This window comes from Rhinolophus ferrumequinum, chromosome 7 (assembly GCF_004115265.2).
Source record: "Rhinolophus ferrumequinum isolate MPI-CBG mRhiFer1 chromosome 7, mRhiFer1_v1.p, whole genome shotgun sequence".
Taxonomy (NCBI): Eukaryota; Metazoa; Chordata; class Mammalia; order Chiroptera; family Rhinolophidae; genus Rhinolophus; species Rhinolophus ferrumequinum.
Window position 1 is genome coordinate 75,001,763 of NC_046290.1, and position 72,089 is coordinate 75,073,851.

The 72,089-nt window shown below is 36.3% G+C and overlaps 2 protein-coding genes across 2 annotated transcripts in view; both read left to right on the plus strand.

The window, feature by feature from the left end:
• Window positions 1–3,715, plus strand: part of TSLP (thymic stromal lymphopoietin) — a 4,622-nt gene extending 907 nt beyond the window's left edge. Inside the window, exons 2-5 of the mRNA XM_033110024.1 lie at window positions 187–231; window positions 423–700; window positions 797–1,016; window positions 3,041–3,715. Coding sequence (XP_032965915.1) covers window positions 187–231; window positions 423–700; window positions 797–1,016; window positions 3,041–3,178 — 681 coding nt within the window. The 3' untranslated portion in view covers window positions 3,179–3,715. The remainder of the gene's footprint in view (window positions 1–186; window positions 232–422; window positions 701–796; window positions 1,017–3,040) is intronic.
• A 14,436-nt stretch (window positions 3,716–18,151) lies between these two features.
• WDR36 (WD repeat domain 36) lies at window positions 18,152–56,360 on the plus strand. Its single transcript, XM_033110993.1, has 23 exons — window positions 18,152–18,545; window positions 20,367–20,394; window positions 21,530–21,630; window positions 23,003–23,120; window positions 25,300–25,432; window positions 26,905–26,959; window positions 28,319–28,451; window positions 28,731–28,906; window positions 29,242–29,362; window positions 29,869–29,934; window positions 31,302–31,388; window positions 32,606–32,751; window positions 37,028–37,142; window positions 37,642–37,807; window positions 38,047–38,155; window positions 40,389–40,468; window positions 45,644–45,751; window positions 47,199–47,296; window positions 47,910–48,055; window positions 50,482–50,601; window positions 50,799–50,880; window positions 52,254–52,441; window positions 53,604–56,360. The coding sequence occupies exons 1-23, from the start codon at window positions 18,384–18,386 to the stop codon at window positions 53,751–53,753; spliced, it is 2,688 nt and encodes an 895-aa protein (XP_032966884.1). The 5' UTR covers window positions 18,152–18,383; the 3' UTR covers window positions 53,754–56,360.
• Window positions 56,361–72,089: the final 15,729 nt, after the last annotated feature.

Sequence of the window (72,089 nt, forward strand, 5' to 3'; positions counted from 1 at the left end):
CTATCTTGTCAATGACAAGAACAGATGCATAGGAAACAAGTGCCTAAGTGGAAACGTCTTTCAGAGCATCTTTAAAACGTGGGAACAACGGAGTGTCGGGTGGGAGTGGAGAGAGCAGTAGGGTGATTTCTCCTGTGAACTTAAGTCTTTACCCTTCTCGTCGTAAACTTTTTTTCTTTCTTCCAGGCCCAAAGTACCAAGGGCAACGACTGGCTTTTCTGTGACGACCAGGTGAGTAGTAAGTGGTCAGTGCGGCTGGCTTTCTCCAGAGAGACGCCAGGCATTCCGGGGAGGGGGTACCCCGCTGTGTGTAGAACCCCAGGCGGTGGCTGGGTTCCCAGGCGACGCCGACCGAGTAGAGACCACTTGGCTGCCGGAACCTCTGGGCGGTTGCCCAGCTTGGGACGCCACTTCTGTTCCAGTTTAGAGCGATAGAGTCTCTCTCGCGACTGAGCGGGATTCCGGAAGAGGCTACTTTGTATCCCACCCCCTCGGAGGGAAGGCAAATCCGGAACTGGGATCACGGCATGACGTCAGTGGCACACACCCCACACTCGGGGGGTGCGGTGCCTAAGCGCGCGGCGCCTCCTCTTAGCAGTCGCCCGGGTCCCGAGTCTTGGGCGGAGAGAGCAGCGGTGCGGGTCCTCTCTCCTGCCGCGTCCTCTGCTCCTCTTGCGACGCCCCTCCTTCCCGTCCCTCCGTGGGGTGTTTCAAGCAGACTCCTTCTGCTTACTCCCATTAGTTGGCCCCCATTTCTCCCCCAACCCCACCCCCTCTGCCCCTTACCATGATTTCTTATCAACTCTCTCTTCTCTTTCTGTTCCCCACCCCCACCCCCGCCGTTTTTTCCTTTTCTGGTAAAATTCGCCGCCTGTGAGCAGCCGGATTGCCTCACTAAAATCGAGCACCTTACCTTCCATCCCACCCACGGCTGCCAGTCACTCGCCGAGGAAATCTTTGCAATGAATACTAACGCGACCCTCACTCACCGGTGCCCAGGCTACTCCGGAATTCAGGTAAGCTGAAGCAACGCACTCTCGCTTTTAGTATCTTGGAGCTAACCTTGAATCCAAGTGGGGTTTTCATGCAGTGCAGACCTCCTTGTGATTTTTATTCAGGTTCCATCTTTTGAGCAAATAAGATGGGTAAACGCTGTAGATTGTCAATTGGTCCCACGTTGACACCTCGACCCAAACCCACCTATTTCTAGGGTTCCGATTCTTTTCGCAGACTTATTGTTCTAAACCTTAGTCCAGTGTTTCATGGTATGATCAGTAAGCCTCCTACATCAGAATGGCCTGGCTGCCTGAGCATGCGAGGGTGATTAGCCAAAATACCGATTCCCAGGGAGGGAACCTAGACCTTCAAAATCACAATCCCTGTTGATGGGCTCCGTATGATATTCTTATCCATTCCAAAATCTGAACAGCTTTGGTTCAGCTTATCACTTAATAATTGTGTGTTCTTTCTAAAATGTTATATTATACATTAAATCTTTACCCCATGTTTGCTTAATTGCTTGTATTTGTCTCTTTATATAATGGATTTTTGCATATGCAGTTATATGCATTAGAACGAATGTGTAACTTTATATATGGAAACAATGGTGCAGATTTAGGAGCAGGAAGTCTGGTGACAGTTTTGCCTGACTTTAAATCTTAGCCCTATAATTTCTAACTGTGAAAACTTGGATAAATAACTTAGCCTCCGTGAGCTCAGTTTCATCTGCAAAATGAGGATCATATTAGCAAATCCCACACAGAGTGTTTATAAGGATTAAATGAGTCAATATTTGTAAAAGCACTTGGAATGGTGCCTGGCATGTAACTAGAACTCAGTAAGCATTTATTTCAGCATGCAAGTAAAGCAGGAAATTTATCTTCCTGATGACAAATTTTAAAAAGACAAAGAGACACAAGTGCAGATATGTATGATTGCTATCTATTAACCAATGGACTTTGTCGATCTGCACACTTGAGTGTCTGGGTGGCCAAGGCTGTCGGTTTTTTAGGGACTAAAGATTGAAGCCCTAGGTTGGATCCGAGTTGAGCTTGAGTTGGGTACTCAGTACCAGGCAGCCAAGTGAAAAACCTGTTTGATTCTATGCCTTCCATCAAGGAGACTCAGCAAATCTACAGATGGCCACAGTGAATTCATCCACATAAGAAGAGCATAGAGGACAGACTAAATCAAGTTCGAGACAGTAAGAAAGGGAGAGTCTGGAGTAATTTATTTCACCCCTCTCGAAAGCCCAAAGGGAGAGCCTCAGACCAATAATATTGAATTATGATTTAGCAAATTTTAGATTGTAAGATTTTTGCTTACTAACCTGGTGAACCTTATTGATCTGAATAACATGTGTCTAGGAGGCCCAGTCTGTCACTATTTAAAAGTAATTTAGGAAGAGGAATACACCAAAAGATTATTGCAGTCTTTTTTTTTTAACTTGAGGCTCCTTTTCAGAAAAGCTTTCAGGGATCTGTAGCACCTTTAGGTGGTGAAAAGGACAGAAGGTGGGGGCACTTTGGGTCTAAATAATAGATTTACTGTGTTATATCAATCAAGAGGCATCGATATGTCTTGTTCTTGAGGAAGTTATGGTCTTGTCAGGGAGATCATGAAATCATCAACATATTCATTTATTTAATCATTCAATAAATATTCAGTGTTTCCTATGTATAAAACATTGTGCTCATTACTATGGGGAATCCCCATGATGCAATAATAAAAACAGTCTATAAGTGAGAGCCAAGTTAAATGAAACACACTATGAAACACTAGAAGGGTTTCCAAAAGAAAAGTCTGAGCAATTAGCAGAGGCCTTGTGAAGGAGGTGGACTTGGCTTTGGAGCAAGAGTATGTGGGTGGAAAGATGAGAGGCTATTTCTCTGGAGAAAGCACATAGGAGCAGACAGTAAGCAGGCGTTTTGGGGACACAGTGAGAGATGAATTTGCATAGAGAAGACACTATAACCTGCCACTCAATAGTTGTTAACAATAGTGACAATTAATTTTGATTATTAATTCTCCTATTCCACAGATAAATAATAATACCTCAGCAATGGAGAAAGGAAAGGAAAGAGAAGACATAAAAAATGAATGCCAGAAAATCGTCTCAAAATTAATAGGGCTGTGGCGTCGTTTCACTCGCTTTAATAGAAACAAAAACCTTCATTGAAGTCCTATTTCACAGCAGCAAAATCAATCATCTTTATTAGGTAGACGGAATGCTAACTCTAACTGTGACATACAAAAAAATCACCGATAGTTATTTTTTAATTACAGACAGGTTTCATAACTTATTTTTGTAAGCTTTTATTGTTTAATGTTGTTTTATCAGAGAGGTACTGTCCCTCATATGTTGGGGGAGACTTGTGTAGCATTGATGTCTGGGCCACTGGATTTGTGACAGTAATTCTCAGCTGGAATTATATAAGCCTTATTCAAGGGAAGAATCTAAAAATGTAGTAGGAAAATTTTATCCCTTGAAAAAGGAAAAATAATTGAACTCCATAGCATATAAACCTCTGTTTAAAAGGCAGGCATTTCTTTCACCTGTACTGACACTTCCGGTGTTCTCATATTAAAAATTTACAAGAGAAGGAGATAAAAGCACAAAGGTGTGCACAAAAATGAAGCAATCTGAAAGAATTTCCATGCAAAATATTGTGAAAGTATTTTTTTAAATTATGTAACAGACAAGTGGTGTATGCAAGCAGATCTTGAAGAAGTGCCTTTGTTAAAGCTAAAATAATATATTTTTTAAATTTATGGAATATATTTTTAATTTATTTTGTAAGCACTTTTAAAAATGTACATATTGCTTTGTAATTGACACTATACATTTCTTAATAAAATTATTCTCAAATTCAAATACTTTTTAATGTCATTAGTAGATGATTTTCACCTACACACTTTTCTGAGGGACTTCACTTTTCTTCAGTTTTTTACCTCCTCTGATCCCTGAGGCCCCCTGAATATGCCCCTCCTGCATAGAGAGATTATTTGGAGATAGGTGGCTTCAGAATGCTTTCCGATCATCCTTTTCTTAAATCACGTTTCTAGTCATTCCTTCTTTCCCCTGTTGGACTTCCTCACACCTGGAAGAGACAAAGGAGGCAAAGGTAAACAGTAGATGTTAAATCTGTTCTCCTGTTCTTGAATGCCTGCTGCAAGCTAGAGCCATAGGCACCCTGTCACTCATCCTCCACTTGGAATTCTCTGAACAACAGTGGGAGGGGCCACCCTAGCCTTAGCGTTCTGGCCAATACAGAGCAGATAGAAAAACGCCGGATTTGTCCCAAGTGGAAACGTAACCCTGACCATTGCCCTGAGGGTGGGGCTGAGCAGTAATAGAATAGGGGAGGATCAATGTCCCTAAATCCATCTTATCTGCCAACAGGTAAGAGGAAGCTTATATTATGTACCCAATAAGCATTTACAGAGCACCTACTACTTTGTGTCAAGCCTTCAGCCGAGTACTGGGGCTACGAAAGCAAATAACACAAAATTCTTATCCAGAGAAGCTCCTTCTGAGTGCAGCTGAAAAGGCAGTTTCCTTTGCCCTGATGGAATCAGGACATACCCGCTTTCCAAAAACCTTTCTTTAAAGACGTAGCCCAGGGCCTTAAATGACATTATAAGACTTTGGCCAGTATTCATTAATTTTCTGTGAGAAAGGTGGGGAAGGGAAAGACACTTTAAGCCTACTACTTCATCTTAGTAAGGATACACCGACTAGATTTCACTAAACTGTAGAAAGAAATACCCTCACAATTTTTCTCAAGGCGTTTGGCCTGATTTTCCTAAAAGCAGGGAGGATTAAGGACTGAGGAGAGAAGAGACAACTCAAAGTCATCCCACTAAATGCAGTTTCTTTGAGTTTTCAGCTTTATCTTTAAAAAATCGTGTAATTTATTTTAGTTTTCTATGTGTCCCATAGGTGTTTAATATAAAAATAATAATTTGAATTACTTACTATCAAGTAAAAGTAATGTGCAAGAAGATGCACCATATTAAGCTTTTAATAGTAAGAACTTTTCCTGATGTTAAAAAATGGATTATGCATTTCTACTTTTTGAAATGTATTAAGCTTTTCTAGGTAGACTAATATATTGTCAGTTTTTCATGTGTCCCATGGTCAATGGAAAGAAAGTTGCAAATTCTGATGTAAGCATAAAAAGTTGTATATACACCCATTAAGGCCACCTTGTTAATATGCTTGTTACGTAATCTATATCCTTACTTTTGTCTCCTTCAGTCAAAGGCTGAGAAACCTGAGTTTAAGTCTACTGCTGTTATAGTTCTTTATTTCCCTATATCTCTAATAAAGTTTTGCTTTCTAATTGTTGATACTATTTTTATTTAATGTGTAAAAATTCATGAAAGCTGTTTATTGAGAATTGTACTCTTTATCATTATATGTCCAAATGAAAATTTTTCCTGCCAAGTAATATACGCTATTTCATTCTCAATGTTTTCTGAGTCCCTTTGTTTTATATGCATCTCTTGTATGTAGATACATCATTTTATTATGTGTGTGGTTGAAGAAGTTTGTTGTAAGGGGAAAGGTGTGTTTAGTTTTAGCACTGTCATTGCATTGTGACATTTTTATGTTTTATACTACTAAATTATTTGTATAACTTTAACCTTAAAAAATGGGTTTACCTTTTATTCCCGTCAAGCATTTCTTGTTGATGTTTTATCTCAACATTCAGGCATATGAGATCTTAAAGTTTTGAGTTTTGATTCTGGTGTTTATGATTCTCCCTCATAGGCTCCCTATGACTTAATTTAAGTTACCGAACATATATCAATCAAACAGAAGCCAGAATTATTTACCTTCAAAATATGCATCTTTATAAGCTGATGAAGTCATTTGCCCATGTTCTTTGTTAAAAAAGAAAAAAAAAGGTTCCTTTAACTTTGTAGACCTGAATCTCCATTTCCTCATAATGGCAATCAAAATACAGTAAATGTCAAGGGAAAGGTGTCAAATGCTTTACTGAAGTCAAAACATATTAAGACTAAAGAAACAAATTTAAAAAAATGAAACAAAAAAATTTTTTAAATGCTAAACCTATATCATCCCTCAAATCTACAAATTAAGTACACTTACCCCCAAAAAAATCAATGGAGTATTTTTAATATCTCAATTGTATCCCTATCTAAATCTTACAAACCAACGAGAATTATGCCAGAGATTAATGTCGGGCTGATCTGAGTTTTTTTCTGTTTCTTCCTTTCCATTATTCAAAAGTATTAACTTTTCACAAATGTTTTTTTGTTCTAGCTGTAGCTTTGATAATATCTTCTAATTGGCATAGTACTTTTTAAGTACAGCTATGTTTTTGACATCCAGTGTTTATAGAATGCCAGCTAATAAAGTTTCACTGATTACTATTATGTAAAAGTTATTTGTGCCTAGACATAAGAATAATAGTTTACACGTGAGGATAATAGCTCATTAACTTTCTTGAGTCTCAGGTTCTACACTTCTGAAATAAGGATTATGCTGTCTACACTGAAGGATTATTATGAGAATTAAAGTACAGAATAAATACAAAGCACCCAGCAAACAGAAGAAAAATGCTTTAAATTTAGCTATTCAAATGCCTATTTCATTACAAAGATGAGAAATAAGGGCTGTTACAGAGTCTGGTAAATCTCCATTCAATTATTCATTCATGTATTTATTTATTTGGAATGAAGACTGAAGTATTTATTCACCATCTTGGACTGGTAACATTCTAATTACTAAATCAAGTCTCTCTCTTTTTTTTTTACTTTAAGCGCCTGTCAATTATGGAAGAATGAAACAAAAAGTCAGGGAGTATGCTCATGTGGTAAATCTCCTTTCAGTTTTTAGCTTTCTGTCTAGGACTGCTTTGTAGCAATGGAAAGAAGGCTGAAAAGTTAATCACACAATTTTGACAGCTTGGCAATTTTGTACTTGAAATTTGTGATTGAGAGTTTTTGTTTCTGGCCAAGATGGAGTAACAAGTTCTGGATTTACCTTCCTACTTGGAATGACCTTCCCCCACCCTAACACACACATGCGCGCGCGCACACACACACACACACACACACACACAAACACACCCAAGGAGGAAAATAACCCACAAAATATATAGAACAGTGGTTTTCATAATATTGGACACCAGGTAATGAAGGACAGTAATCCTAAAAGAAGGGAAACAAATGAGGTGAACCCAGTTTACTGGCTTGAAAGTGTTTCCTAACCACAGCGCAGGGAGGGGACTCCGGCAGAGCCAGCAAACTATCTGAGTTGAGGAGATAGGGCTGAGAGTCCAGTGAGACCAAAGCAGTAGAGTTTACAGGACAGTACCTAGGTAAAGGGAATTACACAGAGAAAGAAACCCTGAGATCTGTAGAGGACACCCCTAGAGTATTTGGCAGAGTTCTGACCAACCCATGCCTGTGAGAAAACTACCCAAGACTGAGGCAAGAAGCATCTGAAAGATTAGAGACAAGAGTGCCTAGTGCTCACTCAGGGCCAGGAAGTTTGCCTGTTCCCACCAGCCAGACATGGAAATTTTCCATTCATTAGGCATTGGGAAGGGTACTGAGAAGAGTCTTATCTCAATAATGGAAAATAACTGGTCCAAGCTTACGTGCTGCCGTGATCTCACCTAACAAATCTTCAAAGAGAGACTTGAAAGAATCAAATTGTTTATAAGTAACTTACTGCATTTCATAACAAACCTCAGGAATATGTATAGAAATAAAAAATATCCAACAAGATAACACTCATAATGTGTTGGCATACAATTAAAGATTGTCATACATGAAGAAATGGTGAAAACAACCCATGATGAGGAGAAAAAAGTGAAACTCATCAATAAATAACAGAAGTTAAAATGAGCAGGCAAGGACGTTAAAGAAATTTTTATAAAAGCTTCAATAGGTCCATAAAGTTAAACTGAGACATGAAAGATATAAAGGAGACTCAAATCCAACTTCTAGAGGTGAAAACTACAATGTGTGACATGAAAAATACAGTGGATAGCATTAATGGGAGATTGGACATTGCAGAAGGAAAGATCAGCAAAGTCTCATGTCAATGTATTATTACCTTGGATATTATAGTTAAGATGCTACTTTTCTAGAATGTGCTCATGGATGCACTTTTATGGCCCTGCTCCCTCCCCTTCCATTCTCCCTTCTGCTGACTATGATTCTTACGGGGAGAGGAATGGCAAGGGATTTCAAATTATATTGCAAATGAATTTAGATTGTGTTTGGAACAGGTATCTTGGATATGAAATTTTGCAGAATAACTTGGGGGTAAATACTGTTCTGGGTGCTGATTATGTACGAATGAACAAAACAAGAAAAAAACCTCCACCATCATGATGCTTATCCACTAAAATATTAAAATAAAATAAAATAAATGTAATAAATAAGCAAATAGTGTAGTAAGAAGCTCTTCTTCTCTCTGTTTGAATTTGAATAAATATTTACAGATAATCAGCATCTTGGTCACTGTCAAGGCATGTCCCAAACATCTTAAGAATGTGCATTGCTATTGAGAAATCCAGGGTAAAAGTGAAACTTCAAGTAAGTACAACATGTCAAGAAGCAAATAACAAGCGATCATTCTGTTAGCATTTGCTCTTTAATTGTCCTGTTATTCCAGTGTTCAAGGCTCTTTTGTGCCAAGTAGTATGAAATAAATCAAGATGTTCTTGTTCAGGAATATGTGGGTCAAATGTTCAAATTAGTTGAGAAGTTATTCTCATCTTCATAATAAAATACAACATTTTAGAACTGGAAGAAAACCAAGAGATTATCTATGCAGGTCTCTGCTCATTAGATATAATTAGTAAGACCTTTCATCACTGTCAAGTATAAAGAGGGTCGTGTACATTTTTACTTGTTATATCAGTCACTTGGTCCAAATTTTATTAGGGTGCTACATTTTTTTTTTCGTAAATGAAAAGCACGTGGAAATAAAACAATAAGGTTAAGAGATTATTCTGTATGTTGAACTTTGATCCTGGGTTCTAAGGTCACCACTATTTTAGGTCATTTTCACATGCTCAGAGATTGTTCCCCAAACCTACATCTTGCTAGGGCACCTGACTCCTGAGAGGTGGAGCCTCTCTCTACTACCCAATGTAGTAGACTCAGCCGCCTCCAGCATTCTAAGGCACTTCTTAGATCTAATTATCTGCCCAGACTCCCCTTCCCTTTATGATAATTCCTCTGTAGAGCCCCTACTGTCTGCTTTTGACCGCAGACCTCAGAGTACTATTTCAATCCAAGGCTCCTGATAACATTTAACCTTGTTCCTTTTTTCCCCTTCAGGAGGCATCTGAACCACTCAAGTTGTGTAGATAAAAGGCAGCACCTAATTCAGTGTTCTTTCTATTGTGCTACACTGCCTTTCTCTTTTGACTCAGATGTCCATCTTCTTACAACCACATCTGTGTTTTGAAGCCCTTCCACATAGTTTGGGACAAGGCAAAGTCAATCCATAGAGTGCTCCCTGACTGCCTCATGAAGAATCACCACCATATCAATACCACTGGCACACACTTGGGCCACACGGGTATGCTGGTTCAGCACACACCACTCAGTCAGTGTCAGCTGTGTTGCCGCTATCAATTTATTTACCTTGTTCAGTGCCTGGCAGGTTGTCTGCCTCTACCTAATTCTAATGATCTAGAGCAAGGGTGTCCAAACTGTTTTCAACGTTTTTCACCAAGGGCCATGTGCGGTAAAATACACAAACAGCCGGGCCACTCACTCGAGGAGAAGTACATATTGCCTCATCTGGTTTATTTAAGTAAACTAAATATATTTTGGGAATTTGCTGCGGGCCAATAAAAAATGGATTGCGGGCCCAAGTTGGCCCGCGGGCCGCAGTTTGGACACCCCTGATCTAGAGGTAGATCATTCCTCTACCTAATTCTCTTCCCTCTGGGAAGCCTTGGTCCCCATATGAGGATCTTTACTCAATATAGGACACTACCTGCATATACCCTACATTCATTAGATGTTCTGTAAGAATCACAACATGACCTATGTGCCTGCATTTCTATTAATGGGAGTGTCTGCAAATGCAAGTAGATTATTTGTACCTCTCACATACTCTCTTTCCTACTAAATAAAACTAGCGCACCTGGGACCGCATTTAGTTTGCTTCTAATTATTTTCTATTTACACATATTAAATCACCTCAGAGAACTGCAATCATCAATTATATATTCTAGATCAAAGTAGAAAGATATTTAAATTACCATAATACTACATCACTTATTTTCATAATCCAGGGAAAAAATATTAACAAAATGCAAAAATGTCTACGTAGTAAAGTAAAACAGGAAACCTATGGTAATTTTGCACCTTTGATGCGTACATTTTATAGAGCAAAAATTATAAGTTTTTACATAGAAACACTTTTCTGTTAGTGGAAGGAAAGAAACAGAAATTGATAGAATTAAGTGGACATTGAATTTTTAAATATATCTAATATTTAACAATATTAAAAAGTCCTAAAAAGTGTCTGAGAAATATATTAACCTATCTTCCAGACAAGTGTTTTGAAGGGACCAAGTATTTCACAATGCAAAGTTATATTGTTGGGACATTGTTTTTAGTGATTTTTCTCCTGTTTTCCCTGAGGCACTCTGTTTAAGAACCGGGAAATTGATTTCCAGACAGGCTCAAACACATAGATTTAACACCATATTCAAGTTTATTTCCTGTAAAGATAACCAACTTAGATAAAATACGTCATAAGAGTCAAAGCTGTCTCTCAAAATTCAGTTTCAATTGATGTTTTCTTTCTTTGGTTTTGGTAAAGAAAGAAGCCTGTGTACTTGTTTACTTTCGATCCTGTTTCCATTTTATTCTCCCTGACATCTTGTCTTTTGTCTTTCTCTACCTTAACTCTACTTTTACTTTTTGCTATCATGTTACATTGTATGTGTCTTTTAAAATCTCCTTTAAAATATCCTTGAATAAGTCAGAGAAGCAATGTAAGTATGCTACATGATAAATAAAATGGTATCACGTTTATTCTTTTCTTTCTATAATTAAGAATACTTCTGGGCAAAATTGCCAACAAAATTTTCTGACCAACCCCACTACCCTCCACCAGTATTTATAGAGTACTGTATGAAGCCATCCATGCTCCCTGACTATACAGTTGGATGGCCTATTTGGAGGATTAACAACACAGATGGTGGAGCTGAAATCAGAGGCCAAACGAGTCTGGGGCTCGTGCAGCCTGCACTTCTCAGCCAATGGACCAACACAGGAATTGAGTCATACAATAAGTGTTTATTATCAGAGCACCGGTGGTCTGAGAAGGCATCGGGTTAACACCTCCAAAAAGTGCCTTAACATTCTCAGACCAGCCTGGGATATTTAAAGGAAAATGGGTCTTCCTCCAGAGGATACGTGACGGTACCGGTACCGTGGGGTCTGCATGGAGTCTTCCCTCTGGTGATGTGGCTCTTCAATGTGCTCATCAACCTAGGAGCAGCGATGACAGTAACCTGGAAAGAATCCTGGGCCATAAAGATTGTGTGTGATCAGCAAGCATGGGGATATGAGTTATAAGTTTCAGGGTAATTTTCTAAAACAGGGAACTGGGGCAGGGGACATTTTGAGCTCAAGCTGCAGGGGAATGATCTATTACTAAGCTTTAGGTCAAGGAAAGGCAAGGCCGAGGATATGGTGAGACCTCTACTACAGGAGGCCCAACTGGGCCCTGCTTCCGAGTGATCAAGTCCTTTTCAATGTTTAAGAGATCTAGCCATATATCTAATTAAATGTGGAAAGAAGAAAAATAATAGCAACAAGTATGGGACTCAATGCTTATCAGAGGAGAAGATATGGGGAAATGTAAATTTGAAAAATCCCTCCTCCAAAAGATCTTACTCTCATTATGTAGGGTTGTTTTTGTTTTTTGCTGCCACAATTTCCTGAAACTTTATAAAATATATCTGGATTTTTTAAATTACCTTCTACTTAATCAATTTTTATAACTGTTCAAAGGCATTTAACACATACATATTCTCTAACGTGATAGCTCTTTTTTCCTCCTTCTGCTTCCCCAGCCTCCCACTCCAGTTCAAGCTATTGTTTTTTCAGTCTAGTTGTGTAGGACCCAGCTCCCTGGCCCATGCTGGCCTTATGAGCCTTGCACTCCCCCCCCAGGCAGTTGGTCACCGGTCATTGGTCGGCCCCTCACAGCAGCTCACAGCATGTCTCTCGCTGGCTGCTCGCCGCTTACGATGGCTACTGGCCACTCACACTGGCCACCGGCTGCTCATGGCAGCACATGGTAGCACACAGCAGCCCACCGCAGCTCACGCGGGCCTCCAGTTGCTCATGGCAGTCCAGCTCCAGGGAGAGCAGTTGTTCACACTCTTAGCTGTAGAGGGCGCAGCTCATTGACCCATGTGGGAATCGAACCGGTGACCTCGGCATTAGGAGCTCAGGGCTCCAACCACCTGAGCCACCTGGCCAGACCATGATAGCTATCTTAAGTCAATATTTTTATTCAAATGCTCCAAATTCTTGCTTATCTTCTTTACAATTCAGAATCAAATGTTAAAGCTTTTTATGATGCTTGTGTTCCTTAGGTTGCCCATAAACACCTATCAGCTTTTTATTTATTTTTGTGCTATCACTGAACGCATAAAGGTTTATGGAGATTAAATCTTCATCCTAAACTGTGACTTTGATTAATATAAAATTGCTTTTTATTTGTTTTGCTATTCTCTACCTTAAATTCTAAGTTAGAGAGACATACTTATGATATTTGTATATAGTCTGTGTACAGTAAATTATAAATAGTTGAGGTTTGGCTTGACCCGAACTAAGTATTTTAACTGCTTGAAGACATTTACAATAACTTCATAAAAGCATGTTTGGTCTGCTAATATTTTCTTGTATGTTTATTTATCCATGTTTCATTTTTTTCCTACTCCTATCTTCCAAAGAAGAAAACTAGAAGAACAATGTATCTCATTTATTTATCTTTTGCTGAGAAATTCTCCTATCTTTGGACTGAGAACCGAGGCATTTATTGAAACTACTTAAGTCAAAGTTCATCTTTCAGTGAGAATTTCCCTGGAAATATTTAAAATAGCAGTTCTCATACTTTCTACTCCTCACTATGCCTTTTCCCCCCTCACCCTTATCAACGTCTTTCAGAGCTATTGTTTACTTCTTTTTTTTTTTATTTTCTGTCTCTCTTTTATAGAACACAGATTTCATGAGGGCAAGTTTTTATATGTCTGTCCTAATTATTTGTATGTCTTGTATATTTATTTTTATTTTGACAATACACTCTAGAAGTGTCTGGTATTCATTAATGTTAAATAAATACTTCTTGAATGAAATGTTAGGTCACTCAGGTGACAAAAGACATTTTCAGTGCAAGGTCACCAATGGCAGCAGCTATAGGTCTTTTCTCTGGGACGGTTCAGTTTTCCTTAGTGTTCCTGCAATCTTCTATTTGAAAGTGTTTATGTGCTTGAAGGTTGGTATATGTGCTGGGAGCGTGACGTGAAAGGAATTAGGAGACCCACTAGTCAGTGTGTGATGTTCACTTCATCTTCCAGTCTCAGCTGCAACAACCCTCTGTGCATGCTTTCCGAATCTGGATTACTTAGGGTTCATTTCTCTAGAAAATAAACCCTAGTCTCCACAAAAGAACAAGAATAGCATCATTGCTCTTATTTTAAATGGCTGTAAATAATTCTTAAGTGAGATTCAGTTATTTCTCTCCCTGGAACTTGCCTGAAGACTTCAGAGTGAATGTAATGAGTTCAGGATCATATGTGACTGAGGTTTTCCATCATGCAAGATTGTTATTTCAGTGGTGCCGTTTCTCAACTGGTGCCAGAGAATTTGAAATCCTGATAACAGGTACCGGCGGCACACATTCCATGAGCTCATCCATTTCCAGTATTGACAGCATCACTATGCCAGCCATTTCCTTAACGGTCAAAAGGTCGCAAAGTGACTTGCAGACCACCGGCATTAAAATCACCTGGGAAGTTTATTTAAATGTAGATTCCTATTCGTCTGCCCCTGTTCTGCTGAATCAGAGTATTGGTTTGTAGGTCCTCAGCGATTCTTTTGCATATTGACCAACCCCAGTGACAATAGTTTAGTCATATCCAACCATGTATTCAGTTATTTGGAATTCTAAACTGACCTATACATATAGTTTTATATGGCCTATAAGCAAGACGATTAAAAAAGAGATAAGGAAGAGAACTACCAGAACACATTATTCCTTATAAATTTTTAGTTTTGGAGAGGTCTTTGATGATCAGGTATTGCTTCTGGGGAGACCGTTTTTGCAACAGTGGCTGCTGATTCTGTACCAATGAGAGAAGCTGGGAAATTATGGCCTCACAACTGTTCCTAATTCTCCAGGTTGGTGGACACCTCTAATCATAACATCTTCATTTTGTGTTTATTATGTACCTGAAATGTGCTCAAATTATATTGATAACAAAACATGCCAACGCCTTCCTTCCAGATAATTCTTTTATAAAGATCTACTTCAAGGTAAGAACTTTCATGGTAATTTACAGATTAATTTTTTCCATTAATTCTTTCCTTTTTCCCATTAATTCTTTCCTTTTTCCCCTTCTACCCATAGTCCCTTGCTGTCAGGAAGGTCTGGTAATGAATGGAGAAGAAAGTCTTTATTACCATCAATGTAGCATAATTTTTTTTTTAAATGAGGATGAAAGAAAAGTAATAACCTTAATGTCAGTGGGCCTTTATGGGTCTAGTCTCATACCAGATATTCTACTCAGGGAAAAGACTGCATGGAGTACTTAGGAAAAGCTGTTATATGAAAAGGAATAGGCCTTGGGAGCTACCTTTTACAGATCTTTGGGGGGGCCTGTATTTCTGGCACTCGAGTCAAACAAAATTCCTCAAGACAACAGCAGAACATTGAATGGTATTTCATAATATCGTCATCGGATGCTGTTAGCCTGCATGTCCTATTATCCCAGCTCATTACAGCGGAGTACTTCAACTTTGAGTTCCCAGTGTAATTGAAAAAGGAAGTAAAAGGATCTTTAAAACAAAGAGAATTTCTCTACCCCGACTACAGGAAAGGATAATGTTGTGTGGGTACCTGAAGTGATAACAAACCTAAGGATACTCTTTCCAGGGAGCTGATGCTTCTTTCAGGCTAAGTGTTAGCCTGGGTACTATTGAAGAACTGTTTTATTTGCTGTTATTTAACCAGGTAAAATTTGTTCTGAGTATTGGGAAAATCATTGAATACCATTCATTTCCTCGTTAAACTTTAATAATGGCAGCAACTGGGTTGATAACTCTTAGGACTGACTGTGGTTAGGAAAGTGTTATCAAAGTAGGTGATTAGGGAAACAGCCAGTCCAGACCTGGCCACAGGCAAAACTGTGAAGCAGATTAAATTCTTTATTACTTTGAAAGAATAGCATTTAATACGTGAAAAAGAGGAGGATTTACATGAAAAAGAGTAGAAACAAATAGTTTGCTATTAAAGAGTTTTCTCTAGCTGCAACATTTAAAAGACATTTCTCAAGGAGGCTGGCTAAAACAAGCATTTCCTATAGTCTCCAAACTCCAAATCAGAATTGCCACGACAACATTTTAGTGAAATGTACATGCTTATCTGTGGAAAAGATAGATCTGACTTATTTAGCAAATCTCTTTATTTCTACTCTGGTTAACAATATCTCGGTGCAATGTGTGCTCTAGTGGCACTACTGAACCAGTGACAGATGTGCTGTCATACATCTTCCACTACACAGCAAAAATGGGGCAGCCAGAATGAACAACTCAAAGTGGAGAGTCTTGGATTGAGAATGAGGAGAACTGACATGTGGTACCTGCTCTTCTATCACCGAGTTGCACAGTTGTAGTCCATACTAGTTAACTCATCTCCGAATTAAGGGGATGAACAAGAAAGACCTTGACATTTCCCTGGGTTTCTGACATGCTTCTGTCAATACAATAGAACTAAATGTAAGCATTTTAAAATTTGATTAGCAAGATAATCATAAATACATTATGTATTAATGTGTATTGGTTATGTATTAATTACCTCAAAACGTAGTGGCCTAAAACAGCAATAAACATTTATAATTATAAAGTTGAGATTCAGGAGTGGCTTAATAGGGTGGTTCTGGCTCAGAATCTTTCATGAGGATGCAGTCAAGATGTCAGCTGCAGTCATGTGAAGACCTGACTAGGGCTGGAGGATCTGCTTTCAAGGTGTTTTACTCACATGTCTAGCAAGGTAGTGCCGGTGGTTGCCAGAAGGCCCTCCGTTCCTTGCCATGTGAAAAACTCCATAGGACTGCTTGAGTATCTTCCCAACATAGTGGTTGACTTCCTGAAGAGCAAATGACTCAAGAAGGAGCAAGTCAAAACTTCAATGTTGTTTTTTTTTATAATCTTGCCTGGTTATACATGGCACCCTACTCAGTGTGAGAGGGGACTACAGACAGGCATGAATACCACGAGGTAAGAATCATTGAGGGCCATTTGAAAGCCGGTGATCACAATACATGTAGACAGTAACCAAAAAGAAATGATCTTTATTATATAATCTACTGAGAAACATTCATATTTAACCCTTTTTAAAAAGTCAGAAATGATAACATGACATAGCTATATATTTAATTTACCAGAATATTGTGATGCCCCAATGCACTGAATCAAATTGAAAAGGATCCTTTGTCAACGAGCTACTACATCCACTTTTTCTTTTATTCTGACTTGATAACTGGCATCCTTGGGGACATCACCAAATAAAAAGAGTAAAAGCTAGTTCCTTTTCTCCGACTACACATTCACATTATTTGCTGGCAGCTGAATAGCAAGTAACTCAGGGAAGCAACTGGTAAGGAGAAATAAACTCTGGCCAACTGTTAAAACTGGACAACTCACAGTCAGCCCATAACATCCTCCCTTTAAAAGATCACAGCATAATGGTTAACATGCATGTTTACTAGATTTTCTATGACAGTTCTAATTTCAGAAATTTTGTCTCACTGTCCAGATGGAGGTCAAAGAACATAAATCTGATTGTCAGACAGGCCTAAATTCAAATTGCTACACTAGTGTTAATTGATTGACATTAGGTAATCTCCAGAAACCTCACTCACGTTCCTTATTTAATGTGAATTCACACCTATCATATGGCCCAAGGTTTGGTCTTGAAAATATGATCGCTGCCCTTCAGTGATCTCCCTTTCTCCTCCCTTTCTAAGCCTTGTGTTTGCCTGGATGTTGGCACTAAATAATCTTGGAACTTTGGACAAATCACTTAACCCTAATGATCCAATTTCCTCATTTGTAAAACAGTAATATAATTTTTGCCCTAAACTCCTCATGGCCTTAATTTGAGGATTATATTAAGATAATGGGTGTCAAAGGCTTTGTGAACTGTAAAGTCCTGGTCAGGAAACTTTTAAGTTCTCTCCCCAAAAATTGCCAATAGATGCAGATGTCTTTGCTTCTGATTATAAAAGCAACATCTGCATTATACACAATTTAGAAAATTCTTAAAAATGTTTATCTAGGTTGTACATACATCTGTAACTCAGAGGGAAAAATTAATAATCCATTAATATTCCATTCATTTTTACTGTAAATAAACTCAGTAGAAGGCAAACAAAAATCTTTTTATTATAAAGAATTTAAATTTTATTGGAAGCATCAGGATAGTATTCTGAATTCTCACATACCCACTCCTGAGATTCAACAATTATCAGTCTTGTTTCATCTAAACCCTGCACTTCATCCCCGATTATTTTGAAAGCAAATCCCCAGATATATCATTTTATGTGTAAATATGTCGGGATGTATCTCTAAACAATAAGGACCTTTAAAAACATAGTCACAACACTACTGTCACATAAAAATTAACAATAATTTGTGTCATCAAATATCCAGTCAGTGTTCAAATTTCTTCATAGTCTCATGGTTTTACACGTTTAACCTGAATCCTTTTGGGTTACGACTTTGGTCTCCCGTTCATCTTCTTGGACTTCGCGCTTCTCTTGTCGCTCTCTTCCCCCAAGTTCCCACAGGAAAGAGACCAATTTCTTCCAGTCCTACCAGTGTTCAGGAGCACCAATGAAGTGCTGGAGACTGTAGCCCGCGGAACCGAAGTCGAGCCTCGCCGGCAAGCTCCGGAGGGAGCTCTTTCTTAGTTGCACTGAGGAAAGTCTCCGCTCACGCGGTTGGCAGCTGACACCGGAAGCGACTGTGAGTCTTCTGCCCAAGCAGAGCTTTCCTCCACGAGACGCGCGGAAAGGTCGGGTACGCGGTTTGCACCGGTACTGGAGGAGTCCAGGGTAACCGGGAGCCGCGCAGCGATGGAGCAGGATGCGGGAGGCCGCACGGCCAGCGCGCTGTTCGCAGGGTTCCGGGCTTTGGGGCTTTTCAGCAACGACATTCCACACGTGGTGCGGTTCAGTGCGCTGAAGCGCCGATTCTATGTGACGACCTGCGTGGGCAAGAGCTTCCACACCTATGACGTGAGTGCCTTCTTCCTTCGCGAGCATCCCGGGAATCACCCTCCTGGGCCGCCAGCTCAGTTCTGGGGTGATCCCGATCCTTCCCTTCCACCTACCAAGGCTTCTCTTCCTGCCTTTCTCTCCCTTAACCCCTTCTTGCCCTATTTCGCCTAAGCATCACATCCACGCTTGGGGCGAGTTTCAGAGGCAGTCTGACTAGGGGAGAATACTAGAGAACATTTCTGTTCTGTGGCAATAAATTGGTTCAGTAAATATCTATTGAAGTTCCTTTGAAGATGTAAATGTGATTAAGACAAGTCCCTCGCCCCCCCGCATTCTTAATGTGAAAGAATATATTGGAAGAACTGATGGGGTTGAGATTCATTATATTTTAGGGGACTGTCCGTATTGATAGCAAACTAATTTCCCTAAAATTCCCCGGCATCTATATTCTACCAGTGTTGAGGGTCTGTCATGGTGCCATTTACTGCAAACCTTGCAGCAATTCTTTGCAAGGTACATACACATCATTGTTTCACAGCACCCTTATGTAGCACCCTTCCTGCTTGTTAGTGATGGGCTTTTCTCCTTTAATATCTCATCATATCTCACCAATCGTTGAAATCGTCTTTTGTTGTTTACTTGTTTCTTTTGTCTTCTCCAAATGAATGTTTTCGCTGTGAAAACAGACCTTTTCTTGATGATGAGGGTGATAATAGCAAGTGTTAATTAAGCACGTTTTCTGGAAACGGTGCTATAACGTTGTATTGCTTGAAGGATTGTGAAAATCAAGCAGGTTATTAGCAAGATGAACGAACTGGTTGTTGGTAGCCGCAGAGTTAGTGGAAGAGGAAAGTGAGGGCCATGCCCAAGGTGGAGATGGTGGTGATAGTAGCCAACATTTTTTGAGCAGTTACTGTATGACTGGCTGCACCCTGTTTCACACAAATTTTATTCATTGAAGCCTCATAATAATCCCCTAAAGTAGGTATCTATTTTAATCCTTATTTTGTAGATGAGGAATTTGAGGCTCAGCAAGATCAAAGTAACTTTCTCAAGGCTACACGGTTGGATCAGTAACAATTGATTGGAGTCAGCAAACTACAGCCTACAAGCCAGTCGTGCTCACCATTTGTTTTTATATGACCCATGGCATTTTCATTATTTTCCATGTATGTTTGTGTTTATTGTAATAGGTCATAACAACTTCAAGTAAAATTTGCACAGTAGTAGAATACAGTATAATCAAATTTTGGCATGGGATGAAGACATCTACTCTCATTTAAGAACCAGGATATTTAATTGATCTCTAAGGGCCCTTTCAATCTTAGCACTCTTGCATCTCTAGTGTTTGAATTCCCATTTACACCTCTCTGAACTCTGTGCTTCGGAGATGGGCAGTTTTGAAATTTTTAAATGATTGGAGAAAAAAATTTAAAAAACAGTATTTAATGACATATGAGAATTGTATAAAAATCAAACTTCTTTTCTCATAGATTGTTTATTGGAATACACATATGTTTATGTATCATATATGGCTGCTCTCGTGGTACATTAGCAGTTGAGTATTTGCAACAAAGACCACATAGCCTGTAAAGCCCTAAAATAATTACTGTATGGCCCATTATAGAAAATGTTCACCTGCACCTTCCATCACCACCCCTGATGAAATCAATGAAACTGTAAGCTTTATTAATAATGAAAATTAGAATCTGTCTTTTTAGGAAGGACAGCATAGCAAATTTATGTATGAGCTTGTATCTTAATCTTCAAGTGTTACATTATTATAATTGTTTTTGTTAATGAAAATTTAATCTTTTTTTTTTTCTTTTTTTAAAACAGGTTCAGAAACTTAGTCTGGTCGCAGTAAGTAAGTGTAGACTTTATCCTGAATTTATGCATGTTTATAAAATTTTGACGTAAATTTAAGACTTACAGAAAATAAAAGGAATCCAATGCGTATATTTGATACATAGCAACAAGCAAACAAACAAAAACTCTAGATCAGGATCATGTGTTACATTCAGTTAATATGTGATATCTTTTTAGTTTTCTTTAATGTGGAATAGTTTGTCAAGCTTTGCATATTACAACATTAACATTATTGAAGACTATCTAGGCTAGTTCTTTTTTAGAATGTCCTTTAATTTGATTTAAAAAAATTCCCTGATTATTAGATTCAGTGCTCTCAACAACAAAGTTGCCGGTTCATCTCCCCGCACGACTGGAGTTAGAGCTGAGCTGCGCCCTTCACAATTAAGATTGCAAGGACAATAACTTGACTCGGAGCTGATGGGTCCTGGGAAAAACACACTGTTCCCCAATAAAGTCCTGGAAATACACACTGTTCCCCAATAAAACTCTTTAAAAACATTTTTTAAAAGTTGATTATACTAGTGAGAGAGGACTCAAGAAATCATGTATAAACAATGCTTAGATGTGATAGGCATAATTACCTTGGAGAAGACTGAGTGGAAACCATATTGTTCATTTTAAGGGTCAGCATGTAGAATATCGTGACATTTTTTTTTTTTGAGGGTACTCTATGGTATAGAGTTATACAGGGTTCTAGGTTTATTTAGTTTTAAAAATTTTTCCTGCAGTTATTAGTGAACTTGATGTTCCTGAAGGCATTCACATGCATGACCATCTGCTAGAACTTTAAGTGAGGTAGTAAGTGAGAATTTTCCCCAAGTAACCTCAAAACGCTTCATTTCTTTAGAATTATGTCTCTATGTCTGCAAATACTAGACATTAATTCTCTTAGGTAAGGTTAGGGTGGTTCCATAGTCTCAGTCTGATAGTTATTAGATGTCTAAAATAACATTAAAGTCAAAATTTTATACTCTAATTCTCAGCTTTCGTTTGATATATATGTGTATATGTGTGTGTGTGTGTGTGTGTGTGTGTATGAAACCATGAAAAATGTGATATGTATACTTGAGGTTTCTATCTGATCAAAGATCTTAAAAAGTCTTACTTCTTTTATATTTCTTTTTTCTTAGGTAACTCTGTTCCACAGGATATCTGCTGTATGGCAGCTGATGGGAGGCTAGTCTTTGCTGCTTATGGGAATGTGTTCTCTGCATTTGCTCGAAATAAAGAGGTTTGTGTCACTGAACTATTTTTATTTGTTTGTTTTTTGCAGTTAGTAGTTGATTTTTTTTTTTTTTAACATAGAGGACGCGTATATACAGTTTTCTGGAGGAAGAGAAAGTTAATTTCATCAAATTCTTAAAATTAGTTAAAACTTTAGTATCGTTTTCTTTCCCAGGGGTTAATGTCAGAATTATTTGGGCATCTTCAAAATTTTCTTGCCCAGTTGAGTCTTCTCTCTGTAACTTTCCACTTTGTATATTTAATTGAGATAGGATTTAGTTCTGTGTATTTTGAAAATGCTTTCCTGGGAGATTCATATTTGCACTACTGCTTTATGTGAATTGGCTTTTTTTTTTTTTTTTATGAACAACTCAGCCCATGACTCCTTTTCTAAAAACCAAGTGCTTGTTCCCTAAATTGAGAAACCTAGATTCTTTGTTTTCTCTACTGCTAAGGAAGAATCATTTCTTGTCTTAGCTACCTGTTGGTTTCTAAGTTTGTCCTGGGACAACTTGATGACCTGGCTTTAGTGGTCCAGAATGAAAGGGAAAATGACAGTCGGGATGCCTAGATAGCCAAGTGATCGAATCAGTGTACTTGTCAAGGTTCGACTTGGACTGACATTTGTTCCTAATGTCCTCCATTATCACTGTGTGGGGCAGAGGACAGCAACTTACCTGTGGAGCTCTTTAATGGCAGTTGTTTGAATTTTTAGAGTCAGGAAAAGTGTCTGGTTTTTGTTTTGCTAAGTATTGCAGTTTGTAATTTTCCCTGGTAGATGTGGGAGGGCATCAGAGTCTATCAACTATAGGAAGCTGTTTCCACCGTTAGGGCCAAATGGTCACGGAGAAGAAATAAGTTCTTGGAACCTGGCGAGAGCTGAAACTGTGAAGAAGGGGCTGTAGTTACTAAGGAATGGAGTACTTCTTCCCTAAAACAGAAAGCTGTAGGAAAGAAATACCTTACAGCTCCTACCTTGCCTCCCTCATCTCATCTGGAACCCAGCTGGTGGTGGAGTCACTAGAGATTAGCCTTCTAGAATATAACACTTTTCTAGGATGCATGGAGTTATGCTAGTTGAATTGGGATGTGGATGCCAGGTGTGTGCATGCCTCCTCCCTAAGCTCAGTTGGGAGGCTGAGTCTCTGAGGTCTCATTTCTGTATTCCTAATTCATGTTTCCTTATTATTGGACTGGCTTGGGGAGCAGGTGAAAATGCCTGCTTCCTTGCTATTTGTCAATTTAACCTTGGATAATCAAAAGTTGGACCACATTTCTTAATATGAACATCTTCAGAATTAGCATTTTTTTTTGGTTAATATAAAATTACATGATGAATGATTAATAATATGAAATTCTTTTGAACTTTGACATTATAGGTAGTACATACCTTTAAGGGTCATAAGGCAGAAATCCGTCTTTTGCAACCCTTTGGGGATCACATTATCTCTGTTGATATTGACAGCATTCTTATTATATGGCACATATACTCAGAAGGTAAGAATTAACCAATTTGTTGCTTTATCTTGGGGTGGTATGTTTGTAGTTAAAATTAAAAACCTATGTAAGCATAACTTTAACACCAGAGGTTTCGAATATAAGCAGTAAAAAACAAAAAATTAAGAAAGAATCTTTAACATGTATAGGAAAAAAGGTTCTAAGTAAAAATGGATAAGCAATTTTAATCAGCTAGTTGAGCTATTTATAACCTGTTAAATGTGTTTATCTCAACTAGTACATTTTCTATTACAGTTCTCCAGTTGAATGACATATTATTTTCTCTGGAGTGTATTTTGGTATATATTTACACTTGTTAATTCTTGGTTTGTATTTTCAACTCCTAGTAAAGGAGATTATAATAGTAAACTTGAAGATCCTGTGATATGAAGAAAAATATACATCCTTTTTTCTAAGGATGAGTCAATATCCTTTAACAGTGATACACTTGTACAGTGGCATGTATGCAATGAGCTATGTTTATGCGACTATGTTATCTTCAAAGGTTAGGAATGTATCACCAGACTATTCCCAGTTTCCTCAGTAAAAGACAGGATCTTTCATGAATTAAAGCTTTTATGTTTTTTGTTTTGTTTTGTTTTTTAATTTTTTTATTGGAGAACAGTGTGTTTTTCCATGGTTCCATCAGCTCCAAGTCAAGTCGTTGTCCTTCAGTCTAGTTGTGGAGGGTACAGCTCAGCTCCAAGTCCAATTGCCGTTTTCAATCTTAATTGCAGGGGGCGCAGTCCACCATCCCATGCGGGAATTGAACCGGCAACCTTGTTAAGAGCTCATGTTCTAACCAACTGAGCCATCAGGCTGCCCCTCAGGAAGCTCAGCAGCAGCTCATTGTCTTCATTCTAGTTATGGAGGGCGCAGCTCACTGGCCCATATGGGAATCGAACTGGCAACCCTGTTGTCCAGAGCTCACGCTCTAACCAACTGAACCATCCGGCCGCCCAAAGCTTTTAAGTTTTTTAATCTGTTTACGTTTTTATGTTATATTATCTCTTAATTAACTCATTGTTTGATGCAGTATGTTTCCTTTTAGTAGAAATTCTAGAGATTGCTCTCCTGGGAGTTATTCCATGTATTATTCAAATTAGTTACTCTCTTCTTTGTCTGCTCAAGTAGGGGGAACAGAATTCCAAAAGTAGTCCCTCGCTGTTAAAAGGCCTTTTGTAAAGTTAGAGAATGTGATTTTAGAATCTAGCAGACTTTCTATTGATGCTGGTACCCAGCTTTTTGCTAACAGCAACACATTGAACCAGTGTTTTCAGGGAGCTCTTTATAATGATTTTAAGTAAAACTGCTAATTTCGAATAAAGACAAATCTTTGAAAATAGTGTTTAAAGTAAACTTGGTATAATTTCACCTGTGTCTATGCTTTTTAAACTGGATTATACATACCCCTAGGAGTGTGTAGCATTGTGCCAGATAGTATGTGAAACTAAAGATAAAGTGAAATGTACCTTCTTTGATACTCAAATTTATTGGGAAATTTAGTGAAAAATTGTTTTCATCATAGAAGGAACTGTGTGAAGTAGAAAACAAACTTCACACATAGGAATTTTAAACATATGTAAGATTTCAAAAAATGTTTTGATCTTGCAGCAGGCTGTGCTATATCCCACTGCACAGGGCTGTAAGTTCTTTTACTCTCCTCCATAAGAGGTTCTGCGGAAATGTGTGAGAGGCACTGTTCTTAGTTTCATTAAGATTTGCCTCTACTTTTCACATCTTTGAGTGGCCCATCAAGCTTTTTAGATATTTGGCCCTTCTCACCCTGCAAGAGCTCAGAGCAAACACTTCACGTGGAATATTCAATCACCTCTTGATCTAATTATAAAAATAATAAGGCCGATTGCTGGTTTCATATTTTTTTGTCTTTATTTTTCATTTCTGTAAATCAATTCAGCGGTGAGTGAAATTTTTAATATTGATATTAGAACTTTTAGAAAATTTTTAAGTCTAAATTATATTTATAAATTGTCCTTCAACACATTTTTAAAATTTCTCAAGGAATGTTTATAGGTTCATATGTGAGTCTTTGATTTATATTAGTACGTAAATCTTTGATGTGGTGGATTTTAAGTGTTAAATATGTGGGTATATGAAAAATATTTTGAACTATTTTATAAAAAAATAATTACATGCTATTTATAACTTACTTTTGTAGAAGAATACCTGCAATTGACTTTCGATAAATCAGTATTTAAAATTTCTGCAATTTTGCATCCAAGTACCTACTTGAATAAAATTCTTCTTGGCAGTGAACAAGGAAGCCTACAGTTGTGGAATGTAAAGTCCAAGTAAGTACTTTTTCAGAACACAACATGGATTGCTCCTACCATATTCTCATCTGCTGCTGCATAATGCATACTTAAGCCTCTCAGTTCTCCCTGCCTTTATATATTTACTTAAAGGGCTTTCAATAAATATACATGTTTTTGGAATGGTTACTCAGCTTCATAAATGCCCATTGAAAAGTATACACTGATGGCCCTACTCACTGTAAAAAATCCATATAGCTGTAGAGAAGGCGCTAATAAAGTCACATAAGATCAGAAAATAATTATTAGATTGTCACTGGGCAGCTTCTAGTTTTCGATAAACCAAGGTAAAAAAAGGCAAAGCAAATCAGTATTCATTTAGTGATAACATATAGGAATGGTTTTTCAGAGTTAAAGTATTTTATCATCAACCATAAACATGATGGACATCTACTATAATATTGGTATAGCTAGAGGGCTAGATAAGTGATTTTAAGTAACTCGACCTGTTATTTGAATATTTATCCAGAGAAAAAAGGGGTAGCCAAGACTTGTTTGTATAGCATTAAAAAGAGAAACAAAAATATTTGACTATCCAAATTGTCTTTCCAAATTCCTTAAAAATTCAAGAGAGAAAATAAGATTCTCAAAGATTTAATGTTTATCCTGGTTTTTAGTTTTAAATTAGTGTTTCTGTTCAATTTAACAAATATTATTGACCACCTACTCTGTGCTAGGCTCAGGGATAATGACTGAGATAATTGGCTCTGCCCCTATGGTTATCTCTTTAGGCTCTTTATGTGATATTTACACTCTTTATTGTACGTTAAGTATCCCATGGGTAATCATTGAGTGAACTAATCTGTGCCCAGTTACAGAATTTAATAGATGATTTAGTGCTTTATTGATTATCAGTATAACAGTTTCAGAGATCTCGTTTTGCTCTCCATGGACTGACTTATCATTCATGGCTTGATTCTGAAATTTGACAGCACCACTAGTGTCCTATAACAGTTACGTAATATACGAGCAGTATTGTAGTTCTAATGTATTCCCTTTATGCTATGTTTGTAGAAACCCAATGCAGTGAAAAATGAGATCTGCCTATATTCTAATATTGTTTTCTGTTGTCTGTAATCTAAAATGGTTTTTACTCATGTATTTTTTTCCCCTGTATTTTCTTAAAGAAGTGGGTGGCATAGTATAGTAGTTATTAGCAGCGTGAGATCTAGAATTGTCGTCTCTAGGCTCTGTAAATTATTAGTCATCTGAGCTTAGCTTACTTATTTCACATATTTAAGTTACTTAGTTTCTTTATCTGGAAAATGTCTACCTCATGGGATTGTTTCGAGGATTATTAAATAAGCGTATATATATGTATAATATTTAGAATAGTGTGGGACAGAGTAAGAACTTAATAAATATCACACCTGTTATCTTTTAACTTTTTAATATGTAGTTGATTTTATTTTCCTCCAAAAAATAGCTTTCAACTATTTTTCTTCTTGTAGTAAACTTCTATATACATTTCCAGGATGGAAAGTTGGAGTGACAGCTCTTCAGCAGGTTAGTATTTTTCTGTCAAGTCAAAGAAGAAACAAAGTTAGTAGTAGAATCTTTCAGCTTCAGGGGTCGATCATATGTTTGGACTTAAAGACAAAATATATAGACTAGTTTATCTTTGTAAATATTACCCTAAAAATTGTGTTTTGGAAATGTAATTGAAAGCAAGTAATAAAACCTTTGACTGTAAACTTGGTAGAAATTGCTTTGCCTGGAATTAGGCTCCAAACCTGTAGTTGCTGTGGAACCATGTTTACTAGTCATTTTGCAAGCATGTAGTCCAGTGCCTTGTGCAGAGTGGAGATGAATTGTTCAGTGAAGCAGGGAGGTTGTAGGTCGTACAGAGACATTTGTCAGGATGTTGATATTTATGGCTTGAAATAATTGGGGCCAAAATCTTAATATTTCATTAAATGCTGGACTCTTCAAGAAATAACTGCTTTTTGTTTTTATGCATCTGCAGAACACGTATGAATGAGTGAAAGTCTGTCTGCAGATAATCTTATACGTAATTGGACGTATGCAGCTAATGTACATTGGTCTTTCTAAATATCCATTACTTATTCCTGCCCAATTCACATGCATTCCTTTATCCTTTGTTATTACTATAAACCTTGCTCTGCTTTTGCCTGCACAGAAGACCCCAAAGGTATCAGATGATTAGGTTCCTTGAAAGCAAGGAATATACTTGTTTTAGTATCCACAGATTCTACACAGGCTCTTATGCATAGTAGTCACATGATGGCCAATTGATAAAATGTTTGGCTTGATTCCATTCTATAATAGTATGGGACATTGATCTTCTCTGCATAATAGAGGAAATTAATATAGAGACTGTATGTAAGACTGTTGTATAAAATGAAGATTATAATCATAGGCTATTAGACTAATTGTAAAACTTCTTTGCCTTTTAACCTGTTTTGTAGGTTTTCCTTCTTTTCCTTGAGTAAACAATTCTTCACTTCCTTTGTAGTTGGCCTTTTATGTTGCCATGCATATGGTGAGCTTTTATATGTTTTCTAGGAGTTGTCTCTTTTTGTTTGTTTCCATCCAGTCAGTGATCTATAGTGATTTTACATGTGAGCTTCCTTTTCTATTATGGCTGTTTTCTTACCAAGTTGGCTGTTTTGGGGGTGGGGAAGTGCTGGTGACTACCAGATTTGAAGCTGGGAAGTAACTTAGAAAAATCATTCCTAAATATTTCCATGCTAAATCCAAAGTATGCCATAATAATAATACTTACTGCCTTTTTGTGCCACCTTCAGGAAGATATTCCATAAGTTCTTTTAATTACGCATAAGTAATGATGCATATAATCAGGATTGTTAAAGCTCTGAAAATAGTGAATAATTTAATTTTCAGGCACCAGCTGTGGATGTGATTGCTGTTGGTCTTATGTCGGGTCAGGTTATCATTCACAACATTAAGTTTGATGAAACATTAATGAAGTTTCGTCAAGACTGGGGACCTATTACTTCGATTTCATTTCGTACAGGTAAGTCTTAATTATTGATAAGAGTTAAGAACACTTAAAATGCATTACTTAGAAGCTCATAGAAATTTTCTTAATAGATGTTTTCTTGTAATTTAATCTAATAGAAATGAATGAAATACTGTAATGGATGAAATACTGGGGTATGAAGAGCCAAAAGACTATGGATAGATTCTTGGTGTATAGTTTATTCGAACTTCATTGATTAAAAAGGTGGAGAAAAGAATTATGTAGTTGTTTTATGGTGCATGTTTTCGTTAATGTATTTTATTTTAATAACAGACGGTCATCCAGTAATGGCAGCTGGAAGCCCATGTGGCCATATTGGACTCTGGGATCTTGAAGACAAAAAATTAATCAATCAAATGAGAAATGCACATTCTACAGCAATCGCCGGACTGACATTTCTCCATAGAGAGCCACTTCTTGTCACAAATGGTGCTGACAATGCTCTCCGGGTATTATGATTATCGTTGTCATCTTCCTGACTCATCTGTCCTACCCTTGTATTATTACAAGCCTGCTTTAATATATTAGTCTGGAACCTAAAAGATGGAAGGAATGTGGGATAAGTAAGATACTGGTATAGATTGAAAAAAAAAAAAAACAGGAGTTTACATGATTGCAATGAGGTGAGACAGAGTTATAGTTTCTCTCTCCTGCAGCCCCACTCCAGTGTCAGTGGCATGGGAAGCATTCCCCAGTGCCAGTTGATTTATGTCGAAGGTGATTTGACTTCTTGCAGAGTACTTAACACATGGTGGAAGAACCTTACCTTTGTATTTCTTGGCAGATATGGATATTTGATGGTCCCACAGGTGAAGGACGGCTTTTGAGATTCAGAATGGGACATAGTGCTCCTCTCACCAAAATTAGGTATTATGGACAAAACGGACAACAAATTCTTAGCGCAAGTGAGTTTCTGCTTCATGCTATTAGTTAATTCCAGCAGTTATTGAGAGCAGGGTGCTTAATACTTAATAAGTTTTGGTATTTACATATTTTTAGATTCAAATGTCCCTTTGAGTGACTTGGAAATGTAGGTAAAATGAGATGAAGAAAAATGAGGACATTCTTTTTTAATACTTCAGGAAGCAGTGTAGGTGATATCTTCATTTGGAGTGTCATTCTATTTACTAATCCTCAGCATGGTCAGATTCTGAAAATGTAGCCCTCGCTTATTCTAATAATATGCTGAGAATTATTAGTACCTCATTTTATTCTTTGTTCTTAATAAATAGAATTCTGTGCACAGTTGAATACTGTAATGAAGAATGTAGTTGCAATATGACTCTCCTTTTAAAGTGTCCCAAACTATAACTTAAAGTTTTTTATACAATCCGATTTAACGATCTGTGATTCAGATGGTCCATTGTTTTGATGAAGCTTGATTAGGCATTTTCTATATATATCTCAACAGGTCAAGATGGAACTCTTCAGTCATTTTCCACGATACATGAAAAATTTAACAAGAGCTTAGGACATGGTAGGTCATTTGCAAATGGAAAGAAAACTGCTGGTCACAAAAATGTTTCAAGATTCTGTGAAATAGCAGTGGAGGTTTCTTTGATAAATTTCCTCTTTTCTTGGATGAAATAAAAAACACTTGTAGGAAAGGGTGGTAGTACTAAGAGTCCTAAGATCAGTGTTGCTGTAGAAGTGGTTGAGATGCTGCTATAAAGTTGATTGAAAAGAGTTAGACATCTTGGGTGGTGACAACATACTGCTGCCACCCAAGAGACATTGACGGTCTAACTTCAGCCATCTATTGAATGCAGAATATTAAAACAGAAGGGAGCTTAGAGAAAGCATTCAAGTAAGCAGTGTCCCATCTTTTTGTAAAAAGGGCACGTTTTATTCTCTATGGTTTCTGCATTTGAAATACTTTGTTTACTAAACAAAAATGTTTTTCAATTTTACTCATAATTATTCTTTTAAAGCTAATATCCTGGCTATTCATCCATGTATATACTTCCAGATGAATTTCAGGATCATTTTTAAATCAATATCCCAAGTAATTCCTTTTTGAATTAAACTGGAGAAATTTGATATCTTTAAGAATCTTCACCTTTAGGAATATCATACATCCTCATTCAAGTGGTCTTTTAATTTCCTCAGTGAAGTGTGTTTTTCAGCTTTCCTCCTTACATATTTCCTCCTTACAATCTTACATATTTAAGATTATTCTGTGCTATTTTGCATATTTTAATATAATTTCCTAAATTTTTTTTGCTAATGTGAATGTGATCTTTGTTTGTTGTATTGTATATTATTATAGTGATACTAAATATTGCTGCATGTAGGAAATTCACTTACTTTTTTTTTGTATTGGTTCTGTAGCTGGTCCAGTGACACTTAACTACTTTTAATAATTATTTGGCTGTTTCTCTTTTTTTTTCAAACTTTTTTTATTTAAGTGTGTTTTTCCAGGACCCATCAGCTCCAAGTCAAGTAGTTGTTTCAATCTGGTTGTGGAGGGAGCAGCTCACAGTGGCCCATGCAGGGATCAAACCGGCCACCTTGTTGTTAAGAGCACCGCGCTCTAACCAACTGAGCTAACCGGCTGCACTGGGCTGTTTCTTTTAATTGACATGACTGTATGACCGTCATATCATCTGCAAAAAAGGATATTTTTACCTTCTTTTTTTTTGGTTATTCATATCTTGTAGTTTATTTTCTTGTGGTATAATTACATAGGCTAAACTTCACAAATGATTAAATAATAATGGTAATATCATCATCATTTTGCTCCTGATTTAAATGGGAATATCTTGTATGTGACAATAAATAACTTATATGTATATTTTCATTATGAAGGATTCATAGCTATGTTCTCCTCTCCCCCAACCTCAGGACTAATAAATAAAAAGAGAGTCAAACGTAAAGGTCTTCAGAATGCCATGTCAGTGCGACTTCCACCCATCACAAAGTTTGCAGCTGGTAAGTAACTTGATACTGTGTTTTGAGACATTCTGCTGTGTCATTTATTTCCTGCTATATATTCTTTATTTTCTCCATTTTAATAAATGCTTTTGCAAATATGAATAAGCATCTGTAAAGTAACCTCAATATATTTTTTTATTTCTTCCTTGTCAATCAATGTTTTTGCAAATATTATTAAGCATCTAGAAGATAACCCCAAGTACATGCAAATATTATTAAGTATCTAAAAGATAACCCCAAGTACTTTTGTGAAGACTGAAAATGAGTTATTTATAATTTGAACTTGTTATCTATTAATTTCTGGCTTTGCTCTTCTCTATAAGAGCTACTAATAAACAATGCTTGGTAGTTCATTTTGTGGCCCTTCTTTTTATTCTGTCGTATGTGGAATAATGAAAGTCACTAATGTAAAAAGGCAAGAATTGAGAACGTAGAGTTGTGACTAATAAATACCTAAGTACAGTGAGGTCTTAGTATATACTGTCACTTGAGCAGTGCTTTATTCAAAGAAGTGATTTTAAGAAAAATGTATAGGTGATGGAATTGTTGAGTGAAAACTGTCATAGAAATAACTGTTTAGGCACCATTTTTACTTCAAGGTTATTATAACAACCTGGTGATTTTTTTTTTATTTTAATTTTGACCACCCTCCTCTCTACTTTTTATCTTGGAGTCTGAGTGGTCTTTCTAAAACATCTGAAACATTTCACACATTGTCTTACAAATCTTACAGTGGCCCCTAATTACCTTTAGGGTAGAATCTCCTCTCCTTAACATGGCTTTCAAGACACTCTGTAATGTGGCCCAAGTTGCCTTGACCTCTTCTCATTTGGAGAAAATGCTTCACCTACTTGCTGTGCTTAATTTTATAATTTTGTTGAAGTTACTCTTGGGCCTGTGTGTGCCCCCCACCCTCAGTTAATTACTACTTGTTTTACTGCTTCTTTCCGGGAGCCATTTATTAACTCTCCCCAAATTTCTTAGCAGACTCTTCCTGAGTGCTCTTATAACACACTATCATACTTTATTGTAATTTCTTCTAATCAGAATATCTTGTTAGATTGGAAACTCATAGCTATCAGGAGATACCTGTTTATAATTGTGTCCCTAGTGCCTAATGATAACGTGGATATTAGATGTTTAATAAATAATAGGTAAACGAATGAATGAGAGAATGAAAAGCAATTTGATTTATGATTTTAATTATATTTCAGAGGAAGCTCGTGAAAGTGACTGGGATGGTATCATTGCTTGCCATCAAGGTAAACTATCTTGCTCAACTTGGAACTATCAAAGATCTACAATAGGCGCTTACTTTCTCAAGCCAAAAGAGCTGAAGAAAGATGACATAACTGCAACAGTAAGTGAGCTTGTTTGTAAGAGCTTTTCCCCTATAAAACTGTCCTATGGTAATGTTGTTATACTCAAGTTTATTAATAACAGTATTGGTTGAAAGAACATTATTTAACATTCAGAAATAGTGTTAAGTTTCCCAACTTACAGAGAATTATTTTAGGTTTAAGTCAAGCTTTGCTTAATCAGATGTAGTATATTGGTTATTTAAATTTTCTAATTAATTAATACAGGATTACTCAAAATACCTTTCGAAGATGATTTCAGCATTTATCAATATACTTTCTCACCTGAATTATGTTGAGTATACAGTACGATATTCAATGAATATGAATCTAAAGGATTCTTTTCTTTTTTCCTTCCTCTCTTCTTCCTTCCATTTCTTTCGCTGTAGGAGTAAGATTTGGGTAAATTTTTAATGAATTACAGATGTAGTAGAAGTTAAGTCTTTTATTTCTTGTTTTCTTATATTTGTCTTTTGTGAGAAGTACCTTTTAGAGAAATTCTAATTGAATTCTGTCTAAGCTTTTTTAAAATATAGCTTAAGGTGTTTGTTTATAAGTTCTGTTGAAATTTCTTGGCAACTTCCAGGGGAGGGATTCTTATACATAGAGACCATCGTGGGAAGGGGCTGCTCTTTTTTTGCACATGTGCGGCCGAGTTATCTTCAGATGCCAGTTCACTTTTATCAGTTATGTGTTTACTTATAAGTTCTTACTTTTTTTTGAAATTTTATTTTTGTTTTCTTTTGTTAATATGTAAGTCTTCTTGTATTCGGTTCAGATTTTAAGATATAAAGAAAGATTTCAAATTTGGTTTGCAGAAGTTTTGCTTCTGCTTTTTATTAAAGTTTTATTGAGATATAATTCACTCATTTAAAGTATATAATTCAACGGTTTTTAGTAGATTCACAGAATTGTCCAATCATCACCAAAATCCTATCAATCTAGTTTTAGAATCTCATCACCTTAGAAAGAAACCCTGTACCTGTTAGCAGCCATCCCCATCTCACTTTCCCCCTCTCGCATTTCCCTAACCTAAGCAACCACAGTTTGCTTTTTATCTCTGTAGATTTGCCTATTCTTGGCATTTCATGTAAATGGAATCACACAATATGTGGTCTTTGTGACTGGCTTCTTTCACTTAACATAATATTTTCAAGGTTCATATTGTAGCATGTATCAAAACTTCGTACCTTTTATTGCTGAATTATATTCCTTTTTGTGAATTAAACCACACTTTGGTTAGCCATTGATGAGTTGATGGACATTTGTGTTGTTTCTGCTTTTTTGGCTATTATTAATAATGCTATGAACATTACTGCACAGGATTTTGTGTGGACAGATGTTTTTGTTTCTCTGCATTTATACCTAGGAGTGAAATTGTTAGGTCATAACGTAACTATGTTCAGCATTTTTGAGGAACTGCCGACCTATTCCAATGTGGCTGTACCATTTTACATTCCACCAGCAAGGTATTAGCTTGGTGCAAAAGTAATTGTGGTTTAAAAGGTTAAAAATAATTGCAAAAACACAATTACTTTTGCACCATTCTAATATAAGGGTTCCAATTTCTATACATCCTAACCAACACTTGTGATTGTCTGTTCTTTTGATTATTGCCATCCTAGTGGGTATGAAGCTGTATTCATTGTGGTTTTGATTCGCATTTCCCTAATTACTTAATGATGATAAGTGGTTTTTTTTGTTTGTTTTTAGTGCTTATTGGCTGTTTGTATATCCTCTTTGGAGAAATGTTTATTTAAATAATTTGCCCCTTGTTTAATGAGTTCTTTCTTTTTATTGAGTTGCAACAGCACTTTCTGGATACAATTTTCTTATCAGATATATGATTTGCAATTATTTTTTCCCAATCCATGGACTGTCATTTTGTTTTCTTGTTGGTATTGTTTTCTGCCTAAGAGTTTTTAATTTTGATGAAGTCCAGCCTATCGTTTTTATTATTATTATTATTGCTTGTGGTTTTTAAAAAATCACCGCTTAACCCAAAGCCATGAAGATTTACTCCTGTGATTTCTTTTAAGAGTTTCATATTTTTAGCTCTTGCATTTAGGTCTGTAATACTTTCTGAGCTAATTTTTGTGTTGGTGTGATGTAGGAGTCAGAGTTTATTCTTTCGCATATTGATACCTTGTTGTTCAGCATCATTTATTCAAAAGATTTCTTTTTTCCCCATTGAAGGGTTATGGCACCCTTGCCAAAAATCATTTGACATAAATGTGAGGATTTATTTCTGGACTGTCAGTTCTCTTTCATTGTTCTATATGTCTATCTTTATGCCAGCACCACATCTTCATTATAGTATCTTTTACCTTTGTAGTAAAAGGAGGATTGAATCCTCCAAGCTTTTTTTTTTCCCCCAAGATTGTTTTGGCTATTCTGGTCCCTTGCATTTTATATGAATTTTAGGATCAGTTTATCAATGTCTGCAAAGGAGGAAGCAGGATTTTGAAAATGCTTGTTAAAAGTGTAACTCCACATTTGATCCTATTTTGTATAGATTTCTTTTGTCAGTATTTATGCTGTATTCCCCATGGTACAAAATCCAGTCTCGAACTTTTTACACTGTTTTCTAAACCATAGAAACTATCTTAAGCATCTTAAGTTTACTGGCACAGTTTTGAGTAGCTATAGTAGTAATGGTAGTAATAATTACAGCTAACGTTTGTTGTGTGCTTACTTGTTCCAGGCTCTCTACCCAGAACATATTATTTTATGTTATCCTCACAACAATCCTATAATATGGTCTATTGTTAGCCTCTTTTTACAGGCAATAAAATTGAAGCTTAATCTAATGAGTAACATGCCTCATCAGTAAAGCTAGTAAAATGGAAGAGCTGGGATTTGAACCTGGGACCATTGAATTTAGGACCTGTGTTCTTAACTCACAGCCGATAGTAATCACTCATAGATCATTCAGTAAATGTATATACACTGATACTTAACTGGTGATGACCCATTTGTCTGGTAAACTCAACTACTTGTAACAAACCCAGTAACCAGTAAGTAACCAACAGAAGTATTTATCAAAGTGCGCACGCTCTAAAGTACAATTTGATACTCAGAGGTAACCCTCTCAGCTTATTCATTTTTGCTTTGTTTATGTTGTCTTTGATAAGAGATTAGAGTAAATAAATTAGAAAAGGAGAGTACCAGAAGCAGGCCTACTAACAACAAGAAATCCTATTAAAATAATTGCACGTTACGAAAAGTACAGCAAGGCCATCAGAAGACTGTTAATTGTAGGTGATGGCCTAGTATCTCCATTAGTTCCTGATAGCGTAACTATACAACATAAACATTTATGAGTTATTAAAAAATAGGTAAAATTACATTTGTGTTCTATTTAGGCAGATAGAATGCTTTTTAAGGTTAGTCCGTAATTCCCTATCTAAAATATTTTATTAAGGAATAAACTATAATTACATAGAAAAGTGTATGTAAGTGGAACATACTTATGTGAATGCTATGTAAATATGTCTTGACTCAGATAGTATATCAGTTTTACTCTGCACAGTTAAATAGCCTCTATTAAATAGTTTCTTTTAGATCTTAGAAGATACCTATTTCTTTAGACATAAATTCAACAGTCTTTTGAATTTTCTCTTGGGTGGGTGACATCTGATTGACACATAATGGCAATCAGGGATTTCTCTGGCCATGACCTAATACATACCCAGTATCATATTTTTAACATAGAAGAAAATACCTGTCATTAATACAATAGTGACACTTTAAGTATTAAAATGTGTTTATTTTACAGAAACTACTTATAAACTAAATATTTTCTATGCAATATCTATGTTTTCCTTCCTAATATGGCATAATTAAAATATTTTGGGCATTTTCACTGGACAGTCTATCTAATGATATGTTTTCAATTCTATATTAGCTGTAGAAGCAATTACAAAAATAAGGTAGGGAGAAATTAGGCAATGGAATGCTTCGACTTTAGCACTATTGTGAATAAATTAAAAATTGAAGGCCAGCTGATACACAATTCTCCTGACTCTGTAAATTTTAATTAACTTTGATTATATTTTATTGTCTTGGATAATAATTTCTTCATACTTCTTAAAGAATGGAGATAGAATCAAGCATATATTTCTTAGATACTCAAATAATTTTATTATATTTAAGAAAATTGAAGCAATTCATCACGCTTTTTAATTAGATTAAAAAATACTTTGTAAACTATAAAGTACAGTAAAAACATTAGTTATTTTCTGATGTCATTTGTGTTTAATTTTTTTTTTCCCTAAGGCAGTGGATATAACTTCTTGTGGAAACTTTGCTGTAATTGGTCTTTCATCAGGAACTGTAGATGTATATAACATGCAGTCTGGTATACATCGAGGAAGTTTTGGCAAGGATCAAGGTATTGAATTTTTTTTTCTTATTTTTAAAAAAGTAGTATAGATAGATATTAGCTAATAACTGTCACTGGCATGTATTAGATTCTTCAGTGCTGGCCATTTTGCTAAAGTAGATTGGTTATCGTCAACACTATATGACAGATGCTGTCATTACTACTCTTATAAACAACATGTTGAAATACTCAGAATGAAGTCATGGATGAATTAGAGGAAAGTGGATATTGTACAAATTAAAATTTTTGTTTTCTTCTCCTTGCTATAAGCAGAAAATCTTAATTGTTTTTTGAAACTTTTGTGGCATTAACCTGATAGACTTTGTTTTTATTCGAGCAATATAGTGATTTTCTCCTTGCTCCCTAAAATCCCAAATAAATGTTAAGATTTTAGGGAAGGTAAATAGTGGGAACTTAGATATTTAAATGAAGGAATCCTCTTTGTGCAGTATTCAAAGAGGCAATGCCAATTCTTATTTCTTTTTTTCTTTTAACATATGCTTTAAAGCTCATAGAGGGTCTGTCAGAGGTGTTGCAGTAGATGGATTAAACCAGCTGACAGTTACAACTGGTAGTGAAGGATTACTCAAGTTCTGGAACTTTAAAAACAAAACTTTAATCCATTCTGTGACCCTCAATTCATCTCCAAATATGATGCTGCTACACAGGGACAGGTAAAGTTTTTCTTTTAATGATAATGGATTTTCTTCTGCTTTTGGTAAAAGTTCTTGATTTAAGTACAGTACATAATTTGCCAAGTGGGAAAAATCAGACTTAATATAAAAGAACAGCATTTTGCTTAATTTCCCCAAATATATTTGATTAAAAAAATTAAAGTGACTGTGAGATTTTAGTTGAAGGTTTTTTTTTTTTCCTTGTTTGTTTATTAAAACTGGTTCACTTATCTTGCTAGTGGCATTCTGGGACTCACCTTAGATGACTTCTCCATTTGTGTCATGGACATAGAAACTAGGAAGATTGTCAGAGAGTTTTCTGGACACCAAGGCCAAATAAATGACATGGTAAAACAAACTTTAGGTGTTTAAACAAAACTTGACTCATTTCTACTTCTGTTTAGGTTTAAAATGTTCAAATAATTGAATCTATTATTCTTTAGTAGCATTGAACTACTCATCATATGAGGAATTGTTCAAAATAAATAATTTGGAAGCCAATTTTTCAAAGAGATTTTTTTTTTAAGGAAGATGTGTAGAATTAAAAGAATTTTAATATTTCTCAGGGAGTTAATGCCATCAGATTAAAATACGAATCTCAGAGTTTATCTTGTTCTTTTAAACTCTATACAAGGCCAGCATATACTTTGGAGAATGAATGATGCGTTGAAACATAAGTATATCATTTTTGACTTAATATTAAACTAAACTGAGAACACATTTCTTTTTTTTTCTACATGACAAATTAATTAATACTAGTGCACCTGGAATATCTGGTACCTGGTTTATTTAGTTTTGTGTTATTTCTAGAGTTTACATATCTTAACTCCTAAAGAGTTTAATTAATAATGTATTTTAGCTTGCTATTATGTTCTTATAGTGGGATATATGGTAAGAAGTACTCTAGTTTAAAAAGTACACATAGAGGACTATTTTAAGTACATATTTTTATTTATGCATGAAATTTACTTGAAAACAGAAAAAAATAAAAATAAAATCCTAGCTACTGAGCAGCAATCCCAACAGCTACTTAATAGTTCTCACATCAAAAATCAGAGTTTGCAATGTTTACCCATTTCCTTAAAAATAGGGGGAAAATGGTCAGGAAATAGGGTTGTGCTGCAGATAGGAGATTGGCAGAACTACCCATGAACAGAATTTGTTGCAACAGTATCTATAGAAATAGGGTGGGAGTGGGGTAATTTTGGTGAAATGACATTTTTGAAAACATCTGTCAGGGCCAACTTGCTCTTCCTATTTCTTTCCTTTTCAAACTTTACTTTCAACTTGTACCGTGTTTCCCCCAAAATAAGACCTAGCCGGACAATCAGCTCTAATCCGTCTTTTGGAGCAAAGATTAATATAAGACCCAGTCTTATTTTACTATAATATACGACTGGGTCTTAATAATATAAGACTGATACTAATTTTTGCCCCAAAAGATGCATTAGAGCTGACTGTCTGGCTAAGTCTTATTTTCGAGGAAACACGGTATGTCTAGAGTTTCCCCTGCTCAGTAATAAATTACTCCTGTTTAATTAAATCTATGCATATTTATAACATGACTCTACCTACCAGAGTCAGTTTTCCCATCCTTTAGTATCTGTACTATCCTGTAAATTGAGCTCTCTGACCTTAAGTTTTGAGTTTCCGTGGTATCACTGCAGCCCAATGAACAAATTAGTGTTCACTTATCCCAGTATCATTTGCCAATATGGATAATTGTGATCCCCGTGGTATGCTTAGACTCCTAGATGAACTATCATGCTGCCGTTATAAACCTTAAAGTTTGTCCTTTTGGGTCTTCTTATAAATCTGACCTGATTTAAACCTTACCACATTAACTAGCTGTAGGCAAGGAGAACTATTATTTATCCATTTTTATTGATAGAAAAAATATAACTTCTTTAAGGTGGCTTAAGTAGTTTATTGTTTAAATTTATTTTGAAAATCTGATAATTGTGGTTTTAAATTATATTTTGGAAATAAAGCATGGTTAAGGAAGAAAAGAAGAATTTTTAACTGAAGCTACAAGTAAAAGTAGAAAGACTTCTTTAGTAACTTTTATATTTTAAGAGAATTTGCATTCTTGTCTTCAAAATCATTTTGAATTAATTCTCAGAAAGCTAGTTTAATATATAGACTTTTTCAAAAAATTTGTGGTTTTTGTTACTTTCACAGATACTTTATAACTAAAATTAGACTAACGAAGTATTTCTAATTGAATGTTCTCAGACTAGCTGTTTTATGTTAAGAATAATTTTTAGTCAGACAGTTTATTGTCTATAAATTATAGGAGATTCTGGAGTAAAAATTTTAAATTGGGTGATACTGTTAAGTTTTATAACATTTATAATTCATGTAAGCCTAATCCTTATCTATATGTAAACTACTAGTACATAAGAAATGGTGTTTTCTTTTATGTAAAAGGGTGGTCTAAATTTTATCCAATCTTAATATTTAATGAAGCCTGCACCTTTTCATTCCTTACATTCTTTGAGCTGCTAAAACTACAGACACAAAAATACACACATAAATACACACACAAATTATATATGTGTTCTTTGTTTTAAATTTAAAGGCTTTCAGTCCTGATGGTCGTTGGTTAATAAGTGCTTCAATGGATTGCTCTATTAGAACTTGGGACCTTCCTTCTGGGTGGTGAGTTTATTTTCAAATCCCCAACCTCTATCAGATTTCCCAGTCATTGTCTTTTGACTATAGTTAATGGATTATCTGCTTCTTTGAATAGGAATATGTTTTCTAACTTGATGGTACTTTGTCCTTGGAGTGTTTTTGATCTCTTACACAGCAGGGTGTGCCATAAAAAAATAATGTAGTGCCATAAAAAAATAATGGTGAGGAAAATGCAGTCTCTTTAGGTTTTCTGTACCTGCAAAATGGAGATATAAAAGTGAGTTGCATAAACCTTAAAAAAGCTCATTTGGTCTTTTTGATAATTTAAAATACAACTCAGACTTTCGGACTGCAAATTTTTATTTTGAATGTTTTTTGATTATTTATTTTGTTCATATTGAATTTAGTGTAAAAGGTCAAAAACCCTAACTTTCCTTTATGTATCTTATATATTTTCTGTCTAACATAATTCCTGAAAGAAGACATTTTAGATACCTTTAAGTAATGAAAATGTGTGACTTAAGATTTGGGTAAAACCCAGCGGTGTTCAGAAATCTGTTTTATAGATTGACACTTTCTACTAAAACAGCACTTGAAGAGGAAACGTCTAATTCCGTTAAATGATTTGAACAGAGGAGACAGAGAGAGAGAGAGAGAGAGAGAGAGAGAGAGAGAGAGAGAGAGAGAGAGAGAGAATTTTGCTGTTGTTAAAAATTATATAGGAATAGATACAATTTAAAATCAATCACTTAACGTAGAATTGCTTGATTAAGTATAAAAGGAGTGATGGGAGTAGCAAAGTATCTAGTTTAACAGGAATATACTATAAGGAAAGACATTGGTGAGAAAGCTGAGAAGAAAGGATTATACTTTTTAATCTTCTGAAATATTTCTCAATTAAGCTCTGTCCAAATCTACTTCCTCTTCTTTCTTGGGAATTGGATAAGCTCATACCTGAAAGCATTTTGACCTTTAGAAAGGAAAAACCCTGATGTACTCATTTCCCTTCAAGTTTGGTACAGCAGTGAGGCACAGCTATTCATCCAACATACACACTGGATTTGGGATATGCACAACCGAGTGTTGCTGTTGAGTCCAGCTCTATCTAATAACTAGGGACTTTTGTCCACAGGTGTGTCACTTCACTTAAAATAGAAGAAGCAAAATCTAATTCATTGGCTATGTTCTCCAACTTCCAAAAGTTAACTTAAAGTTGGTACTTTCTTAATTTTTAAAAAACTTTTTTTAAAGGCACCATTAGAAATATTGATAGAATATTTGGTAGTCGGTTGCTTCTTGGACTTTTGCTATTTTCTAAAAATGAACATTATAATTTGAGTTCCTTTAATTACAGTAGGAAAGTTGCACAATTATGCCCTTTTCGTTTTCCTTTTAAGTAGTTTTAGTTCACATTAGATGGGAGAGGTAGGTTAATGTTCAGTAGTACTAAATAAGCAAAATATTTCTTAAAAGTCGCAAGTTTTTCTTTGGAATGGAAAATTTAGGATCTGAACACATTGAAAGCTGCTAATCTTTGACTCAGCATTAGCCTTTTTGCTGAATTACTTATTTCAGTAGAAAGTTGAGCAGATTTAAATTTGACAGTTTTTCAGCTCTGGTATCTTATTTTTGGGTGAACACTGAGGTAATTTTAGGTGAATACAGAGGCATGAAGCTAAAAGAAACCCAAGAACAACAAATGAGTCACAAAGGGATTGTTAAAAGAAAATGTAATAATATCTACAATTATTGAACCAAAGTATATTTTTAATAAAGACAAAAATAAGTACTACTTTGGTTAAGATTTGAAGTGGAGCAAATGAGAAAGCTTGAAAAGCAGTATAACACAACTAACTGCTACCTAATTGCAACTAAGCTAACATTTACTAAGAGCCACAAGGCACTTTATATGCTTTTATATTTCATCTTCCCTCGTATCCTAATGGAAGTGGGTACTATTACTGTTAGGAATCCCATTTCACAAATGAGAAAATGGAGGCTTAAAGAGAAGTTAAGTGATTTGCCCAAAGTGGCATAGTTTGTAAATGGCATTTTGCTGTAATAAGCATAGGAGAAAGAAACAGATTTCCCAACAGTTGTGAACTTATTTTCCTGATGTAGAAGATAATAAGGAAGTGAGGATCAGTATTTCATTGTACAACGATATGTAACTATTGGAATTTTGGGTTCCCCCTGGTTTTAAACCATAATTAATATGACAACCTTTGGAGATTCCTAGTTCTTTCTTCAGTAAGCAGCTTTATCATTTATATAACATGTTAAATATTTAAAGAATGAATATACTCATTACATAGCCTGAAAAGTGAAGCTATTTATGAGTAAACCTTTGGGTGTGGTGACATACCGGTGTATCCGTCTGGAATTGTGCCTTCTAAAACAAATTGCATAGATACTGAAGTTTTCCTGTAAAGTTGTTTTAAAGTGCAGAAAATTTTCTTGTGTTTGTAGGATTCTCAGAGAAGCAGAGTTGAAGTTTTTTATCCCTGAACTTATCTGTCATTCCCTATCAATACCACTTTATATTTCTGGTTGTTTTCAACCTATTGGAAGTTCAGGTTGAACTCTTTTGGGGGTGAGAAAAATATAAAATTAAAAGTTTTAATAGAATTTTGCACTTTGTTGTGTCTTACCATTGCTTTCTGAGAAGAATTACATGAGAATAATTGGCATAGAACATTGTTTTTCATTTCTCACTGAGGTAAAACCATCCCTTTGTTCTGTTCATTAAAGATTCCTGTGTAAGGTGATTCCATCTCTTTGGACATTGACCATCTAGACACTCTGCATTTGTTCAGAATATAATCAGTGTTATTGCTATATGCAGGGCTCTGTGCTTGAAACTCTGATTCCTTAGAATGGGAATTTTATTAATATTCTCTCAATATTTTCATTCTGTGCAATTAGCAGGAGATTATCTGGTACTTAGGTCTGGAATTAAGTCTGCACACTTATGCTTTATGAACTAATGTGGCCATGTAAAATATGCTGTGTATGTGGAAACCACCTTCCTCAATTTGATGCTTTTAATAATGGAAGGTCATTCTACCCACACACAACAACAGCTGTGGAATCAAGTTGCACAGTGAATTTGACAAAATAATTATAGTGTCACATAAAATAAATTTGCTCAAGCAGTAGATTCTATTTTTAACAGATTCTAAATGTGTTAGGGAGTTTCTCCCGTCACATACTTACACTTTTAATAAACAAATATCAAGACAAGCAATGGTAAGATCTGAAATTGCTGTGTTTAGGTTTAATTATCATCTATATACATGGGGATAATGTTTCTGCTCAGGTTTTTTGGATTAAATGAATTGACATAAATAATTTAACAGTCTCTGGATATAATAAGTGTTCACCAGTGTATCCTTTTTCTCAATTCTCTTGGTCCCCAAGAGAAGCCATTCTTGTGAGCTTCCAAAGTAGGTCTGAACAGAAATCAGACAGGTAATCACTCACTTTTTCCCCCATATCAGAATTAAACAGCGGTCAGTGTCCTGAGCACACTGGGGTATGTGTTCCCAGTGCTCCTAATTTTAGTCTTGTCTTCCTATCTTGCATTCGGTATTTAAGATTTTCATTGTTAATCATTTAATGAACAAATTGAGAGACAGATTTCATCATGGACAAGTCACTTGTCTCCACTGGGGAGTCTTCATTTACATTTGAGCTTCTGAGTGTGTTTCATGAATCACCAGTGTAGGCATTCACAGGGTGTGTATGTGCTAACAAGCTCTTTGGATACCTTTAGTTTCAGTAGTGTTTTTACTGAGTTTATAGTGATTAAGAGGTGACGTCCTGGCTCAGTTGCTTTCTACCTTGAACAAGTTTTTAAATCTTACTGTGTGTTGCTCATTTTTCTGACCTATATATAGTAAGGATGAATCTACCCATGAGGTCATGATTAATTTTGTAGACTCAAGTGCCCAGGATATTTCCTAGTGATAAAAAAAAAGTGATAATTATAATAAAAAAAGTGATAACTGCAGGAATTTTTTTTTCTTGAAATGTTTTATTTAATGTAGATTCTGAACTTAATTTTGCTGGGCCGGTCCATGGATAATGTACTAGCTTCAGTGCATAAAGGTTTTAAACCAGCAGTGATTAAAACCATGTATTCCTCTTAAAGTATACAAAGTATCCTACACTTAGCCAGCCTGAGAAGCTTCCTCTGCAGGAGGTCTTTCTGTTTGCTCATTAAATCCACTTCATGTCACTTCCTGCTGTCACCATCCTAGTTCAGATCCCCATTGCTTGTTAGCTATCCCCACTACTATTCTTCTGGTCAGAAACAGTCTACATTCTGATGGCAGATTTTTTTTTTTTTTTTTTTTTTTTTTAATGAAAGTGAAGATTACACCACTATCTGGTCAAAATCCTTTAGTGATTTTTTCCCATTGATTAAAAGATAAAAACAAACTCAGATGTTTGGTATTCAAGACCCTGTATGTAGCCTTATCCTTATGCATCCAATACTGTATTCTCTGAGAAGTGTATTCTGAGTCTCTTACCTGGGTGTCATCACTCCCCTTTCTTCCCCAACTTTTCCACCACTCCAGCTTTTAAAGCTATGAGACTAGTTTCCATACACTGCTTTATGTTTATGCTCTAGAGATTGAATTTTTTAATATATTTTATGTATAGCATGAAATATATATTTGAAAAAAAGGTTACCTATTTGAAAAACAGGAAGAACTGCTCAAATTTTTTGCATTACTATTCTCTTATTTACAGCCATTTTATTTTATTAATTTATTCTATTGCCTAAGCCTTTTATTATTTTCACTGGGATAACAAAAATATAAGAGAGTACTGATAATTAGATTTATTTTAAACATATGACATCTTCATAATTGTCCCCAGGTTAGTCTACCAAAATGGAATTTCAGAAAAACAGAGTATTTCTTCCTGTATTTTCCCTGTTGAAAACTATTTTCTCTGGTTAATTGGTCTATTTAGTATTCTAAGGCCTTCTCATTAAGAGATTATTGTCATATAGCAACTTAGTTGACGGAGCTCTTTGTTATGGATGACTTTCTTGTGGTGATTTTAAAAAAAATAAAAATGAAAATTTTCTGTATATCTTATCCCATATTCTTTTAACAAAAATGTATTTTGTAAATTATATCCTTTTGATAGAGTTAAAATATTGTAATGTCTTGATTCTTTTTATAGCCTTATAGACAGCTTTTTGTTGGACTCAGCTCCTCTCAATGTTACTATGTCCCCTACCGGAGACTTTCTGGCCACTTCCCACGTTGACCACCTTGGAATTTATCTATGGTGAGTTCTTTCATACAGTTCTGTTTTGAGTAAGGAAGAGAAGGAAGATGATATTGTCAGACTATCACAGTTGCTAACATTTAGTTTTTTTGTTTTTTGGTGTTTTTTTTTAATTTGTAAAATGAAAATGTTACATAGTTAACACAGAGTTAACATAAGTTTATGACTGATTCAACATCTGCTTGATAATTTAAATAGCTTTGTTCAAGTGTATTCTAAACCACAGGATTGGTTTTCATCTATTACATTTAGTTTTTATTTGCAGAAAGGATAAGTGAATTTAAAAATGTTAGAAAAGGGGAGTCCCCAGCCAGGCCCTGGGCTTCCTGCCACTACCACAATACTGCCTTCTGACCTTGGCCAATCTCTTAACTTCAGATTACTTTGTCTATAAAATAAGGCATAAGCGTGGGCAAATGCTTACTAAGATTCATTCTAGTTGTACAACTCTTGATAATCATGCAGAGATACTTAATGGTGATCTGCTAACTCCACGTGATAAACGTGTAAGAATTCAAAATAAATAGTCCCTCATCTGAGTCTAGAAAAATTTTTGTCTATTTCCTGAGTTCAGACGTCTATTTCTTTTAACTGTTAATATTGAGGAAGAGAAAAAATATTTAATTCTTTTTCTAATTATAAAATTTTATAATTAGATTTTTAGGATATGAAAATAAATTCAATATATAGTGGAAATAGACTCTGGCCACCTTAATAAGCAAAATGGAGTACATATCTCCTGGAATCTGTGAGGCTTGAACAATCAAGACAAGAGAAGAACAATAGCTATGGAACCTCAGCAGCAAGAGTATATAGTACTGCTATTAATATAACTCAGAACCTGATATTCCCAATCTTTATCTTCTATTCCAAATTCATAATATATGGGAAACAGAATCTGATTGCCGACTTTGGGACAGGTAGCTGCCTCTTGATTAGTCATACAAGGTCATGGTGCACAGTCAAGTAGCAGAAACATGGCCGTTTAGAGGGCCACTCTAGAGAAGGGGAAATCCATGACCTGTTAACCCCAAGGATCTGATCAGCATATTTTCTAATGTAACTCTCCGAGTCTATCTTCATTAATTATTTCCTTAAATGAGGGGTGACAATTGTCAAAACACCTATAAATAGGTGGAGGTTATGTTACTTTATAAAAGTATTATTCCAGTACCTGTCTCTCAAATAAATACTTTTTTGTACTACATTAGAAATAAAGACCCCATTAATAATGTTTATACCTAGCTTTCATGGGATGACATTTATGACACGAATCAAAGCATTTTCAAATCAATATTATCTATGTTTGAGATCTTGTTTTAATTTGTAAGTGATTGGAATCTGTATCCAAATTCAAGATTATAGAAATTATTAGCAATAATTGAAGTTTCTCTGAAAAAGCAATTTTTATAAGTTTTAAAATATTGCTTATGTTTTTATTTCTCAGGTCCAATATTTCCCTGTATTCAGTTGTTTCAATACGGCCACTTCCCACAGATTATGTTCCTTCAGTAGTGATGCTTCCTGGTACTTGTCAAACCCAAGGTAATTACAAAACAGTAAATTAATTTTTGAAGTATAGTAACAAACGTGAAATGAGGGATATTGCTACTGAAGGCAAAGTTTAATGCAGGGGTGTCCAAACTGCAGCCGTGGGCCAACTGCAGTCCGCAATCCATTGTTAATTGGCCCGCAGCAAATTCCAAAAATATATTTAGTTTACTTAAATAAACCAGGTGAGGCAATACGTCCTTCACCTCGAGTGAGTGGCCCGGCTGTTTGTGTATTTTACCGCACATGGCCCTTGGTGAAAACCGGTGAAGAAAGTTTGGACACCCCTGGTTTAATGCATTCGATCAAAGTATTTTTTAACTGATATGAAATATTTTGAATGACTTCATGAATTTTTGCAAAAATGATTGGCATGGCATTGATAAGATATCTAATAGTATACCAGTGGAGAAGTTTTAGGTCTAGCGATGGGAGTTGTAGTTAATATGAAAAGATGAGGAAATGAAATCAATAGAAAGCATTTACAAGGCTACTCAGAGTGAACATCTTATGAAATACTAATGGATTTGGAATGAATTAAATTGCTTTTATGTGCTAAAAATCTCATTTTTGTTAATTTGTTCTACCTAAAAAAATTTTTTTTAAGATATAGAATTAGCAGAAGAAACCGTAGAACCAAGCGATGAAATGATAGAGTATGATTCCCCAGAACAGTTGAATGAACAGTTGGTGACTCTATCACTCCTTCCTGAATCACGGTGGAAAAGCCTTCTTTATCTTGATGTTATTAAGGTAATACCATAGTACAGTTAATATTGACCCCGAAAGGCACATTCGAGAAGCATTTTCTTTAGTAGAGAAAGCTTCCCCTATTTTGAGGGCTTTAGGAGGAGCTGTTAATACCTAAGGCAGTGAAGAGAATGCCATTTAGTTGAATCCTATTTATCCAGTGTGATTATCACAAGATTCTGTGTCTATATGTATATTCTATATGCATGTTGACTTTGAGAGCACTCAGCAGACCTTGGGATATAGCAAACGTACAGCCCGCAACTACAGAGCTATTAGAAATGGGATATTTTAAATCCAGCCTATAAATTACTGTTTTAACTTCTAAAACAAGAAAAGAGATTGCCAACATAATATGTGATGATATTTCTATTGCTAGCCATTTGAGACTGGAAGACTTTCACTGGTCTTTTTTTTTATTAAGCTTCAGTTACCCTTTATCATCCCATACCGTACTCTGCCAGTTCCAAGAAGATGTTTAGAGCTTGCTGTGTCAAGTCTAGGCATGTAAGTGACTGAACTAGGTGCTAGGTAATGTCCTGAGATAGCAGCAGTGGAAAAAAACCTAGCCCTTTCTACTTGAGGATACTATAATTTTACATGAAAAATGGACAATTATAGCATATATGAGTGTTTGTCAAAGCATTGTTTCATGACCCCCCTTGTGAGAAGCAAAAGCAATTGAAAGGAATTGACTAGAGTAGAAAATTTCAGTGATGATGGTTAAGTGTTGTTTTATGACATTTGATTAGATTAGATAATACACTTGCACACATTCACTAGAGGTAATGTATGTGCTAAGTCACATTGTGAGCTGGCATAAAAAAGTATGAGGAACACTGACATAAATAACTATGACAAGGTGCGTAAGTGGTTTTGTAACTAATAGCTTAGCACCAGAAACGATGAGCGTCTTCGTTAAGAGACGGAAGTTTTCACATGTTAATTCTCCTCACAGAAGTTAAAAGTGCTTCTTTTTACTTGCTCACTTTTTGCGAGGGATTGGGCATCGCATTAAAGGGATGTTGTTTAGCAGCATAATTGTGAAATCTCTCCATCATGTCGTCCAATCTGTCAGCTATAAAGGGAGTACTTAATGGAATAGCTTTAAAAGCAATGCATTAAAAAGTGTAAGTAGATGAGTGTGAAAGGAGCAATCAGAATAATGCCCAATGACGTGAGCTGAGTTTTTGGATTACTCTGCTCCTTGCGAAGCTATAGTTTATTCTACATAAAAATTTATATAGAAATTTAAGTGAATGATCTTTATGAGTGAAATATGCTTACACCTTTAATATTTTTATTTCCTACTGAATAATAAAAGGTCTGATTCTTATATTTGTCTTTTGGGTAACTTTTCTACTTTTGGTTTTCCTTAGAAGATAAGATAATTTGCAGAGCATTTTGGAGCTCCTCCAAAGCCTTTTATTTTATTTGCAACTCTGACTGTATCCCTTCTAACTCCAAAACAGTGAGTCAGAAGGGTAAGTGTGACTCTTACTAGTCTCTGCCGTCCCAAAGAAGGGCTGTGCTTACAGTGTAATTAGTAGTACTTTATCTTGCTTTCGTGGAGGAACTTTCTTTCATCCTCAACCTCCGTGAGGCCACAAATATCCCTGGCTTTCTTTCAAAAAGCAAATCTCCCTAAGGTTACAGAGCTTAAAGAATGGAAGAAGAATAGTGTAAGGTAAAATTGTGAGACTCCTTTATTAGGCAGTTTACCGTAGAAAGGTTCTTCATCAAATGCTCCTGAGATAGTGATGTGCAGCAAGGTAGTCACCAAAACTAAATTCTGTCAGTGGGAAATCGGATGGAGGTTTTCCTGATTCAATTTTACTGACACTTGAAATATTTTATAAATGAGCAATAATGTTCTTTTGCTTTTTAAAAACACAAAATACTAAGGAAAAATAAAAATTCCAACAAAATGGAAGAATTAGGGATGTGCTTCAGAAAAAAATTTCACCTAAATTCTAATGGTAGACTGTACCTGTGGGTCCGAATTTCTTTTGGAAAAAATTTGAGAAACAGTTGAGTAATTATGTAAATTTTGCTTTCTAACCCATTTTGCTAAACTGTTGTTTCAATATAAAAGAAGTTCAGAAGTGCTTGACTGTTACTTCGTCACCTAAAATTCACGTAAATAGTCATGCTTCAGGAAAATGAACTGTCTTTGTCTTAGGGCTTCTGAACCCTGTCATTTTCCTTCTGTCTTATCAGCAAGGGTACTGGAGGTTTGCTCTGGGAAGCTCAGTTTATGGATACCTATGATATTGATTCATGGGATTTTATCTTAGCATTCTAATCTGAAAATTTTCCACTCCTTTTTTTGTTACTTTTTGGATTTTGTTTTAAAATTGATTTTGAATTACGTGTTAGAAACTGTTGGCAAGATAATTACTTACTAATCTTTTTCCCTTTCTCATCAGAAAAAGAATAAACCAAAGGAACCACCCAAAGTACCCAAATCAGCACCATTTTTTATACCAACAGTTCCTGGCCTTGTACCCAGATACGTGGCTCCAGAACAAAATAATGATCCCCAACAGGTAAAAACCAAATTGGAGCATTCTAAGTATATGGTGTGTGTCATTTGTACTTCTTTATTATACATTTGTTATAAATTATACATTTGTAGTTCTTTACCAACACCAAGTTTTATGTGTATAAGTTAATGATAGCTTTTAATTACAAACTGTACATTTTTTTGTGTTCTTTGAATAATGTGTATTTGTTTTTGTTTAAGTCTAAAGTGGTAAATCTTGGAATTTTGGCTCAAAAATCAGATTTCTGCTTGAGACTCGAAGAAGGACTGGTAAATAATAAATGTAAGTTAAATTATAAATATTTTACCAAGTAGCTTCATCTTATTTTACTTTATATAAAGAAAAATTGAATGAAATATTAACAAATTTCTTAGTAGCTGAAAGAAGATAGGAAAAACTAAAAGGATTGAAATTTGGTTTTACTATAAAATAACTAATTTTAGCTTTTGTACTGTTATATTAAATGAGTGATGCTAACCTCAGATGTTGATATTATCTTTTGAAAATCTTTCACACTTTCTGTAGTGAAAATTAGACTTCTAGTTTTTGCTTTTGTTTTTATTTATAAAAACAGTTTGCAATACAGTTTGCAATGTAGAAGAGACTTTTTTGTCTTAGGTAATTTCAGATATTCCCAAATTATCCCATAAAAAGACAATTTTAAAAATTGTTTATTGAGTGTGTTAATAATAGATTTAAATTTTGAAACCTACAGTCTGTAGCTAATAATGATAAACAGTAAAAGCTATAAGCAATAAACAAAATCACAATCACTGTTCTGTTTGACTTAGCCTTTTGTTTTCTGATCCATATGCTTTTGTTTTTGTACCAATATCACACAAGTCCCCATTGGCAAAGCCAAAGAATGATACTCGGGCCTTTGTAGATGACTGAGAAATAGCAGAATCATAAAAGGAGTAACTCATTTTATTTATGGGGCATAAAGAAGAAAATCACTACTGAAGGACAGAAAGTAAAATTTATTAGACTTTTGTCATTGGTGGTATTCCTTTTCAAAAAACTAAAAGCATACTCATTGCCATTGTGATATGACATGCCTCATATAAAATAGTTGTGTGTAGAATATCGTGGGATGAGTATGAAATAAGAGTGCTTTACTTCTACAAAAGAAGGAGATTTGGGGTGGGTAAGAATAAGATGGTGTCTTTCCCCTTACATATTTCTGTATTGTTAGTGTTTATTAATGAGCATGTGGTACTTTTATAATTTTTATAACAATAAAAAGAAAGAAAAATAAATTCCCTTACCTCATTTTATTTCTATTGGCACATTGGCAACTACTATTAATAACTTGGTATGTACTTTTTATAGCCTTCTTATATTTAATCTGATTTATTTATGAGCATTTAAAAGTATCTATTACTGGGCATTAATTAAATTTTCTTTAACAGAAAAAATCACCCTTGTATTACAGGAAATACAAAAAGTTTAGTACTTTTTATTGTGTTGCTCTCATCAGTTGTACTGATTTTTACTTAATTTTGGGTTTATTCTACTACTTAACAGGAAAAAATTAAGCCACAGAAAGACTTTCCTGTGCAATTTAAATGTGTTGCTTGGATTATGAAATGAAAACTAGTTTTAAGAGAAGTGATTGTAGGTAATAACTGGATTCTTTTTAAAACTAAATTCAGATGAAGCTGCTCTTAACCTTCTGAAAGAATTAGGCCCATCAGGAATTGAAATGGAGCTTCGAAGCTTGTCTCCTGATTGTGGCGGGTCTGTAGAAGTTATGCAGAGTTTCTTAAAAATGATCGGGATGATGTTGGACAGAAAGCGTGATTTTGAGTTGGCCCAGGCATATCTTGCTTTGTTTCTAAAGGTAAGTTTAATGTAAGACAGTGCTTCCCAGCTTGCCTTCCTCCAGAGTAGTGTTGTCTGATGGAACTTCTGCAAAGATGGAAATGTCCTGTATCTCCACTGTCCAACATGGCAGCCACTTGTCACATGTGGCTACTGAGCACTGGAAGTGTGGCTAATGTGACTGAGAAACTGAATTTTTTATTTTAGAAATTTAATTAAATTTAAATAGTCACCTGTACCTAGTAACTACCATTTTAGACACCTTGATCACGCAGCTTTGTAGTTTTTGTTTTTTTAATCAGCACATTTTGAATCAACTCCCTGACTTTTCTGGGTCATCTATTTGATTCAATATACTAAACTATTAACTTTGTAAAAGGTAATTACATTTTGGCATTTTTTCCCTATGATTGTGAAAGGAAGTCATGTTTTATATTTATTTATTTTTTTTTTCTACTGCTGAAATCAAAATATTTACTTCTATGTTGGTTGAAGGAGTTTCAAACGATTTGGCAATAACACAGTTGCTTTTATGACCAATGAAATGGAGTTCTCATGTTTATTTCAAAAGAATAATGTATTGAAGGAAGTCGATGATGCTGATTTTCAGTGATAGCAAATGTGATTCTTTATCTCATTAATATGTAAAATGAGTTTTCACTTGATCTAACTATTTAAAATTATTTAAAAGGTAGATATTTAGATGGTACCATGAAAAAATAGAAATGCCAAAAATTGTTTCAATATCCTTTCCCAAATTTACCATGATTAGTTCCTGAATATAAAGTAACTTAAATCTTTAGAAAATAAAGCAAAGGGCCCATTTAGCATTCATTACCAGTGGGTTACAGTGAACACAGAACCTTAAAGAAGCACAAAAATAGGGATTTTGTGTTAGAACTATGTCCTTATTTCTGACTTGGTACCAGGGCTGTCCTTAGGTGGAGGACAGTGATGACAACATCAATTCTTCTAAGGCAGTGACTGTCTCATAAAGGAACTTCCAATAAAAAGAAAAAAAAAAGATAGAGGAGAGAGAGTGGGAGATGGTAATAAATCAGGATTTAAGAAAAAAATATTCAGTATAGTGTCTTCTCATGTTTCTTGGTAAAAAAGTTGAATCCAGAATAAACAAAATTTTAATTTTCTTAAATGTTCAACTATCATATTTTTCTTTTCAGTTGCACCTTAAAATGCTTTCTTCAGAGCCAACACTTCTAGAAGAAATGACAAAGTTGTCATCACAGGTGGAAGAAAACTGGATCTATTTACAATCACTGTTCAATCAAAGCATGTGTGTTTTAAATTATATAAAAAGTGCTTTGTTATAAAAATAAATGTAAGTGACTAAATAAAGATTAAGTGGGTTCATTTTAATTCATATTTTGTTTTTCAGGTTTCATTTTGGGAAAAAAATGCTAGCATTACTGACTAGTCATTCCTCACTTTAAATGCTAAATACTTTCTTGAAAAAAAATTATACCAGCCTTTTGTTTAAAAGAATCTACTTAAATTATTTGTTTTAGAGTCTCTTCACATAGGTTATACATGACTTTTTTTGAATTGTCATCACCAACTCATGTTTTTTGAATATTTGTAGCATATATAAGAAATGCTGGATGTCTCCTGTAAAGTATTGCTTAATTATACTGAAGATAAAACTGGTATATAATATAGCTATAAAAGTGCCTTCCTGAGATGAAGTAAAAAGGCTTGTTTATGTTTCCTTCTTGGTGGCCTCTGATGAAAGCATGGATCATTGGCTTTTAGAGCTGGAAGGAAGGCTTGTTAAACAACGCAGCCCTCTTGTAATGCAGAAGAAGAATCTGCTAAATAAGGGCAGCTGGGGATCTCAGTGAGAGAGCCAAACTTTGTAACACTGCCACAGTGCTGGCTCCACTGTAGCCTTCCTAAAGGAACTTGTTCCTTTTTCAGGAATGTGAGAGGCACTTTTACAAGGCAAATTGCTATAGGAGACAGTTGAACAGGGAAACTCTGAATTCTTTTGAAAATGTCCTTTAAAGGTTTTCCTAATTTTTTTATTTGGCAAGAAAGTGCTGACTGTACTTTTCTCTCATAACCATTGTGAAACCAGATAGCTCTGGAAGTTCCTCTTTTCTCATCATTATTTTCTTGATATGGTTCAAATCTTCATCAATATGTTGAATTAAAAACAAGCAATTCTTAAAAGCACAGTGCTCCAAAAACAACTCAAAAGTAGTGTCATTCATAAAATTCAGCTTGTTATATTTAATGCCAGTATCATTCTCCTTAGTATAAGAAGGTTTTACAGAATAATCGCCAGAAGGAACAATTCTCACAAGAAGTTGTCAATGATAATTTTAAATTTTAAATCTCAAAGTGTTTAATGTAGAGGTAGAATTAGTAAACTGTTAAAAAAATAAGCCAATCTGGTTTTGTACTCCGAGTTTTGTTTTTCTTTTAAAAGTGTCTATAAATTTAATAAAGCCACTGCCTGAAATGTTAATGAGTTAAATTCTAGCTTCAAAAATTGTATATCCTTCTGCCCCAAATACTATATTTTAAAGATGTAGCAAAATTCCAATATACAGTCATGTACCATGTGAAGATTGTAAATAACTGAAAATAAGAGAGCTTAGCTGAGATTGCATTGCTTTTATAAATCTTGAACTGAATTTTCTTCTTTTTTTCAAATGAGACTACAGAAGTTGAGTGTATTGTTTTTATTGGAGATATTTTATTTAGATAATATTACAATCTCATTTTGGCAGTTAATCTTCTAGAACCTTTCCTTTGTGTTTGCCATCAAGAAAGGGAGAGAGAGAAATACAAAGGGCAATTTGTGCGTATACGAGTATACTTTCTTAAAATGTATCAGTCTGTGCATACTGTTTTTCCATTAAAATTTAAATTACAAATGTAGTATGTGACTACATTTTACTTCTAAAAACATCAGAGACAAGTCTATTTTTGACATTTTCAGTACCTTCTCTAGAAGGAACAGTTAACTTTCCATCTAGACTTTTTTCTATTAATGTCTGTAGATGTTATATATAGCCTCAGAAAATAAAATGTATAGTTTTGGTTTTAACATAAACATGTGTATCATTGTGCCACTTTTTTACTTGGTTTCTTTATTTCAGTCTAATCTTATCTAATCTCTACTTTTGTAGTGTTCCACAATCTGTATAATCTATAATAGACACTTAGGTTAGGTTCCTTTTTCTTTGTTTCTAATTGCAAACAATGCTGAAAGAATGTCATCCTGTATGTGTATGTGATTAGTTTTTGGGTTACTGGGTCAGAGTTAGGCAGTTGTAAAGAGATACTTCAGTTGGCTTCTAAAACAGCTGTTAACAAGTTATAGTTTCTTCTCAGCAATGAATGAATACCTGCTCCCCATATCATTAAGGACCCTTAATATTAGATTTAAAATATTTTTATATTACCTAATGGGTAAAAACTCATTATAATTCTAAAAATCTGATGCTAGTGAGTTTGGACATCTTTTATATGTTTATGTTAGACTGTATTTCTCATGTGAATTACCTTTTACACTGCTCATTTTTCTACTGAATGATTTTTTTTTAATAATCTTACGTGTTTGTTAGTTTTTCCATAGAATTTAGATACTAGTCTTTCATGTCTGTTACCAATGGTTTTTCCCAGTTGGTCACTTGTCTTTAACTGTACTTGTATCTTTTTTATAGCTGTTTTATATTTATATAGTCAAATTGATTATTTTTATGACTTTTATTTCAAAATATAAAGCATATTCCGTATTTTCTTCAAAGATGTTTATCCTGTAAGCATCTAGATCTTCATCTGGAATTGGGTTTTGTGAAGAGTGTAAATAAGATACAGAGCTACTTTTATTGAAAAGTCCAACAAATATTTACTGAAGTGCATTCTTTTCTCACTGATTTCAAATCTGTTCTATGTGTTAAATTCTTTAGTTGGGGTATTTGATATGCCTAATAAATAATATATTGCTTTGATTGTAGTTTTCTGATGTGTTTTCAAATTTGATGGAGGTAAAGCCTGAATGTTTCAAAAATTTCTTGGCTATTGGTGAGCATATCTTGAAGTTTTGATTTTGGTTGCACTAAATTTATAGTACTGATTTGAAGAAAATTGCAATGTTTCTCTTGATGACCAATACATGTCTTTATTGTGGGCATACCAGAAATCTTATATAAGAATTATTTATATAATTATACATTTTTTGACAGATTTATTTGGGGGGGGTATTTTTCTTGCTATAGTGAAATACACCATTTTTTCCAAATATATTTTACAATTGGTTATTGCTGTCATGGTAAGCAATTTGATTTTTAATATGCTCACCTATTACTACTTTGCAACACTTTAAAATTTTAATATTCTTTGAAAATCCAAGATAATGCCATCTTCTGCAATTGTGAGACTTCATTTTCTTTTTTATTTTTTTAAAGATTTTTATTGAAATATAGCTAACATACAATATTATATTAGTTTCAGGTGTACATCATAGTTATTCAACAGTATCCATCTGGCACTATACAGAGTTATTACCACATTATTGATTATATTCTCTGTACTAAAGAAGTGATCATCAAAGTCCAGCAGCCATCTGACACTGTCACATGCTATCACAATATTATTATTATATTTCCTATGCCGTACGTTACACCCCCATGACTTATTTGTTTTATACCTGAAAATTTGAACCTCTTATTCCCTGTTATTCCTCCTCCCCTTTTTAATTTTTCAATTATAGTTGACAGTCAATATTATTTTATATTAATTTCAGGTGTATAGCATACTGGTTAGACATTTATATAATTTAGGAAATAATCCCCCTGACTAGTACCCACCTGGCACTATACGTAGTTGTTAACCATATTATTGATTATATTCCCTACACTACATCCCCATGACTATTTTGTAACTACCAATTTGTATTTCTTAATCTCTTCACCTTTTTCACCCTGTCCCCAGCCCTCTCCCATCTATTACCCCGATAGATATAGTACCTATCTGACAACTTATGTAGTTACTCCTTGTGCTGTACCCTACATCCCGATAACTACTTTGTAACAAACAATTTGTACTTCTTAATCCCTTCCCCTTTTCACCCACATCCAACCCCCTCCCATCTGGGAACCATCATAATGTTCTCTGTATGTATGAGTTTGTTTCTGTTTCGTTTATTTTCTTTAGATTCCATTTATAAATGAAATCATATAACATTTGTCTTTCACTGTCTGAATTAACTATACTCAGTACAATACCCTCTAGGTCCATCCATGTCACAGGTGGCAAGATTTCATCCTTTTTTATGGCTGAGTGATATTCCATTGTGTGTGTGTGTATCACCTTTTCTTTATCAGTTCATCCATTCACGGACACACAAGTTGCCTTCATATCTTGGCTATTGTAAATAATGCTGCAATGAACATATGGAGGAACACGTCCCCTCGAAGCAGTATTTTGGGTTTCTTCAGATAAATTCCCAGAAGTGGGAATACTAGGTCCTTCTTTGTCTCTTCCGTGTTTCCCCGAAAATAAGACCTAGCCGGACAATCAGCTCTAATGCGTCTTTTGGAGCAAAAATTAATATAAGACCCGGTTTTATTTTACTATAAGACCCGGTCTTATGTAATATATAAGAGTGTAATATATATAATTATATATATAATATATAAGACCGGGTCTTATATTAATTTTTGCTCCAAAAGACACATTAGAGCTGATTGTCCGGCTAGGTCTTATTTTCAGGTAAATAGGGTTGTTATAGTCTTTGCTTTAAGGTCTATTTTGTCTGGTATAAGTATTACTACCCCTACAAGTATGTATAAGTATTACTACAGACAATTTTGTTTGTTTGCTTTCAATTTTCATGAAATCTCTTTTTCCATCCCTTTACTTTCAGTCTGTGTGTGCCTTTCTATCTGAAGTGAGTCTTGTAGGCAGATATGTAAGGATCTTGTTTTCTTACCCATTCAGCCCTGCTGTCTTGATTGGAGTAGTTAATCCATTTACATTGATAGGTATGTAGTTATTGCCATTTTATTATATGTATGTATATGGTATTGAAGAAGTCCCTTTAAGATCCATTGTAACACAGGTTTGGTGGTGATGAACTCTAGCTTTTTTTTGTCTGGGAAGCTCTTTATCTGTTTTTCGATTCTAAATAATAGCTTGGCTGGGTAGAGTCATCTTGGTTGTAGGTTCTTGCTTTTCATCACATTGAGTACTTTGTGCCAGTCCCTTCTGGCCTGCCAAGTTTCTGTTGAGAAATCAACTGACAGTCTTAGGGGAGCTCCCTTGCAAATAGCTACTTTTCTCTTTCTGCTTTTAAGATTCTCTCTTTGTCTTTACCTTTGGCATTTTAATTATGATGTGTCTTGGTGTGGGCCTCTTTGGGTTCATCTTGTGTGGGACTCTGCACTTCCCCCTGCACTACGTCTATTCCTTTTGTCAAGTTAGGAAAGTTTTTTATTATTATTTCTTAAATTAGGTTTTCAATTTCTTGTTCTCTCTTCTTCTGGTACCTCTATACTGCGAATGTTAGTACACTTGATATTGTCCCAGAAGACCCTTAAAGTCTACTCATGTTTTTGGTTTCTTTTTTCTTTCTGGAGTTCTGATTGGGTGTTTTCTGCTAAAACGCAGATTTGATCCTCTGCTTCATCTAATCTACTGTTGATTTCCTGTAATGTATTCTTCATATCCATTATTCTTTATTTCTGACTTGTTCTTTTTTATGTTTTCTATGTCCATTTTCATGTTTCCTATCTCTCCGGAAGTTCTCCCTGAGGTCACTGAGCATGCTTATAACCGGCGTTTAGAACTCTGCATCTAGCAGGACACTTGCTTCCATTTTGTTTAGTCCTTTTCCTGGCTCTTTTTTCTAATCTTTTATTTTGGACATATTTCTCTCTCCCCATTTTGACTCCCTTTCTGTGTTTTTTTCTATGTATTAAGTAGAGCTGCTATGGTCTTAGTAGAGTGGCCTTACATAGTAGGTGTGCTGTGAGGCTCAGTGGCACAGTCTTCCTGGTCACCTGAGCTCTGCACTCCAGGTGTGTCCCTTGCGCACAGTTTGGGTGTGCCCCCCTCTCCTAGTTTAGCCTATGTACGTGTCAGTGGGAGGGATTGACCCTCAGGCTCCCTGGTTGTGAGGACTGGTCATGACTACAGTGGTGGAGTTGTGGTACAGGGGCTGACCCTACAGAGCAGAATCTGCCTCATTAGGCCTCTGGTGCCTGCCCAGTCTGCCCCTTTGGTGTGTCGTGCTTGGAGGCAGCTGGGTGATGCTCCAGCTCATTTCTAGCCTGGCCACTGGGTGTGCCAGCCCCAGCGCCAACAGAGAGGGACCACTGCAGGTCAAGTTCAGCCACAGCCTGTGCCCCATCTGGGAATACCCGGCAGGAGCCACACAGCAGTTGTGTTGGCTGCTGTCCATGCTGTGTTGTAAGTGCCTCGAGAGGCCAAGCTGTGAACCAAGGCCGGCGGCCGTTAGTACCAGGCTTAGGGCTGCTCAGCCAGAGGTACAGGACACGCTCAAGCCAGATGCTGCTTGTTTGAGTTCTGCGAACCATTGAGAGACCCTAGGAAAGTGCAGCATGAGCCAAGGCATGCGGTTTATATGAAAAAGCCACTGGAAGTGGCTGGGGTGTGCCCAAAGGTTGGGTGGGTCAGGGTCTCAGATCACCAGGGCTTGGTGAACCAGTGATGTCAGCCAGCTTGATGGAAACTCTGATATATTGGCCGCCTATGTCTGCGCACCAGGAAGGGGAAGGGCTCAACAAGAAACAATGGCTTCTGCCAGGTCCTCTGTCCTGGAGATAGCTGTCCAGTTCTCATCCTGGAGTCAAACAACTCAGTTCCCTCCCGTATGTCCCTTTCACCTCTAGCTGCTGCCGCAGCACTGTAGCTCAGAGACAGTAATTCCATCTGTAAAGCCAGTGCAGTCTTTTTGTAAGAGCAGTGCCTGGGACTCCAGCTGCCCTCCATCTCATTCAACCACAATCTCCACTGGTTTTCACAACCAGAATTTATGGGGACTTCTGTCCCATCTCCCCGGCACTGGAACTCGGGGCTGGAGAGGGGCTGTGGCCCGTTGCTCCTTACGGGGGGGACCTCCGCAGCTGAGCTATCCCTCCCTGTTTTTAATGGTCACATGTGGGTGTGGAGCCAGGTTGTTCCACGTCTCTGTCTCTCCTGCTAGTCTCAAGGTGGCTGCTTCTGTATGTCTTTAGTTGTAGGGCTTTTGTTCAGCAAGATTTCGGGTGATTCTCAATGATGATTGTTTTGTAGTCTAGTTTTAATTTTGATGTGTTTGTCAGAGAAGGTAAGCACAGCATTTACCTAATCTGCCATCTTGACAAGAACACATAAGGCTTCATTTTCTATCCATTATTCATATTTCATTTGTTTTGTTAGGATTGCTTTAGCTACGATCTAGTGCTACACGTTGGGTACTAGCATTGCTTAGCAGAAGCTTTTGACCGACTTTAATGGAAATGCTTTTAATGTTCTGCCATTAAGGATACTGTATGCTCTGAATTTCTGGTAGATACCCTTTGTTAAGCTCTATTTTATTGCTGACTTACTACTTTTTAAATTAGAGGTAAGTAAAGAAATTTTTTAAAAGTTTATTGGGCTGACAATTGTTAGTAAAGTTACATAGATTTCAGGTGTACAATTCTGTAATACATCATCTATAAATCCCATTGTGTGAAAGAATTTTATCAAGAGATTTTTCATCATGTATTAGAAGATCAATATCTTATTTTAATGGTGTAATTTAGCAAGTTTTATTCAAAGACTTCTAATATTGAATCATTTTCAATTATTTGGATAGAACTGTTTATAAGTAAGTTGAAACTGGTGCATTTGTCTGTTTCATGGAATTATTTATCCGTGATATGTATTTTTAAAACTAGCCTACTCAAAGGGGAAAAAAGGTCTTGCATAAAGTCTTTATTATATGGTGATTTTTGCCTCTTGAAGTTTTTTCGTTTACTAAACTAATTAGAGTTTTTGTCTCTTCTCAAGCCAATATTGGTAAATTATATTTTCCTTATAAATTGTAATTTTAATCTAGATTTTTAAATTATTAGTGTAAGTTATATTATGGTTATGCCTTTTTATTAATCACTTGGTTGCAAGCGACAGAAGTCCAAGTAAACACATGAGTGTCTGCAAAGTCCAGAGATAAAAATTGGCCTTACCTTCTGCTGGATCCACGGGTTCTTTGGGAATCAGTTTCTCCATCTCCCCCTTTTGCTCTCATTGGCTAAATGTTCCGTCAAGATCTCATTCCCTGATTCATCAGATACTTTTTGAAGACTTACTCTGTTCCAGAATCTTATTTGTGCTGGGAATATAAATGATCAAAACTTGAAGCAATTCAATTTTCAGTAGCTCTGAATTTATATATTTTCCCCTTAAACTGATTAGAAAGTGATTATATTAAAAAAAAATCTCTATGAGCCTACTTAAACTTTGAAGCATAGTGGAGGGGTGATTGTATGGTGACATATTTAGGAATAGGGACAGGTCTGTGACAGCTGACAAAGTTTTCCAGGACTGGCTATTTAGAGATTTCTGGAAGTTTCCACCTGCTTCCTGAGGGGAACGAGGGAGAGAGCTGAGAGCATCGTGCTAACAGGCTGGCTATAGAGACACTGTGGCAGAGTGAGCTGTGACCCGTAGCAGAGAACAGCACTACCCTAGCCAGGGCCCAGCTGGAACGCTAACTTAGACTGCAAGCACAGGCTAAGTGGTGGGTGAAAGAGAGGAAAAGGTCTGGCTTTCCCTTTACCCGTGTGACATCGTGGACAGGAGAAGGGAGTGGATTGAACCGCTGAGAGGAAAGAAACAGCCTTAGAAAATCTGAACCTAAATTTTCACTAAGTATTTATTCTAAAGAGCCTAAGCTGATAGGAAAGAGATTGAGAAACTTTTTATTTGCTAATTTTGTAGCCCCCTTCCCAAAGTCCAGGAGTACGAGCACTTATGATGAAATTTAATTCGTTTTATAAAGATTCGGTAGGGATTTTTCTTCTGTGTCTGTACTACTGTCTGTACTGTATGCTGAATTTCCAATTCCAATTATACTGATTTCCAATTCCAGTTGATTTCTAAATGTCTCTAAAGAGGTATATAAGATATTCAATACTTAGTTTTCATCTCCATTTCTTAAAAAGTGATCTATCTGGACCACCGACATGTAGATTCGATGTTCACTGAGAATGGCATCCATCCTAGAAATAATTTTTAGCCATATCACTTACTTGCTATTATGGCCAGGAATGGATATTTCAAATCAGCATATTTTTTTTTGCTACCATTGAAAAATTTCCACTCACTAAATTCCAGTCTTTACAACTTATTTATCTTGGCCCTTTTTTCTCCTCTGAACTTTCCGAATCTGGCCTCTGTCCCATAACTCTGGCCCCTGTTTCCTCACTCTTGGTCACACCCTGCTTTCTAGATTAAATATTATGCAAGCCCAGTGGGAGAAAGAGTGGCAGGTTAGTGGGTTGCCCAACCTAGACTCAGCTTTCCATGTAGATTGAGTATCTAAGAAGTATAATATATCAAAGGGTGACAGCCTCACCCTCCAGCACAGTGTTACACTCCTGTCATCCTTCATTGACTTACTCATTGTCTCGACAAATACTAGGCACCTACTCTGTCTCAGATGTTGTTTTATGCTTTTGAAATACTTCAGAAAACAAAACATAAAAGGACTCTAGTCCTTGCCGAGCTTAATTTTTGCAAATCATTCTTTGCTTGGCTTCTTTGCCTTTAGAGCGAAGATGAAAGAGAAACTGTTTCTGAGCCTTCACACTTTGCAAAAAGAGTGATTTCCAGGAGTTTCCTTTCTTGTTTCAAAGTGCAAAATGTGCACATGTGCATCTGTGTGTGCAGATAGAGGTCTCAAGTTGCACCTAAATGTACTAGTAGTATACCTGCATGGAAAGTAAGATATGACAAAATGCCTGCCATTCTTGTTTTAACAAAGGATTTGATTATAGCTTAGAAAAGCAATGCACACAAAGAGATAAAATAATTAAGGAGGAAAAAAAAACCCTACTCTTTTTCTCAGAAGACACCCCCTCTTCATTCTCTGGACGAAATGTGTTGGTACGGATGGCCAGATTTGGGGAAGCCAAGCCAAGGAATCGGCCTCGCCCTGCTTGGTAGACATGGCTCGGAGCAAAGGGTCACTCCTCAAGGGGCTGGGTGCCAGTGTTAGTTGCTGGCACACTAGACACAGTCTAACCGGATGGGTAGGTAGAGGCAGGGGACAGGATGAGTTGCTCATGCCTGTTGCTGTGGTGTCAAGAAGGTGAGGTGAAGGGCACCACACAAACCAGAATTGTAACCAGTGAGGAAATACTGGATGCTTGTGGGGACCCGTGTGCTTCTCTCAATCCACTCCATTCCCTTTCATCAGTGCTTCATTCAGTAATCCCGTGTGGGGCTCGACAAGTTGTTGGAGATAACAACGCAAATGAGACAAGGTGCCTTACCCAGAACTCCAGGAGATGAACATATAGGAGGCAGCACAGCACCTGCTCTGTGGAGTCAGGGGAGGCTGCATGGAGACGAGGATAACTGCCATGGATCTTGAAAAAGAGGTGGGTGGCGGTGGGGCGGGTGACGGGGTGTGGGGGAGGGCAGTGGTGCAGAGAGAGACAGAATTCAGAAACCAAAAGGAGATGAAAAAGGCAGTGGAAAGTCCCGGGTGGCTAAATGCATGCTAGTTGTTACCTCTGGGGTTGTGTGGAGGACAGTGGTCCATGAACTGGGTACAATGTAATATAACTTTTCTACATTATTTCATGGCAAATTTTGTTTACAATTAGACAAAATAGGATAAAATATTAACAACTGTTGAAGCTGGGCATTGATACACACACACACACACACATGCGCGTGTTCCAGTACTTCTTGTATTTAGTTGTTTTTAACTTATTTTACTTTATTTTTCACTTTTTTCATTAATTTTTTAAATAAAATGTATTTATATGTCTCCCCATCCATATGTACATGCACCCTATTATGTACAATTATTCTGTGTGGCTGGCTAGAATTTCACCTCCACTTGGAAGACAATTCCTGGAAGACACAACTGTATTTATTGCCCAAATCACTGAACCTTCTGAGAAACCTCCAGGTGCCCAGGTGATACACGCTTGCATATGCTCTTTGAGAAGAGCAGATGGTCTTGAGATCTTGTTTCCTGTCTGCACTATGCTGACATGAGCTGGGAGGTAGGAGACCCATGGAAGTGGCTGTGAGTCATCTGGCGCTTGACTGAGACTGGACCTCCTCCAGGATGTGGTGGGAAGTGTAGCTCTTGGCAGAAGAGATCCTTACCTAAATGGTGTGGTACATGTCTGAGGTTTCTCAGAAAGCATGAGGAACATTGGGGTGGAGAGTTTCACTCTCCTTTAACCATAAACATAAATAATCCACTTGATTCCACATAAACGACATGGCCAAGAGAGAGATATATATAGCATTAGCTTAGCTCTTTTCCCTTTACCAGAGCCCAAAGAAGGAAATCACCATTCCCTTTCCTTTTGGGAAATGTCAATCACTTCACAAATATACCACACCTTGTATCACTTGAAACCTTGAAAACAATTTATCTTAAAAAAAAAATTAAAAAAAATACTAACCCTTGAAAAATTATTATTGTTTATTTGAAACAAAAGAATTTCCTTTCTTCTAGTTCTTATGTAGCAAAACCTCTGAACAAATAGCATTGCTTAGCGGCACGCAGGGTACATTTAGATCATACTGTCAAGTGTCCTGTCTCTCATTGTTTCCCCACATCTTCAAAGGGCTCAGCCGTGTTGGTTTCCTCTTCTTTTGCCAACATGGCAGTCTCGTTCCCATGACTCTGCCTCTGCTTATGCTGCCACTCTTAGGTGAACTTCCAAATTTACTGCACAGTCCATTTCAGTGTTGGGAATACAACACATATTCAATAAATACCTAATTCCATGGTTTTTATAGAGCAATCCAGTGTTCTATGGGGTTCCTGAAATCCTTCCAGAGGGTCTGCACGATGCTGTGAAAAAACATTTTCATAATAAGATTAAGAAGTTATTTGATTCTTTGATCTTAGTACTTCAGATGCAGGAAATACCAGTAGGTATAATCTATATAACCAAAACTTGGTGGAGTTCTTCATAATTTTTAAGTGTGAAGGAGACCTGAGACCAAAACTGCTGAGAATGACCACCCTAATTGATTGGTTAAAGAAATACGTAACCTCAACAAGAGGTGCCAGCATATACTATGCAATACCCAATGCTCATCTCCAAAAATGCCTTAAAATCTGATGTTCCAAGATAGGAAATCTGAATCAGGTCTTCTGAGAGGGCCAATTGAGCCAGGGTGGCTCTCAGGTTTTGAGATCCCCTTCAACCTCATATTTAGTTGGGATCAAGTGCTCTATTGAGTTCAGTTAGAACCTGATTGCAAACTTTAGGCTAAGACCATGAAGTAATAAATCAAGATTATTTAAAATGTTAATATAATGAAATGTACGAGTCTAGGTGTGTGGAATCAGTTTCAGCTATTTTCAGCAGGAAACAAATTTATTAAAGAACATGAGGGATCTTTCCAAATCTTTTGTGACCTCTGTGGCTGAGCACCACGTCTAGATTATCCCAAGGCACCAGCATGGCTGAGACTGGCCCTGGTGCGACGTGTCCCTGTGTTTCTACAGCTGGGCGTCTTGACCACGACCCTTACTGGAACAGACTCTGCACAGCACCACCTCTGCAGCAATGCCTTATAATCATGTTGTCATGTGGGTGAATCCAGTTGGAACAGTCGGAGGCTCATACCTGAACCCAAGCCAAGAGAGTGAGGTTCTGGGTTCTGTGATGCTGGCACTTGGAGTGGGAAATTCTCCAAACATAAAAAGTGTGTTCTCAAGGTATTTGGAGTGAAAAAGTAGGACAGACATCCCCATAGACCTCCCCTTGGCTGTCTAACACACACCCTTGTTCTGTACGTAAACAACCCAGCAACAATAAAGCAGCAACAATAATATACTATCTTTCATACAAATGAAAACACTCACCCTCCTCCCTCTTACCTGACAGAGACAGTTACCTGTCAGTTAAAAATTATTTCAGATTAAGTAACAGAAAATCCCAACTAATCATGATTTCAACAAACAGGGCTTATTTTTCTTATACATCAGAAAGTCTAGAGGTAGGCAGTTGTTCAATTGGGTCAGTTATTTAATGATGCTGTAAAGGACATAGGGTTTTGTTTTTTTCCCCTACTTTCCCTTCTTCATTTTTATGACAGGGGCAGAGTTCCTCGTTTCTGTCATTTTGTGGTGTTAAGGTGGCTGCCAATAACTGTAGACATCAGATCTTATCACACCTTCCCAAGCAGGAAAGAAGGGAGAGAGACAAAATTGTTTCTCCTTTTGAGGCTTTGTTCTTTTAATTGGAGAGATCTTCAACTGCCCTCCAAACACACTGCTGCCTAAGTCTTACTGGGCAGAACTGGCTCGCATGACTACCATCTGGTCAATCACCGATAAAGAGAAATGGTTAACTTAGACCAAACATGATTTATCCCTCATGGCTGGAGAAAGAGAGTAACGGGCACTATTGAAACATGACATTGGGATATTGTTAGAAGGGAAGGAATGGCAGACACTGACTACTGTTACATTGGCAATGGGCACTGTCTTTGGTTTATAATACCAAAAAACAAGAACTCCTATACCATTCATTGTCTACCAGAGATTGTTTTTGTTGAGTTATGGGTTAAATATGATTCAAATGAAGGGAATTTGGTGTATAATTTAACAATGGTAAAATATTTTAGCATGGAATGAAAGTGCATTGATTTAAAGGAATGAAAAATGGTCCAAATAGTGCAACTTTTTTCTGCATTGAGAGCCTAGCTCACCTTCTCTGAGTAGCTATGAGTGATACACGTCTATGAGGGGTACACAATACTTCAATGAGTGCTGAACACAACACTTCTAGAATTGATCTCAATGACTCTTAGAAAAGAATCTGGAAGGTAAGATTTACAGAGGAAGGTGACGTCTGTGACAAGCTCTGATCCTGCTCTTTTGTGTAAATTTGATTTTTTAACAGCAGTCTAAATTCCAGGCTTCCTCCAACATAAGAGATGGTACCACGTGGTCTCCTTGCTCTTACTGTACCCCCTTCAGTTCCTCACTCTTCTGGTTAAGTTAGGATGAGCATAGTAGCTACTCAAGTAATTGCTTTTTTTAAAAAAAAAAAAGCTTTATTGAGGTTATAATTGATATAAATGCACACATGATGAGTTTGGACACATGCATACATCTGGTGGTATCAACACACCATGGCTGGGTCAGAGTGCCCTCTGCTGGATTCCTGGAGTCCAGAGCTTATTCAGCAAGAAGTCAATCTTAGGTCTAGTCCAGGATGTGTGGGCAAAGTGCTGATTGCTGATTAGTCAGTCTTTCAGCACCTCGTTTGTCAGCAGCAATGCCCTGTGAAAATTAAGGATTGAGAGGACATTTCAACCAAGTGATGGCAAACAGAGTTGGTTCCATCTCTTTCATTCTCTCATCTAAAAATGTTAAATGACCTAATATTAGAAAGAAGATTCCAGGGAAGATTTCAGCACATTTTCCAATGGTCTATATTGAATTAAAAGCTATTATCAATGACATCTGCGTTAAAATATGCTACATTCAGAAAAAAAGAGTGTTTGCTTTAAAAAATGAAGATGTATCTATAAATTTTCCTTTCCATTAAGGAAGAAGTGACAGAAAGGGAAATTACATATTTTAAGGAGACAAAGCATGTCACATCACTTTCCAGGAACAACTAATACTACATTTTAAAATGAATTCTGAAGAAAACAAATGTAAATAACATAGAACATAGAGCACTCTGTGTTTTTCTCCTTAAACTTATTATAGCAATTTAAAAATATATCTCTTCCTTCTCCTTCCTTCAAAAACACTATAGGGAAGGAGTTCCAGAGAGCAGTTTCCAGGCTCTTGGCCTCATGTGGAAAGGTGCTGGCTCGGTTATTAGATGACCATCAGCTGTAATCAGATGGCCATTCGCTGTGGCTGAGTGGCCATCAGCTGTTACTGGTTAGCCATTAGCCACTAACACAACTGCTGTGGCTACGCTGGCAAGGGGGTTGGCAGAGAAGCAGCCGGCGGATTGTGGATCTTGTGGCTCCTGCTTCCTGTGTCTCCAACCCAGCCTCCAGCGAGAATAGAGTGGTATGAACCCCTTATCCATGGCTCCGTTGGTGTTCCTTTTTGGCCTCACCATATTCTGTGTCCACCCGCCGAGAGTGGGACCAGAGACCCTGCATTACAAACACTAAGCCCCAAACTGCCTCTTTAAAACCCCATACTATTTGGCACTTTTACAGTGACCAGACAGTTCTTGGCTGTGGAAAACTGAACTATTGATTGTAGTTAGTATCCTGTAAAAAGTAGTTTGTGTTCCAGAATTTCCCCAAGTTTGAGGCTTTAATCTCAGCCCAGGCCAAGGGCTTCCACTGTACAGGAATGAGTGGTGGTGCTTTAAACCGTTTCCTACCTGATGTCCTTAGCTATAAACTCCTTGACCGTTTATTCTATAAGATGTATCTAAAGTGACGAGGTGAAGGCATAACAGAAGCAGGAGGAGGAAGAGACTGTGAGGGAAAACAAAGAGCATTTTGAGAGGATTCTCCTCCTGGCTTAGGCTTGGGTGTATCTGTAACTCTGCCTTCTCTGGATCCCTTTCCAGTGTCTGTGCTGTCAATGGAGAGTACAAACTCCCCATTCTGTCAGGCAAGCCCAGAATACAACACACTGAGCCTGTTCTTCTGTATTCCACAATGTAACCATTCTTAGCTTATTCCTTTAATGTTGTTTTCCTCAAGGAAGTTTGTTTGTTTGCTTGTTTGTTTTTTAATTTTATTTTATTATTAGTTTCAGGTATACAAAACAACATAATGATTAGACATTTACACCCCTCACAAAGTGATAACCCCAACAAGTGTGCTACCACTTTGACATTGTATATAACTGTTACAATACCATTGACTATATTCCCTATGCTGTACTTTATATCCCAGGACTATATAATTATAGTTTCTATATATATAATTATATTTGACATTCAACATTATTTTACATTAGTTTCAGGAGTATAGTACAGAGGTTGGGCAGTTATATAATCTATGAAGTGATCCCCCCGTTAAGTCCAGTACCCATGTGACACTCTACATAGTCTCTATGTGATTGATTATATTCCGCATACTGTATTTCACATCCCCATGACTATTTTGTGACTACCAATTTGTACCTCGTAATCTCTTCATCTTCTCACCCATCCCTCAACCCCCCTCCCATCTAACAACCATTAGTTTTTTCTCTATGTATGAGTCTATTGTTGTTTTGTTTGCTCATTTTTTCTGTTCTTTAGATTCCACATATAAATGAGATTATATGGTATTTGTGTTTCTCAATCTGATTATTTCACTTAGCGTAATATCCTCTAGGTCCATCCATGTTGTTGCAAATGGTTAAGATTTCATTTTTTTTGTAGTAAAAATGAAATTGTGTAAATGTGTGACAATTTCTTTATCCAATCGTCTATTGATGAGCATTTCAGTTGTTTCCATATCTTGGCTATTGTGAATAGTGCTGCCGTAAACATAGGGGGTGCATATGTTTTTTTCTGAATTAGTGTTTTGGATTTCTTTGGATATATACCCAGGAGTGGAATTTTCCAGCTGGGTCATAAGTTAGTTCTATTTTTAATTTTTTGAGGAATGTTCATACTGTTTTCCATAGTGGCTGCACCAATCTGCAATCCCACTAACAGTGCACAAGCGTTCCCTTTTCTCCACGTCCTCACCAACACTTGTTGTTTGTTGATTTATTGATGATAGCCATTCTGACAGGTGTGAGGTGATATCTCATTGTGGTTTTAATTTGCATTTCTCTGATGATCAGTGATGTTGAGCATCTTTTCATATGTCTATTGGCCATCTGTATGTCCTCTTGGGAGAAATGTCTCTTCATGGCCTGTGCCCATTTTTTAATTGGATTGTTTGTTTTTTGGGGTTGAGTTGTATAAGTTTTTTATAAATTGTGGATATTAACCCCTTATCAGATGTATCATTGGAAATATCTTCTCCCATTGTGTAGGATGTCTTTTTGTTTTGTTGATGGTTTCCTTTGCCATGAGCCTATTTCTTTCTTGAACACACGCTAATCGTCAGCGACTTATGCTGTTTACATGAGGTTCTCAAAATGTAACCAAAGCTTTCCTACTTCTATGCTTTTTTCTTATGCTCTTTGTTCCACCTAGGATGCCCTCCTTGCCAATCTCCAAGTATAAAAGGAGAAAACATTGCTTCTGGAATGTGCCTCACCCTCTGGCAGGCCTGATGGAAGCTCTGGAGTCCTTTCAGCTTTGAAAGCAGGGTTAAAAAAAATGCACAGCTCACCATGGCTCATGGAAAATGCCACACCCACAGCAAGGTCTGTTTTCATCGTCCACATGTGATTGCACGTCTCTTGGGCACCTCCTGGTGCTGTACGTGTGTGCGGTGTACTGTTGAAGTACCTTCGTGGAGGAGGAGAGTAAATCTATGTCCTGGAATCACAGGTGATAGTCTAAAATAATCGGGCCCACCTTTTTTAGAAACTGCATCTTTTTTTTTTTAATATTTCATAATATATGTGTTTTTTTCATATAAAATAATGCATAATTTTCAATTAGTGTGTGCCAGGACCCATTTGGTGATCAGTGAATCGTGTCCAAGTATGTGTTGACATGTGGAACACTCCCAGGCAGGTCACCTCCAGTTTTAAGCAGACCTATACAGTTTGTATAGTACAGTCGTTCCCCCTTATCTGCAAGGGATACGTTCCAAGACCCCCAGTGGATGCCTGAGACCATGGATAGCACCAAACCCTATATATAGTCCGGTTTAATTTATAAATTAGGCGCAGTAAGAGATTAACAACAACTAATAAACAATAGAACAATTGTAACAATATACTGTAATAAAGGTTATGTGAATGTGGTCTCTCTCTACCCAAAATATTTGTACTGTCCTCACCCTTCTTGTGATGATGTGATATGACACAATGACTACATGACGAAATGACGGTATTCAGAACAGTAGGTAATTTAAAACTTATGAATTGTTTATTTCTGGAATTTTCTATTTAGCATTTTCAGACCATGGTTGACTGCAGGTAACTGGAACCATGGAAAGCAATACTACAGATAAGGAGGGACTACTCCGCATGAGTGTGCTGAATGTATGTCACCACTTTCTATTTGCCACCATGTGACAAATGTAATGGGCCCCTTACACATGTCCTATTTCCTGCAGTCTTGCATGTGAGAAGCATGTCTCTGCCAGGTCACTTGGGGACAGGAAGAGCTGGGCTGTTACTTACTTATGAATCCCTCAGTATTGCTGGGCAAGGTGGCTTGCGTACCTGCTCAGTGAGTATCTGCTTCAGGTAACTGAGATGAATGAGGAAGAAAGTGAATCAACCAAATCAGACCCCTCATTTCAAAGCTGAAAGGGCCATGGAGCCTCCATGAGGCCTGCCAGAGGGTTAGGCTCACTTCAGAAGCAATGCTTTCTCCTTTACCGCCCCCTCGTCC

Coding starts and splice junctions, on each gene's coding strand:
- WDR36 (XM_033110993.1), top strand. CDS start 18,384: ATGGAGCAGGATGCGGGAGGCCGCACGGCCAGCGCGCTGTTCGCAGGG. Junction 26,960..28,318: donor GAGTGACAGCTCTTCAGCAG/GTTAGTATTTTT, acceptor TTTAATTTTCAG/GCACCAGCTGTGGATGTGAT. Junction 32,752..37,027: donor AAGATGACATAACTGCAACA/GTAAGTGAGCTT, acceptor TTTTTCCCTAAG/GCAGTGGATATAACTTCTTG.